Source organism: Notechis scutatus, chromosome 1 (assembly GCF_049901735.1).
Source record: "Notechis scutatus isolate UNSWTSFEM ecotype Mainland chromosome 1, rNotScu1.2, whole genome shotgun sequence".
Lineage (NCBI taxonomy): Eukaryota > Metazoa > Chordata > Lepidosauria > Squamata > Elapidae > Notechis > Notechis scutatus.
The window spans coordinates 228,746,693-228,818,316 of record NC_142009.1 but is presented as its reverse complement, the minus strand read 5'-3'; the positions used below and the strand labels follow the sequence as shown (position 1 = coordinate 228,818,316).

Sequence of the window (71,624 nt, the reverse complement as noted above, 5' to 3'; positions counted from 1 at the left end):
GGCTCCTGCGCAGGGTCTACCTTCTCTTTGATGGGGCAATGTTGGCCCTTGGTGCCACCTTTATTGTCCCCTCTGATCCTACTGAAGAGGGGGCAGCATCCTCTACTTGCCTCAAGCTCTCCAATTTGCCACTGGAACAGACTGGATCTAGAGCAGAGGTCTCCAAACTTGGCAACTTTAAGACTTGTGGACTTCAACTCCCAGAATTCCTCAGCCAGCAAAGCTTTGCTGGCTGAGGAATTCTGGGAGTTGAAGTCCACAATTTTGCCAAGTTTGGGGACCCCTGATCTAGAGGAAGAGGACAACCAAACTGTTAGTAGCAGAGTGGAGGTGGTTTTCTCCAGAGGTGGTTCACCGAGGTCATTCCACAGAAATGTTGTATCATGGGCGTATCTATCATTTTCAGAGGAGGAAAGTGAACCAGATGAGATACCATCTCAATTTCACACTGGAAAACCAGAGGTGGGTGTTAGGAATCTGTACACCAATTAGTTGGGTTGGCAATATATAAACCAACAATGTATGTTTGTAGCTTTAAGACAAAATCACTGTATTGATTTATACTATATTCTGATTGGTTGATTATATTGCAAATTACCATAAGAGGGAGCTAGAGATCATAGCTTGCTCTCTCTGACATTCTGTTGCTATCTAAGGTTCTCTGTTGTATTTATCCTGTGCTTATACTTTGATATCTTTGTTTACTGTAAATGACAAAGGCAACCGGTAAGAAGACTTTGTAATTGGATATTCTTTGGACTGTAAAACGTATATGACCTGGACCGTTTATTGGACTGTGCTATTCCTTAAAGTAAACTAACTCAATTTAGTGTATCTGTGTGTGGCTGAATAATTATTCGTAACTACTCTCATAATGTTTCCATGTGCATATCGTTGTTACTCAAGGGTTATTCTGTACATATCATAACATTGGGCATCAGTAGTGGCATCAGTAGTACAATTACGCCTACTGTTCCTGTCTTAATTTTGGAGACTGAAAACAGAGTCATGGCTATTTGAACAACAGGAATAACCACCGCTGCCACATGGAAACCCAGAAAACACAGTGCTCCATTGCCCGGGGAAGACCCTTAGGCAGGCAGGATTTGGGGTAAACTATTGTTCCTATGTAGCCTGGCTTTCATTATGAGAGCTGAATTTGATATGCTTAGATGCAAGCTGGGAGCTCTAAGTCCTACTGAGTACACCATGCATGGCGCAGAAACATTGCCTGCCGCAGATTATCTTGTTTATTTTGTGCATTTGGTGCCTTGTCTCGGAGCTGTAGGATCCTTTCCGGAAACCTTGATTCCTCATCTGGACCTGACAAATTCTTTTGACCTTACCTGCTGAAACGGAGCTGTTGGCACAATTTGGACATGGCCTTTCCTTTGCATTTTCACTTCAAGGGTGAGCGCTTCTGTGATGTACAGTCTTTGTTTAATGTGTGACAAGCCTGTAGACCAGGGTCAAAGGTCTCCAAAACGTACTCATAATATTCTTCATATGGTGAGGATGTGCAACTTTCTTTCCTCTTTTTTTAGCTGTAATGATAGCATTACTTTGTTATGATGAGATCTATTTTATTTTACCTGTGCTCTTTTTTATGTGGATTGTCTTCCCAAAGAAGACGTGGACAATATAGTTTACTCTAAGGAGCAAGCATTCATTCACTTGGTGATTCCTGCATTTCTGATTTTGAGTTGTTAACTGCACAATCAGAACCAGTGTAGAAAGGCTGTAGTAATGCCTCTCCATGCAAGGTCCCATACCGCAGCTTTTTTAGTAGAAAAGAGACTTTGTTTGTTCTGGCTCTACCAAAGTGGCATTGGTTTAAGCTGGAACTGAACCAGACGCATTTTCAACTGCAGCTGAAACAAATCTCAATTACAATAAACCTCAGTGATTTGACTAAAGAGAAGGTCATTACTGAGAGGTAGGGATATCCATTTTATAAATGGTTTTGCTATCTCCAAACAAGAGGAATTCACAATACCCCTTCGTTCTCTTCCTCTCTCCCACTTTCTACCAGAGAGAAAAGATTAAGAGAAATACGTAAAGTAAAAATAGTCTTGATAAATGGATAAAAGTTCAATTTATCCCCGGCCAATATGATCGTAGAAATGGTAATTCAATACTTTTAGAGAGCATTAAGTTCACCATTTGCTGCAAAGTGGAGCTTTGCAATCCAGTCAATGAGGCAACATGACTGCTAAACCTTCATACAAATTTTATTTTTGGTTTATTTGATGGAGAGGCACTTGTTCCCTACTTCAAGAATCAGATTTTGAAATGTGTTCTTGACTTTTCACCTGTTGGATGATTCACTTTTCAGTTGAGAGAAGAAAGAAAATGCTGTGCTAAGTGAATGTTTGTTCCATTCTGAAAACACAACTCGTTTGTACAAATTGGTGCAGCATGCTTGTTCCATGAAGATAATGCATTACTTAAAATGGTCCATAAAGCTGCTCTCTTTCATTTGAACCTGTCATTTGCTGTAGCTTAACCTTCCCAACCCAGATTCCTCCAGTTGTGCTGGGAATAGAACATTTAGAATTCCTGGGCATCACAGCCAAGATTCACGAGTGCTGGAAATAGAAGGAATTGTATCTCAAATACATCTGGAGAGTATCTAGTAATCAAAGTTCACTGACACAATCAACAACCTCTAAACCATGGTTGTCCAGCCTTTTGGCTTGCCTGGGCTGCATTGAGTGAAGAGGAATTGTCTTGGGATACATACAACATATACAATGTAGTCAATGTATATACACTGCTCAAAAAAATAAAGGGAACACTTAAACAACACAATGTAATCCAAGTTAATCGCACTTCTGTGAAATCAAACTGTCAACTTAGGTAGCAACACTGATTGACAATCAATTTCACATGCTGTTGTGCAAATGGAATAGACAACAGGCGGAAAGCATAGGCAGTTAGCAAGACATCCCCAATAAAGGAGTGGTTCTGCAGGTGGTGACCACAGACCACTTCTCAGTTCCTATGCTTTCTGGCTGATGGTTTGGTCACTTTTGAATGCTGGCGGTGCTTTCACTCTAGTGGTAGCATGAGATGGAGTCTACAACCCACACAAGTGGCTCAGGTAGTGCAGTTCATCCAGGATGGCACATCAATCTGAGCTGGAGCAAGAAGGTTTGCTGTGTCTGTCAGCGTAGTGTCCAGAGCATGGAGGCGCTACCAGGAGACAGGCCAGTACATCAGGAGAATGTGGAGGAGGCTGTAGGAGGGCAACAACCCAGCATCAGGACCGCTACCTCCGCCTTTGTGCAAGGAGGGACAGGAGGAGCACTGCCAGAGCCCTGCAAAATGACCTCCAGCGGGCCACAAATGTGCATGTGGCTGCTCAAACGGTCAGAAACAGACTCCATGAGGGTGGTATGAGGGCCCGACGTCCACAGGTGGGGGTTGTGCTTACAGCCCAACACCGTGCAGGACGTTTGGCATTTGCCAGAGAACACCAAGATTGGCAAATTTGCCACTGGCACCCTGTGCTCTTCACAGATGAAAGCAGGTTCACACTGAGCACATGTGACAGACATGACAGGGTCTGGAGACGCCGTGGAGAACCTTCTGCTGCCTGCAACATCCTCCAGCATGACCGGTTTGGCAGTGGGTCAGTAATGGTGTGGGGTGGCATTTCTTTAGGGGGCCGCACAGCCCTCCATGTGCTCACCAGAGGTAGCCTGACTGCCATTAGGTACCGAGATGAGATCCTCAGACCCCTTGTGAGACCATATGCTGGTGCAGTTGGCCCTGGGTTCCTCCTAATGCACGACAATGCTAGCCCTCATGTGGATGGAGTGTGTCAGCAGTTCCTGCAAGACAAAGGCATTGATGCTATGGACTGGCCCGCCCATTCCCCAGACCTGAATCCAATTGAGCACATCTGGGACATCATGTCTCGCTCCATCCACCAACACCACATTGCACCACAGACTGTCCAGGAGTTGGGGGATGCTTTAGTCCAGGTGTGGGAGGAGATCCCTCAGGAGACCATCCGCCACCTCATCAGGAGCATGGCCAGGCGTTGTAGGGAGGTCATACAGGCACGTCGAGGCCACACACACAACTGAGCCTCATTTTGACTTGTTTTAAGTACATTACATCAAAGTTGGATCAGCCTGTAGTGTTTTTTTCCACTTTAATTTTGAGTGTAACTCCAAATCCAGACTGCCATGGGTTGCAAAATTTGATTTCCATTGATAATTTTTGTGTGATTTTGTTGTCAGCACATTCAGCTATGTAATGAACAAAATATTTAATAAGAATATTTCATCCATTCAGATCTAGGATGTCTTATTTGTGTGTTCCCTTTATTTTTTTGAGCAGTGTATATATCAAACCTTTATTTTGTGGGGGCTCTTACAGGGCTGCATTCCTAGTTGTCCAGGACTGCATGCAGCCCTTGGGCCACAGGTTAAACATACCTGCTCTAAAACATTCTCCTTATCTACAGAATGTGCATTTTCCACAGCACTAAACTTAGATTCAGATGTCTACACAGATACACATTAATAGTGTTTTTCGTGCATTGCTAGAGTGAACTCAGTTTCCAGTTAATTCCTGGCATTAGCAAGTCTTATGCCTAAACCCCGTTTAATTTTCTAAATTGAAAGCACCCTACTTTGATTCAACCTTTTTTTTTTTTTGCTTCTAGCTTATCGGTTCAAATCCAGTTATGGTGATAAAATTGCTTGATCAATACATGTTTGCAAATGAAATGGCACTATTGGCACTGTAGCATTTTTGCAATTTGGGAGGTTTCCTTGTAAGTTGATCATCTGCCTCCTTATTCTGAAGTGCGTTCTGCCAAATTCAGGTGAGCTTTCACAAGGGCACAGAACTGTAGCCTGAAAGTACAGGACAACCGGCCCTCTTCTGGGTGATCCTGAATCATTCCTGAGTAATGATGCTTGTGGCTTTTAATGCCGCCCTTGCCTACCTTAATGCAAGTCCTTGGCAGGGCCAATGCAAGCTACTTACATTGATCCTGGTAGGGCAAGGAAAAGGAAAATATAGCTTTATGGCTAGAACACCAGGCTCTGTTTAATTTCTTGCCATGCCAGGCGTTGCTTAAGAAAGCTTTCCACAATGGCCCTTTGCCATCTGAAACCCAAAGATCTTTGGTATGCAGCTCTTGATTGATCCAGGAAATTTAGTGAGCCTTTAATACCCTCCTCCACAAAATGCTCAGAAATAACTCACTCCAGCGATGGTGACCTTGCAAATTCATTACCACATCCCTCCAAAGGGCCGAGTTAAGGTTATGAATGCATAAGCTGGCATACAACTCCTGGCTGATTCCAGTTGTCCTTGTGGGTAAAGGACACCTGCCCGTAGCCTCCTGTTACTCTGGAGCCAAAAAGTTGGCTTTGGAGTTGGGATCTGCATTTCAGGGTATTCATGCATATTTATTTAGAAACATTAGGAATTATCAGTACTTTCAACTTTTTTGTTTATCAACGTATTGCTTAGGGACATTGCCCCAGTCTTCAGAGAAGGAGAGGTAAGTTAATTCATGAATGGTTAATGCTTTTTCAGTGGGCCACAGAGCAAATACCACCTTATACCCTGTGCCTTTTTCCTTCCCTCTTTCTTCTAGCATCCAAACACAAACACAATGGTAAGAACTGATCACTGTCCTCTATTCACTGTTTTCCTTTGAAGCTGGTCTCTTTTATAGAAGGAGCACAAGCACTAGGCAGTCAGTAAGATCATGTGTACACTGCATATCCCCAAGATTACACAGAATACCAAGATAATACAGCTTGTTTTTTGAGTAAGTTATTTGATGTTAGTAAATCTGACTGATTGCTTCTTTGGCACCATTTGAACTGCTCCACCTTGCTGGATCAGAACACTTTGACTCTGTGCCTCTGGCTTTCTCCAATATGGTTTTAAAGGTTGCACTCACTACCAAAGGTTCCCATTAAAAGAAATCTGAGGTGTTTTTTTAAAGAAGCTGACGTCCATATCAGATGCATTCTGTCTTTATGCATTAGAATTAAGGGTGCCTTGAATTCATGGACTGGAGGCTTCGGTGTAGTTCAGTTGAGAAGAAAGAAATGCTGTATGGATGGCTCTGATGTTCAGAAGTCTATACAAATTCATGAATAAGCAGATCTACAAGATGTGGGCTTATAGAAGTCCTGGTTGGGAGGGAATACAGATTATTTCAGGAGAAAATGTAGGTTGACTGTACAGACACAGCACCGGGCAATCAATCCCTTCATATCTCATATCTCATCATATCCCATCTATCAAAGGGAGACATCACACCTTCACCAGAAACTAAATACAACCCAGGGTTAGTTGCAAGGAGGTTGTAAAGCTGATGTGGGATGGTGCAAATGGAGCACTTAGAAAAATGCACCCTCCTTTGTACACCAAAGATTCAACTTCTCCTGGCCCAAGCATATATACAATATACAGAGGGTATAAGCTATATTTTCCTATGCATCTCACACATGCATATCGATATGAAATGAATGAGGAAACATGACCTTCAAGAAGTGTAGGAGTGGGAAACTACCCAGAAAGAGAAAGATCAGAAATTCACACACAGAGGAACTATTGAAGTTTATCAATATCTCTCTTACCTCTACATCCCTGGAACAACGGTATGAGGATGAGATGCATAGGAAGATGGAAAGTAAACAGTCAGGGTCTGGAATGAACTCGCATAGATATTCCATGTGGGGAAAGAATGGGATAGAGAAGTCCTGAGCTCCCTTGAGCCTTGTGCTGTTCTAAGACTACCTGGGCCACAATGAATGTCTAAGGAGACATTTCCTGACAGCAAGAACAATAAACCAGTGGGATGGCTTGCTTTCAAAGTTGTGGGTGTTCCATGACTGAAGGCTTTTAAAAATAGATTGGACAGTCATTTGCCTGGAATGGTATAGATTTCCTGCTTGACCAGAAGACATCCAAGGTGCCTTCCAATTCTGTTATTCAGTTATTCTGAATTACTATCTCAGCAGTTCTAATCCATGTGTGATTTGCCTTACTGCTGATTTGCTACTCGCTTAACAAAGAATTAAAAGCTTACAGCCAAAACAAATGTAGGAAAAGAAAATTGATGGCTGCGGTTACGGGAGAGAGCAAATTCCCCAAAACTTTTGCATAGACCATTGTTGACTTAGATTGGCATTGCCCCAAACAAACATTGCGCGCCCGACAGTCTCAGCCCATGCTACTCTCAGCCCAGCTGTGCCAGGCTGGGAAAAATGGACAGATTCCTAGGAAAACACTTTTGTTGTTGTTGTTGTTGTTTTGGAAATGCTGAGCTTGACTATTCCAGTATATGTAGCAGCTGATCACACAAGCAGATGCTATAGAAGAAGGAGAAAGGGCGAAGATTAATTAGGATATACCCAGGGTTCAAATCCACAACCTTAAACGTCTCTGGGAATAGGAAACCATGTGTGCACAAGTTGCGGGTGTTTGTGTGCCTTGAAGAGAAAGGGTGGGCTGGAAGCCCTGGGATGTGTGTAATTTGTAAAGATTCATGCTGTGAGATAGGTGTGTGCCTGTATATCTTCTGGAGCTTTCATTCTCACATCCCAATCTCTCTCCCCCTGCTGCTCTGAAATAGCATCTGGGATAAGGGGTCATGAATATTTCACAAGGATAATTACCTGACCTGGAAAGACTCAGCCTGCTGGAGTCTTGCTGGCAGATTTAATGGCACTTTCCTCCCGATTCACGGCTCAGCATGGCCCTTACTGCAGCCTTGGCCTCAGTGTGCAACCCCCTGCCAATTAACCCTAATTTCAGTGGACCCACTCACTCCCTTCCCCAACATTGTGGAGTAATTCTGCAGATCATCCTGCCTACACCCCCCACCCCACCCCGCCAACCCCAGTTCTCCTCCCTCTCCCCATTTCTGAAATCCTGGCAATAGCCTGCTCTCTGCTTAACTCTTGCCCCCAGCGCGAAGCATACATGTAGATATGTCCACGAGCGTGCACAGAGACACCCTACACCTGTATGCTCACATTTAACTCTGACTACTAGCAGACAAAGGCTAAAAATAGCTCTCTCTTCCAGCTCTCCTCTCTCTCCCTTATGTGAAATTAAATTAAGAAAGCTGCCCTTAGACTAGGAGGATACACGCTCTTCCTGCCATTTCAGCCCCAGTGCCAACAGCTCTGCCCCTTGCTACATACTGAGAAAGACCCTCTCTAGCCCTACTGCTCTGCCACAATTTGCAGTTTCCAGAAGATTATTAAAGCAACCAGAAACCCCGGTGCCAGACATCAAACCCACAGATCCCTCTAGAAACGTAGGTCAGGGCTCGATTTATTTTAGAAAGCACTGGATCTCCCATGTTGCTGCAAAACAGACTAAGCTGAGGCGTATTTTGAAAACAAATCTAATAGAGCAGATAGGAGTATTGGATTTAGACCGTCTTCCTGTTGGCAAACGCAGGGAAGGAAAGAAGTAGAAAAAAAATATTTTTAATATATTGTGTTGCCAAAAAAAGTAAAGGTTTTGGCAAATAAACAAAAGAAATCAAGCAAATCTTAAAACAAAAGAAAAACTGTATGAGAAGTGCCAACACAGAACATTTTCAAAGTAACAAGTCACTTGAAGGACAATTTCTGTTTCATTTGAATTATTGGTGACAGACTTCCTTCTTTAAAATGAGAACAATATAACTGTATATTTTTTAAATATGTGGGACCCAGAACGAATTCCGCATAACCAGAAAACAAGAGGTTAGGGGGAAAAAAATTACAGTGGTACTTTGGTCCTCATTGTTCATTGGTTCTGGGAGGTGCTATGGGAACCAAAAATGATGAGTACCAAGCAAATTTCTCCCATAAGGACTAATGTAGTGAGTCAGAAGGCAGCCGACACTGACAGGTTCTAGATTGTGCGTTAATTACCAAACAAACGATGAATACCGGGACAAAATTTTTGCGTCAAAATGCTTTGACTACCAAATTCAAAGCAGTTGAGTACCAAGGTACCACTGTATTCTGAACATCATTTTAGGATCAGTCCTACACTAGCAAGGCTCTGCATCAGTCCTGGAGAATGTGCTCTTCTATGATAGAAAGAATAACTGAATGGACCTGAAAAATGAACATTAGCGCCACCTATAACTGATTCTTTCCTAACGCTCCTGTTAGGAAAAGAATCAGAGTTCTATGTGGCACTAGGGTTCATTCACAGGAGCCCTTGCAAATGGCTTTCCATCTTACTCAGATGGAATATTTCCACCCGACACCATCATGAGTGGGCTGGTTTTGAAAGTGTTATGTTTGAGACTCTGAGTGGAGGTCTTCCACACTGCTTTTTCTGACTTGATCTCACTAGACTCTTCTTTTCCAACTAGATCTAACATTTTGCAACACACTTCCAAGAGAATGCTATTTTCCCCGTGGCTGCTGTGGGCCTGGCAAAGCAGTGTCTGTGTTCCCAGCACTCCCAACAACTTCCTCCCCAAAGGGCAGATTAAGGGTGACCAAATATTTAAAATTAAGGCATTTTAATGGTTGCATTCTGTACTGTGTAAACCACTAAAATATTTGTGTTTAAAGGCAGCATAATCCGGCTATTCAAGTCAGTAGTTTTATCTGATCAGGGGGGGGGGGGGGGGATAATTTCAATCTAATTCTGTAACAACAGCTATGTTAACCTATTTGCTGGCCAATTTCTAGTACCCTCGGATTTAGTCTGGTCAGAAATCTCCCGAAACTCTTCAGTTGACTACATTATTTTTAGGCATTCCATTTGACAAAGTAAACACATAACTGCAGGAACCATTTGCATTATAGAAGTGTACATCAGGGAGTCAGGCTCATGCAGGTTCCTTCTAGAGTGTGTGTCCTTTGGCAAAGCTCGGTTACAGTCTTGATCTTAGGAAGAGCAGTTGCACTGATGTGTGTTTTGAACAAGTGAAAAAGCCCAGATAACTTCGGTGTGATCTTTTTCAGCAGACCAAGGGCGTTGGACTGGACAGGAAGGTATTTCAACTGGTCCCAATACAAGAAGTGGGCTGTGGGGATAGGAAAGAAGCTTCCCTTTCAAGCTACTTTCTGGGTTATGAAATGGAATGTTTAAGCAGCTTAGTTCACAATACACTGAATCATTGTGTATTACATTGTTCATTTGGTTGAGTGACTAAATTGTTCCAGCCATATCAAAATAGTTTAATATTTCTCTAACTGTCCATTGTGGTAAAAGGGGAGACATGGAGGCACCAGAGGAAAGTTACACCCATCAAAATTAAGACCATTTTTTTTTATGAATAAAGATCAATTCACATGAATTTGTCGTATGATTGCAACCTTTCTCTAAAGATTTAATTACAGAAGTGAAGGGACTGCAAAAATCATGAAATCCAGCCTTCCACAGCCTGGTGCCCTCTTGTGTTAGATCAGACTTCCAGTCAAACCAAGTAGATATAACCAATGATAATGATGGCTGGAGGTGTTGGGATTTTTAGTTCAAGTTGTCGGATGTCACTGAATTGGGGAAGGCAGAATTGAACTAACCACTTGTCAGTGCAGAAAACCCATGATTAAGAATATTTGCTATGGATTATTGAGAAGCTGAATGGTTCCCTATCTACTCAAGAGTCATCCAACAATTTCTGGTTTCAATAGCCAGTGGAGCAAACTTCCATCATCACACCCTTATCAAGATAATCAACATTAGAATTAAGTATGTGAATTGCTCCTCTGGGGTCCCCTCGAATAATTTTTTAAAAAACACCAGATAATAAGAAGTCAAGAGTGATCAGAGCCCCACATTTTGATATTTTTTTTCTCTTTAGTTCTGGAAGAGGACATTGTATCCTTTAGTTGAGGGGTCCTATCCTATGAGACAGAGCAGGCACTTATATGCGTGAAAGGATATTGTTAGAAGAATGGAGGCTCTGAAAAAAAGAGGTCCTCATCCATAGTTCCTTCTCATGCACAGAAGAGATCCTGGCCCTGTAGAGGATATGGAGACTACAGCAGGCTCCTTACACACTCAAGAAGCAGTAGGATTTAAGGAACATTTCTAACAGGAGAGTTTTGCAACACTCTAGAAGTAAAAAAAAAATAGATTGCCCTTGCCATAAGTTCATGGAATATAACCGGTGCCACATAGAAAGTGGCTTTAAGTCTCACAATTGGCCAGAAAGCAGCAGCAGCAGCAGTAACAGACCTAGTCAGTCTTCCTTTACCCCTGGGTTAGGGTGAAGGTGAATCACTTTGGCCTCAGCTAAGTGCTGGGTAGGGATCCAGCCTCCCCACAGTCTCCAAGTTCCCAGACTCTTATTAGCAATCACCCTCCATTGTTAAAACTATGAAAGTTCCAACAGAATGAATAGACAGGAAAGGAGAAATAACCGGAAGCCAATCCTGATTGCTCCAGATTCCAGAGAAGAGCAAGAAGTCCCTAGGCATCCCTTTTTCAGCTGGCTTCCTTCTCCGTTGCCATTAGTCCCCCAGTAGTTATCTTCTGTAGGTGGGTCATATTTGGGGCTCTGGATGTCATTGGCCGGGACATCCCTGTTGAAGGAGGAAGGATCAGCAGGAGGGGATCCTCCAAGGCCATAGAGATGATTAGATGAGCCATTGGGGTGAGGGTGAGGGTGAGGGTGGGGGTGAGGGTGAGGGTGGTGGCGAGGGTGGGGGTGAGCCGCTCCATTTTCCCATTCAGGCCTACAGCTCCAGTCAAACTCAATAGGGTGATGGCTGGTCGGAGGGCAGCCTTGAAAGACTGCTTCGTTCAGATAGCGCATGTCGTGTCCCTTGCGTTCTGCAGGAGAGGCGCATGTGACGTCTGAGATGGAGACCTGCGTGCGCTGGAACCAGGACCAGAGGGAGTAGGCACGGCAGTCGCAGGCCCAGGGGTTGTTGTTGAGGCGCAGAAACTCCAGGGAGGGCAAATCTGAGAGTGTTTCTCCAGACAGAGTGATCAGGCTGTTGTTGAACAAATAGAGAATGGTAAGCTTTCCCAAATCGCGAAAGGCCCACTCAGGAATTGTGTGCAGGTGATTCCGGTGCAGCAGCAGGCGGTCTAATCCAGACAGGCCACGGAAGACGTTCTCGGAGAGCTTCCAGATTTTATTCCCATGCAGAAAAAGATGGCTCAGGTTAGCTAAGTCCACAAAAAGGTCATCCTGGGAAAGAGAGGAAGAATGAAAGCGGTGAAATTCGGCTTTTGTGAAATGGCTTGCCCGACTGGCCTCTCCTACCCGTGAAACGCCGCAAACTCAGTTCATTGCCCTACATCTCAGACTTTCTAGCCCAGGGCTCTCCAACCTTTGACAACTTTAAGACTTGTGGATTTCAACTCCCACAATTCCACAGAAGTCCACAAGTCTTAAAATTGCCAAGGTTGGAGAGCCCTGTTCTAGCCAACCTTCCTCTGCTTCTCCCTGCTTCGGTCTGCTGTTGCATGGGAGCCTAACGTGTTTTTATTACATTGATCCTTGTTCTTTAATGTCCCGCAGCACAAGAGAGAAATGTTCTCCCTCCGCATGTAACCAACATCGTCTCCTCCAACTAAGGATGTGGCTGGAGGCAATGAGGCATAATCTTTAAATGCATTTTTACTGCTGCAGGCCCAGACTGCAGTTTCTCCACTCTTAAGCCACAGCCCTGCAGCCGGATAGGTGTGTGGTTTTAGAGTGAGTTGCTGGCAGGGCATTGTTCCTTTCAGGATGATCCTGCATGAGGATGAAGGTTGAGAGACACACCAATTCTTTGCCAGTTTTCAGGAAAAAAAATTGGGAGGGGGTATTGCTCTCTTGGGAGATATTTCAAACATTAAACCATCTATTTTCATATTATTCTTAAGAAGTAAATCCCTCATGTCAGACCCCTGTCTTGCCAAGGTAGCTCTCTCCTACCTATTTTACTCAAAACTCAGATTTTCTTCTGATTCTGTTTCCCCCCCCCCCCTACTTCCCAGCTATATATAGTTTCAGAAACTTTTTTGGGCAAAGCCAAGCTGGTTTTTTTGCAAGAACCCAACATCTTCCGGGTGGGGAAGGACAACCATAAGGAAAGGAGGATCGAGTCTGTCTGTCTGTCTCTCTCTCTCTCTCTCTCTCTCCCTCCCTCCCTCTCTCTCTCTCCCCCCCACACCGTCTTCTAGAGTGGAAGAGGATCATCTATGGCTCACAGGCTGCACAGTGTTCCTTTCCTCGTGCTCACTTCATGACTTTCTGCCCTGATCCTGCCCATGTCTTTTAATCAGTCATGCATATATTTCGGAGTTTGGCCTTCTGCCTGAGAAAAGATTTCCCAACTTTGCTCATGCTAGGCCAGATTCAGCAGATTGCTCACCTGTAGGCAAAGCAGGTTGTTTTCCTGAAGATAGAGGTATTGGAGGCTGTAAAGATTGCGGAAGATTGTGTTTGGGAGGCTGCTCAGCTGACAGCGATAAAGGTGCAAGGACTGCAGCCGTTCAAGACCACGGAAAGTATCTGGTTCAAGTGTGCGCAGATTGCGGTTGTCCCCCAGATCCAGCTCCTCCAGAACCTGGAGATGGCGGAAAGTGCCAGGCTGGATGGAGGAGATGTTGTTGGAGTAGAGCCAGAGGGTGATGAGGCTGGGCCCAAACATTCCAGGTCTCAGGGTCCCAATCAGGTTGTTTTGTAGAAAGAGGCGCTGGGCATTGGGCGGTAGTATCCGTGGCACAGAGGAGAAGTTATTGGCCTGGCAGCTCACTGTGGGTGGGGAAAAGTAGCAGGTGCAAAGCATAGGACACATTGAAGATCCAAAGGGCAAGGTCAACAGCAGGAGGAAGGTAGGAGCCAAGCCTGCAAGAGAAGGACATGGGTTAAGGCCCTTTGATTCCCAGGAATTTGTGAAGGTGGAATAGTTTGCTAGTGCTCTCTTCCCTTTGTCCCAGGGGTGGGATTCTACCAGTTTGCACCTATTCGCTAGAACTGGTTGTTAACATTCTAAGCAGTTTGGAGAACCAGTTGTTAGAAGAAATTACTGGTCTAATCCTGTAAGGAAGGCGGGAAGGAAACATTCTGGTGTTGCTTATATTCTTGGCAGGACTAGACTTCCTGTCTCAGGAATGTCTCTGCAGTTTTTTCCCCTTCCTTTGCTGGTACTTTGCTTGTGTGGAGTGACCATTCAAAGTTACAATGGCACTGAAAAAAGTGCCATGACCATATTTCACACTTACAACTGTTGCAGCACCCCCACAATCATGAGAGGCCAGGCGAGGAGATGCGTGCCTTGATGTGAGTGATATTGAGTTGGCCACACCCAGCCAATAACATGACCACCAAGCCACGTCCACCCAGTCACATGATCACCAAGCCACGCCTACCACCTAAGCCATGCCCACAAACTGGTTGTTAAAAAATTTGAATCCCACCCCTGCTTTGTCCATTGATCATATGAGCTGTTCTAAGAAAGCTAAACACCTTACGCTGGTACATTGCATTATCTCATTATAGTAGCTTCATTAAGTACAAAGCAGTAGGCTCAGTTATGAAGTTTTCAATGAAATTTTAAACGATCAGAATGGATTGGCAACGTTCTACTCTAGACAACTTCCTTTCTGTAGATATTAAAAAGCACACACCCTTTTGCCAGTTACGTATTTCAACTCTTACCTTTGGTCTCTGAGTATTGACTGCTGTTTTAATTGAATTGCAAGGGAGCCGTAGCTCCCCCCTCCTCCCACACACCATTTTTTAAGAGCTTGGCTACAGAGAGAAACATCCTCAGTCCTGAGATTTACAAAGGCAGAAAGTTGGCAACCATGCAGGGCACAGTCCCACGTGAGACGTAAGCATGCCTGTGTATGCACTTCGCTCGGCGAGCCAAGCAAAGGTTTGGCCATGCGTGTCTCTTCACAGATGGTCTCGAATGAGCGCTCCCCGTGCACGTGTGTACGGTTCCCTACCTCTGTATGCATGTGTGTGGGCGGTGTGACGTGATGAACGAGTAACACAAGCTGCCAATGCTGTTTCTGTAGTTCACACCACCTCCACTCAAGTCCTCTTCTCTTCCCACTCTTCCCTCCAGCCTCCCCATCTCTTTCTGACAAGCCCCACAACAAAAGCAGGAGCTTTTCAAGCTACCTCCCCACTAACTGGAGATCTGAACTCAGCCCTATTCTGATCAGCCCACTAAGCTTCAAACTGCCACGGAAGGTCCTACGGCAAGACAGGTATTCCATTCCCTTTTATTTTTTTATCCCTTCTGCACAAACACCTTCATTTTAGGCTATTTCCTTTGAAATGGATACTGCGACTCTCCCCTCTTCCTGCTGGCAGAATTCAACTGCAAGGAGAGGCCTGAAAAAAGGGGGAATTATTACCTGGGTAAGGTATAAGCTGGCAGCCCTCTGGTCCTGACCCTGAAAAGGCCTCCATCTATTCTTTATCTATCCTTCTGCTCCTTTATTGTGCTGCAAAACTGTAAGCTCGGGTTTTATAATGACCCAGTTAGAAGCAACCTGCCAGAGGAGCCAGGCAGTATGAACACTAGGCCAAAGGGAGTTCTCCTGCCAGCTGCCGATTGCCACCCAGGTAAGATGCCTCTCTTGCCCCAGCACTACTAATAAGGGAAGGAGAATCTCTCCCTCCACCTCCCTCCCCATTGCAAAGCCACCTTCCGTCTCCTGTATTAACCGAGTGGGAAAGAAACCCTCACAGACATCCTGTGGGTGATAGCCATTTCCTCTCCTAACGCAGGCCGGTTTTCCCCTCCAGGGAAAAGAGAGAGCCTGGGAGAGAAACAAAGCCCGGGGAAGGGAGCTGCACAGGTCTCTGGGCTCTTCTCCGGTGCGATGCGATGCGATGCGAGCAATGGCTGTAACCCAAGGAGTCTCATCCATAATTCAGGCCTGTGGCTTTCGCTTGGAGCTTGGGCAGAAAAAGAGGAGGGGAAGAAATTGGAAGCTTCTCCTTTCTCCCCATAAAAGCTCTCTGGCCTATCTTCGGCATCTGGGCGCGAGGAATTGATAGATATATTGGGGCAGGTGCTGATGACCCCCTTCCTGCTTCCTCGTGACCCAAACAGAGCCACGTTATTTCATTTCGTTTCATTACGACGTTCCTTTTTATACACATCCGAGAGGACCCGTCCATATGCATTTTTCAGCCTCCTCCACCCCGTTGCTGTTTCAATGGTCCCTCCAAAATGTCTTCCTGGAGTCTCCCGACCCAAAACAAACATCAAGATCATCAGACCAGTTCAAGCAGTTGTGTTGGATTCGGAAGTGATGACATTAGTCCATTCCTAACACACAATATAAGGGATGGCCCTGCTCTCAACTGCAGTTCTCATTGGGAGATGGGGGGGGAAGGTCCTGTAATCCTTATAACAAGCCAAGATGGGCCTTAATGTGGGCATTAGGCATTTGCTCAGAAACGGCTTTTGCAGAGATTAAAATCCTTGATTCTCCGAAGGAAAACTTCACTGAACATTCATTAACCTCGTAAGATGATTAGAGTTTGCAAGTCGTGTTAAAACAAGCCCTTCAGCATCTTCCAGCTTTTAGCCACATTGCTATGATGAATTGCCATTCCGTGCAAAAGGCTCAGGAACAAATTCACTCTGTCACGGAGAGGAAGCAGCAGCTTCAGACAGGAGAGGAATCCTCCCCTCCCCCAACTCCAGGTGTCCAAAATGCCAGGATTCCACACACAATTGTTTATTCTTCAGGAAGTCCAGCGATGGTACATCCTGGCAAACAAACCAGGCCTTCGGGGCAATGGAGTGGAAGTCAGAAGACTCTGGAGCAAAACTGCTTGAGTTGCTAACTGGAATCAGGTGTGTAGTTTTGTAATCTCATTTAGACATCTTTGAAACAACGCAACACTCCATTGGTGGGAATTGGGGCTATGCACTTATCAAACTAGAAAGAGTTAAGAAATTAGTACCACAGAGGCCCATTGACATGAGTAGGTGATAAATGTACACCCCTCCACCAGCTCCATTTATATCCTGAGATGTAGGAGTAAAATAACCGCTAGCAGATGCATTTGCTAAGCCAAGGAGGAAGGAGAAGATTGGCAAATGTTCAAATTCTACAAAAGGACTCTAACTACTTAAAAGTAATCATCATCCGGCTGGACACACTTATTGTGGAAAATGGCACTGCTAAATGGACAGGAAAAGAATCATTGTGTCCATGTTTGCCCTACATTCTAATAGTGTTTCCCTAATTAATCAGATTAATATATAGCAATAGGAGAAAAACGGTATTCACCTACTCTTCCTCTTTCTCTCTCCCCTATATAATAATCAGTGGTGAAATGAGACCATTTTTTTTAATCTGCCACAGTAGGTTTTGTCTTCATCTTTCTGATAGAATCCTTTCTGGTATCTTCAGGTTTCATTATGAAAATCCTGACTATACTTAAAGAGTCTTTAAATATTTTTATTGCTTTCCTTGCACTCCTAAACCCTGGCTTTGAACTTATCCCTGTCACTCACTCTTCCCAGCAACATTTCCTTCATCCTGTAAGTTTTTTTTTTCTTCCTCAATTGATGCCAGATCAGAATTCAATATGTGCCAGTGGCTGCATATGATAATGAGCCAGGGATGAGACGTTCTCTCATCTTAACACTAGAACCTTCTTTAACAATGAAGAATTTTCATTCTCACCACCGCACTTCTATTCTTTGCCATAATTCATCGTCTACAACCTTTTTACAGTGACAACATCAGCAGTTGGAGACTGTTGGGCCAGATCAAGTCTCTTCAGGAAGCATCATCTAATCCTCCAGTTGCTACTCTCTGTGGAAAACAGTGATGCACCAAGATGGACAATGGGCCACTTGCAAAAATGCAAAGAAAGATGTTGGCTCTCTCTCATGATTCCATTTTCAAGGAAACCCTCCTGTCTCTTGGGTCTCTGAAGAAAACTTAACAGTCTTCAGGACTTCCACATCCATCCATGTTGCTTTTCATGTTCCCTGACGTTGTGAATGATTTCTCAATATCCAAATGGATCCTCGAATGGACATCCCAAACAGTTATGCTCAACTTTAGCAAAATCCCTTTAGAAACCACACCAGGCCCAATGAGCCAATAAAGTCCAACCTGAAAAGATCAACATAAGCAGCTCTGGGGTCTACTGGTTTCAATTCAGCCTGTGGCAGAGGACTCTGGCACCAAATGGGTCAAGATGGGCAACAGCTGACCTCTGCTCCTCATCTGACTGGTGTGGAAGCAAAAACAACAACAACAACCAATAACTGGGGGTCGGGATAAAGGTGGTGGTTTCGAGAGAGGCTGGCAGAAGCAGGAGTGACAAGTCTGACATGGCTGCTGACGTGAATGAAGCCAAACTCTTTTTGTGTCCATAATCACTCCTCAGATAAGCAGCTGCCTGTTGTTGTGTAACCCATTGAAGACCAGGCGATAAAAGGCAAGAAACAGAACTGAGCACAAAACCGCATCCTTCCTCCTTCTGTCACCACACATATTGTATCTTAAACTCTGGTCCTTCTTGTGGCACCTAATGGGCTACACACTGCCCAGGCAGTGGTTGGTCAATGCATTTGGAGCACTTGCCTTGGCTTCTGCCTTTCTCTATACTCTTTGGCCTTTTTTTATGAATTAAGGGACGCTGGAGCATCTTTCTAAACCAGGAAACCCACTACAGGGAAGGTTTCCTACATAAATACGCCCTGTGACCCCCATCGGCTCTCTCAATGATGCTAAGAAGTGACACCAACCCCCAATTCCCCATTCTCCAACATTACTTTAGGAATGCACACTTCACTTTCTCATTCTCTCTCGGGGGCTCCGAGAGGCTTTCGAGGCGATCCAAGGCGGCGGGCGAGTTCTCCCTTCGCCTCTGGGTCTACGCAGCTGAGGCTGAAAAAGGAGAGCCCGCGGCCCTGCCCCCCCTCCTTTGGCTCCCGCTGCGGTCGAGCGCCTGCCGTGACGGCAGACCTCGGATCCCGGGCTCCGCCGTGCTTGCAGAACGGCCCTTCCGCCCGAGGCCCGCAGTTCTCCAGCGTGAAAACAGCGCCCGGAGATTTCCAACCGAGCGCAGCTGGGCAGGCTCTGATGGGGCAGGGAGGACCTTCCCTCGAGTGGCGCCCGCCTCCTCCCAGGGGGCTCTGAAAGGAGCTGGAACGGCTCCCGGTTCCTGCCCCAAGTCAATCCCTTCACCAGGCTCTCCCCGGCAGCAATTTCGCGGCGCTAAGGAGCCCCTTTCCACGCGAGGTCCCGCCGCTTTCCCCCCCCCCCCGCTCCACGCTTTCTCTCCCTCGCCAGCTAATCGAGCCGATCCAACTCCTCGCCCAGAAAAAAAAGAAAAGAAAAAAGCGCCATCTGGACCGGACGTGGTAGCCGGAGCGGAGCGGGCTCTCCCTTACCGTACAGAGTGGATCCTAGACGGAGTAGCATGGTGCCAAGCAGATCTAGCGGACGGAGTGGCAGCAGAAGAGTCAAAAAGAGGGGCAGCAGAAGCTCCGGAGAAGAATGAAGAGGAAGGAGGAAGAGGAGGAGGAGGAGGAGAGGAGGAGGAGGAGGCGGGGACAGGGAGGGGCGCGGCGGGGGAACTCGTGGTCGGTCGAATTCCTGGCGGAATCGTTCCGAGTATCCCTAGGGAGGCTCCTGCCGGACGGAGCGCAGACCGATCGCTCGTCTTGTGGGATCAGGTCTTCACAATCTCAGCGCCACCCGCGGGAACTCATGGCCGGCCGGGACGACCATGAGTCCCGTTAGCCTCCGTTTCTCCGGCGAGAACTGCCGGACGGAGGTTCCATCTCGGGAGAGCCGACGGGGAACATTGGCTCGGCTTGGCTTGGCGCACCTCCGCGGCTCAGCCGATCACACCGCGAAAGGGAGGGAAGGGAGGTAGGCGGCAGCGCCTTATTCTCGGGGCCGGCCCGGGCTCCGCCCTCTCCGCTGCTGCTTTAACCCTTTCCAGAACGGGAGGGCCCTCCTCGCCCACTCCCGAATAGGCCACCAGCGCGCTCGTTCGCCAGCCGGTCCGCCCGCCCGCCCTGCAGTGAGCCTCCAGCCCACGAGCCTCGCCCCCCTCAGGCGTCATCGCCTCTGGTACCCGGGTGGATTGAATTCCGTGCCCTTTTTGCCCAAAGCAGAAACGGAACGGCGTGAGATGCAGCGCCGCATATACATAACCCGTTAGTGTTCGGTATTTATTAATCCGGATTAATTCACATTTCCATTCCCCCATTGGCATATGTCTTTTCAGTATTGGCCAGAAATTAGCCCGATCGATTTCAGAAATTGCAACCCTGCTAGCCGGAGTCCTTGCCTCGCGACTCGGTGGGACTTCATGTTGCTGCTGAACAGCCCGGTTAACTAAAGTTAAGGGATCCCGGAGATGCAGTAGAAACTCTGAGCATGCGCCTCAAGCACACCTGTTTCACTGCTCCAAAAGCGGGACTCCCGTCGATTGGGAGAAGCGGAGACTTGAAGTGGGTGTGCTCTGAATCCAAGTTCTAGCCAGGCTCTTAGGAAAGGGGTGGGACCGGAAACTTTACCTGGCCAAGTGAAAATGAGGAGGAAGGGCCTTGTGGGGGGCGGGGGGGGGGGGGGGGGCAACGTGATGAGAAATCTCTGCTGGGAAAATCAGGAGGGGTGCTTGAATGTGAATACACCTCCATCCCACAGACTCCCGCTTGTCTAAAGTTAAAGATTATGTCTTTGGGAACACTGGCTTCGGATTTTAGTTAGGGCTGGAACAATCGGAGCTAGTGAGGTAATTAGATAAATGGGAAGAAATGAAAGGCTCCGCTTTCCCGAGGAGGGCTATTTGCATTGCGCCTCCTAGTCCTCCCCACTTCATTACCCGAAGACCGAAGGGATGAAGGATCGTGGCTGAAATTCTAGAGTAATTAGAGCAGGATTAACAAATGTGTGTGGTCGGTTTACAGCGAGGAGCAGAAGAAAGCTTTCATGCGGTGGTGTGGAACCTGGGCCCTCCGGATGGTGCTGAAGGACAGCTCCCGAGGAAGGCCGCCGTCACATTGGCCATTTTGACTGGAGACTGCTGGGAGTTGTCAATCTATAGCTTCGGGAGAGATGCGTGTTCCTCTCTAATTTGAAACCCGGGGCCTCCTGAAAATTCGCTTGCTGTAAAGCAGTTGGTTACTTGCAACTTTTCGCACTGAAGTTTCACATCCGGTAATAGTCATTTGCAGCTCGTAATCCTCGCTTTCTAATGAGGGGGTGAGGGGGTGGGGAACCCAGTGGGCTTCATGTCCAGAATAGGTGTAGGACGTGTTTCTCTGCTTCTCTTTTAGAAATTCCTACAGCGGCTTATGAAGGAAGAAGGAGCGAGGGAGGGAGGGGCTTATCCTGGCATCAGCTGTCAAAGACCTGCCTCTTCAGAAAGCAAAGGCTCGTCTTTCCGATGGACATCCTCGACGCTCAGGCGTAACTTTTTCATGGAGCGAGCGTTGGGTTGCAGTGCAGCGCTTCCTCCTGCGGGATTCTAGCCGAATGGCAGGTTCTCTGCTTCAGGCGATTACAATACAAACAGACCGTGAGAGTTTAGCTGGTTCTTACCACCGAAACCACATCCTGGAGTCTGTTATCACACAAGGATAGAGGGACCGATCCATGAACCATTAAGTAAACCAATGAAACATGTATGGCCCAAAGTCAGTGCGGTGTGGGGTTTACAATGACAAACTAGGACCTGAATTCTAATCGTTACTCAGCAGCGATATCCCATGGAGACATTATTTCTCAGTTTAATCTATTTTCCTAGGGTCCTGCGTGTCCACTTTGGAACAGGATGGGAAGCAAAGGGTGTGTGCTTATCTGCCACACTTAGCTTTAACATAAGGGGCATCTTCTAGCCAAATAGAAAGAAGCACATGGTGAGAGGGGGATGAGTCCCAGTTGGAGAAAAAAAATTCATTTGGCTTGCTCCTTCCCTAATCCAGGATGAAGCGAATTATTCGTAGGGAAGTCCTGCATTATTCGCTTTTGACACCTGAGACAAGAGTTGAGGAAGCCTGAGTTTATGAAACACTTTTAGCCCTGGTTAGATAAGCATGGGTTACTGAATTATCTCTGGGTTAAACTGGGAAGATATTGGCATAATATGCTGGACTAAAATATAATTTCTCACTTTGTGATTCAGTGCCTTCAGGGTATCTCTAGAAGTCCCTGACATACCACTATGTAGACATGATATATGATTTAATTAACCATAGTTAAACTATCCACAATAGATGGGTTCACACAATATGCTAAACTTACAAATTAGCCAGGTTTCACGACTCCCTGAGAAATGACAGCCATAGCAAAGAGGAGCTGAAAGCTACTGTCTAGAGAAATCCAGTTACTCAAAATAAATAAATAAATAATAAATAAAACACCCAAGCTTTAGAAGAAGCCTCAGAAAGAAGGAGGTGGAGAAGGAGAAGCAGCATCCTGGGTAAACGATAACCTGGAATAGGCGCCAGCTGGTGGAAAATTCTGCCAACGACTCCCCTGCCAATAATCTCTGCTCTCCCAGGAAAGGAAATAGCACACACACTCCTCCTCCTCCTCCTCCTCCTCCTCCTCCTCCTCCTCCTCCTCCTCCTCCTCCTCCTCCTCCTCCTCCTCCATCATTTAGTGCGATCGCTCCAGGCCAATTCACTTGCCAAGTGCCACGGGGAGAGGGGTGAGTGGAGGTGAAGATGGAACCTTGCCCGTCCCAAAGGAAAGCTGGCTGGGCGCAAAGGCTGCGAACTTCGGGACTCTAGCCGACAGCCAATCTCCTTGGAGTCCGTGAGGTCGGTGGAAGTGCACGAAGGGCCGAGAAAAGAGTGGGTCCTTGGGATATTTAAACTGGAGCTGAACTTGAGTGAGGGGTAGGCAATCTGGTGCTCTCCATTTTGAGGGTTTGAGTACAGTTACCCCAAATCTCACTCCCAATCCCCTTTTGAGGTGAGGAGAGGGCAATCCAACAACATCAGTAGGAATCCCCCTCTTTTGGCTGCCTTGAGCCTTCGGCCATCTCACGTCAGCCTCCTCTGTAGAGGAAAAGGGAGCATCTGAATTGACCTCGCGGGAATGGCGCTGGGAGAAGAGGCGTCCTGCAGACGCCAAAATGGCTTCTCACAGCCCCAGGCTTTTGGGCTGAGAGTGGTAGGAGTCAGCCAGTCCATCACCTCCGGAGGAAGACGATCCAACAATTCCCATTCTCTTCCTTCCCATCCCCACTTTCTGACCATAGTTGCCAAGATCAACAACTCGAACCGACGTCCCTCTCTGTGTGTTCCCTATTATTAATGTGACAAGTAGGAAACCTGGAATTAGGGTCCGTTGAACTCCGATTTATTCCTGTGTGGCCCTGGATTTCGGATTACTGGTTGATAATGCATGTTTACTCACTGGTAAGTCTCTCTAACTTCAATGGGACATGCAGGTCTAGCCCAAGGCGAGAACTATAAGCATAGCCTAAAAGAAAAAAGAAAAAAGCAGGACATGACTAGAGGTTGACGCTTCCCATGTATTTTGTGTTGCTTCTGAGGACGAAGGATTTGCGGATCTGGTGAGTTTGGGGGGGCAACACCCGCACAACCAGCCCACCGCACTTGAAATCCGGGCAAAACCCACATTTAGGCTTTACCAAAGCGTTCGCTTCTGACCAAAAACCAGCCCACGACGAACAGCTTTAGTTATTCTAACTTGGAAGGCGCCAGCTTTCTTTTTTGTTTTCTTTTTTATCTTTCTTTCTTCCAATTCGGGTGGCAGAATGTACACGCAGGATCCTCATAATCTGCATGAAGTAACGGGGGGGTGGGAAAGGGGGAGAACGAAGAACTCGGGGTGTAAAATGACCTCATCTTCCCAATACAGCGGAGTGGGCCGCGACTGTCATTTATAGGGACGCGCGTCTCTGATTGACAGGGCTACGGAGGACGGGGGTGGGGGTGGGGGCAAGTCTGGGGCCCCGGGAACGCGCGCGCACACCCGCGCGCGCCTCTCTCGACTGGGGAGGACGCGAATTCGCGACCCCGCCAACCAGCGCCGGTGAGGGACTCTCGAGAGCCTCGGGAGGGCTGGGAAGGGCTCTTCTGCACAATCTGGCGCCGCGTTTATTTGCCTCGCTGCCTCCGGAATGAAATATCACAAGATGGAGAGACAGACGGCGAGGGGTGCGGGTGGGCGGTGGCGGGCGGTAGCTCAGGCTGACTCAGGGGGGCCGTCATCCGCTTGGCTGGCCATGTGCGGCTCGCTGGAGGAGGGAGGATGCTCCCAGCCTGCAGTGGGCCCGCAAACCAAGCTGGGCCCTCCGAAGTGGGGCAGCCCTCGGCTCCTGCTCCCCCCCCTCTCGCCATTCCCTATTTCTCAGCCCCCTCTTGCTTCTATCCCCAAAGGCGGTTGTGGGCCAGGCGCTCTCGGATGCTTAGTCGGGGGAGGGGGGAGGTGGGGGGGGAGGTAGTACCACTCCAGGTGCGCCGGAATCCCAACACCCAGAACTCACCTTCGTGGCTCAAGCTGGCTGAGATTGCTTAGGAGTTGGGAATCTCACCGCATCTGGAGGACTACGATTCCCACTCCGAAAGACACTTTGCAATGCGTCCCGGGCCCACAGTTTCGCTTTACCTGGTAGAACAGGCCATTCCGCACCAGAAGTCGTTAAACGAAATTAGTGGCCTGGATTTCTAATCCTTGTTGTTTCTCCCAGCTTCCCTGTTTGTCAAACACAAGTCTGTTAGTTTTACTCAGCCGGGTTTTGTGATTTTTGGGGAGGGGGGGGTCGTCACTCATTGATAACCCCTAGGAAGGTGTTACTCTCTTTAAAACAACTTCCAGGATGACAAACCGAGCAGATCTTGCAACAATTAATTCTTTAGATCAGCTCCATGTTAAATGAAGCCATTTGTTTCTCTTTGTTTGCCAAGAACTTCCCTGTCAATCATTTTCAGCGGAGGACCCTGAGCTATATTTTATGAGAACATACGTTGGAGGTGGTGGTGGGCTATTTCAATTTTTAAAGTGCTGTCAGTTTAATAAATCTCAGCATGCACTCCCACCCACCCAAATTACTTTCCAAATGACCCCCTTTGCTTTCTTGAGATATTTTCAATAATATTTATTTTCTTTCATTAACTCCTCCTTTTAAATACTTTCTTCAGCTCTTCATCTTATCCAGAATTGCTTCCAGTGTTTGAAATATGGGAATTGTTAAATTACACTATGATACTTGCTGATTTAATTGCAGACCCTTCTCCAAACAGTCTTAAGAATCATCTTTGAAAAAAAAAATGACTACAGTTCAATGGGATAGTTGCCATGACTTATTTGCTCCTCCCATGGTCCAAATATTTTACTCATTGGTGGTTACTGTCAATTTGGATAGAAAATAGGAAAAAAAACCCCATAAATTATGTATCTAGCTAACACTTTTATGATGGATCTCCTCTTGTTATATGTTGCCAAGTTCCCCAATTTAGAAAGGGTGGTTTTTTTGGGTATCCTTTATAGTCTGTTTAAATTTAATCTGTAGCAATTCGGTTACATTCCACACATTTGATCACCTTTCTGGCTAAACTTTGATACTGGTGTTATTTATGAATATGTTACATATTTAATTCCCAAATAGATCCTTAAAGGACCCAATTAGTTTTATTCATTTTCAAAAGAGTTCTCAAGGCGGTGAAGTTGTTTGAGGGTCTACATCTTCAAAAAATAAAGTGCTTATTCAAAACCTACATAACACCCTATATTTTCTGATTCCTAGACCCATTTTGATGTGTGACTTGCTATAGATTCTTAATATTGTGGTGAGCACCCTGTGCCTGTGTTCTTAGGATGTTTCATCTATTCTAGAATTAAATCCTGGGACTGAAACGACAAAGTTTGGCTCAAGTTCAACTTTCTCTGTCAAACTAGATTAAAATATACATTTTTCCAGCACGTCTCAGAATCCATGAAATTTCTAGTTCCTTTATGCTGATCCTTCTTATAATTCTTGGAAGGGTCTCCTTCTATATTAAATGGAACTTATTTTCACTGAATGCCCATGGTCTTTTCAGGCATTTTAAAAGTTTTTTTAAAAAAATGCCATTGGATGCATTTACACCATTTTGGGTGGGGTGGGGGGAAATCCAATAAGCAAGATATATTTCAATATTTGATTCATGCCATTGATTACAGTGGCAGAATGATGTCATGGAACTTGCTGGTATTGTTTCTCAGATAGAAATAATTTTGAATGATTCAAATTTCAAACAAATGCTTTTGCCCCTTTAGTTGGCAGCTGAATGATGGATAACCAAAAAGACTAGATAAGGAGCTTGTCAAAAGTGTTGTGACATAAATATGTGGGCCTAAGTCTCCCTCTAGTGGCTGATAATAAGATTTTACTAGCCAGTAATCACTTCCAGAATGGTTCCATTCAAATATAATTAAAGCGATTTTATCTCATCTGCTGGTAAAACTCCAAAGTTGTGGCACTTTGAAGGCTAACAGATATTATGAACTTTATTTGGGCCAAAACAACTTTCTAGTAATCCATCTACTATTTTTAAGGTGCACACAACTGCTACTTTTAATATCTGCTGTTAATCTCATCCATCCATTTTACTCAAGTGCTGCTCCCTAAATTATTTCTTCCCCAAATATGTAATATGAAAAGTTGCAAGGTTGATTCACACTTTTCCTAAACATTTGCATATATATTGATGCATATGAAATCCAGCCAAAGCTGCCAAGAAATTAATGCATATGAACACAACGTTTCAACCACAGTTAATCCAAGATTCTTACTGCATGGAGCTAGTTACAAAGGTATGCATAAAATTATGCATGTTCCCTTCCATACAAATTGGTTTATACTGTTTTCCTTTGATGGAGATTATAAGTATGTGGAAAGCCCTTTGCACTTTTGAGCAAAGTCTCGCACTTTTCTTGTCACAATATAGGAGAGAGCTCGCTCTCTCAAATCAGATTTAAGAATTTCTTATATTATCTAAACTGTTGACCATGTGCTCTAACAATATGTTGTTTTTATTATGGTAATTTCATAAATAACTCATGTGTGGAGCAAATTATATTGCCTTCTAAATAACTTCCCCAGTATATCATATCCAGAACCAAATTAATGTAACTGTGAACATGCCTCTCGAACCCCACAAAAGTAGGCTTTCCTTTCTTTTTGCAGGCCTTAACTTGCAGAGAATAATTCTGTGATAGCTGAAACTTTATGGGGGAAGGAGGACAGAGGAATCAGATGGAGTGTATCAGTGATACACCACCCAAAACCCACTATTAAACAGTTCGCCCTGAACCAGAAACTCAGTTCCTAAATACAGCTGATACAGTGAGGTGGGGCAGGTTATGAGCCCCTTCAAAACTGGCAAAAAGTGTCCTGACAGAAATCCTCTTACTTCAGAATTGGCAACTCGACAGCATTCCCCACTGCACTCAGGGGCCATAGGCCACAGCTTGCGCGGAGTAGCACACAAAGCTTGGTTTTTTAAAGCTTCCCTGAAATGCCTTAACCATTCTACCAGGGGGATACTTAGCGCCCACTCAAGCAAATGTTGGCACGGGTACTTGAGCAAAAAAACGCAACCACTAGAGGTTACTTACTTCTATACTTACTTGTGCAGTTAAGGCTTTTCCCTGTGGTACTCTCTACACTGAGAGAAAGTGACTAAACAGCTCATGAGCCTAACTTAGCAACCTGCACTGTAGATCACTTTCAAATAATGGAAATAATCAAGAGGTCTGAATTATGTCTTTATATTCTAAAGCTGTAATGGTCCAAGCCATTAACATCAGGAAGGGAAAAGGTTTGTTTCTACTAGCTTTTAAATGTTGTTTGGAAGACTGAATTAGACATTACAGGGGAATCATTTTTGCTGTTGACACCCTATAGCTGGATTCTGATTTTATTGTTATTATTACATTTGGTTGCTACCCATCTTTCCACAAGGTGAATCTGAATTTTATGTTAAAATGTCTATCAGAGAAAGGAATAAAACTCCGTTGTTACATCTTCCTTTTTTGTCCTATTGCTTCAGTCACAGATCGGATTGTACCTGATCCTGGAACTCAATCTGAGGGTGGGAGATTGATAGATGAATCAGTCTTGATCCCATTCAAACTTCTGAACAAAGTTAAAAAGTCAAATTTTATTAATTTAGACCTTCAGATCAATTTAGAAATCCCATCCAAGTGGGACTTTTTAATTAACTTTGAAAATGGAATTGATTTGATTTGGACACTGAGATTAATTCAGAAAAAATGCGCTTGAGTAAAAAACCTGTCATACTTCCAAACTGGATCTGAATTTTCTGCACTGATGGAGAGTATCTTTTTCATTGCTTCAAACTGCTTTGATGATATAATTCCGAAATCCAAAGCAAATTCCTGGCTGGTACAGATCACTCTTGAACTGACTCTCCTAATCAAACATTTACATTGTCTTATCTTTATTTCAGTGGAAGCTAAAGATTGGGAGAGCTCTTTCCAAATTCCATATCTTAATTAAATCTCCACTTCCTGCTTAGACAGACACTTGCAGCCATCATTAGTCACCCTTGCTTGGCCCACCCAGAAGAAAGACTGACTCCAAGAGGCCCACACTATGTTATTTTCCTAGTGTAGAAAGACACACACTCCACTGTCAGGGTTCCCAGCGATCGCCCTAATTAAATCATGAGCCTCAAGCCAAGCTTCAAAAGAATCCAAGATTTATTAGGTGCAACATGTTGACATTATCCCAGTTGAAGCCAACTCTGGGTCACCTGTTTGCCCCCTTTCGGCTTACTCTCTCTTCTGCAGTGAGAGGTCATCCTTGTAAGACAAGATACCTTCTTGTCTGCCTTGAGCATACATAGATTTTAAGTTATGTAGGCTGTTGAAATCTAGTTTCTTGTGCATGTCAAGGAAGAGAAAGTGAGGATACCAGAAGATTTGTTTCTTGGTGACTGAATAGCAGAAGCAGGAAGAAGCTTCAGATTCCTTTAATGGAAATCCCCAAGGTGCTTTTTTCGAGCTGAAAAAGTTTCCTGGATGGGAAGCGAAACGTCTTCAAAGAAAAACCAGAAAGTCCAGTTGCCTCTCGAAAAAAAGCACCTTTGGGACAACCATGACCTGAATGACTGAGAATCTCCATAGACTTTTAATGGAAACTGTTTTTTTTCTTCTGAATGCCTGCTATTTCTTCAGAATGTAAAGAATGACATTTGACATTAAGGTGGTGAGAACATACCTTTCTGATATTGGGAGAATGGCTTTCACTGAAAGAGATGTCATAGATATCATAACGTCCATACTTCCCCAAGGATTTTGTCCTAGTATAGAAGCCCTCACCCAAATCCTATTGAAATTATATACATTTTAAAGTAAGCAATTCAATGAACGGTTTTGCAACGTAGCATTTGTAGCAAGTTATGAAGACCCTGGATAACCATTATTCTCATCAGGTCAAAAATAACTATAAATAGGATAGGCACTGAGTGTTGCACATTTTGACAATCCCAAAGAAAGGCAATGAGAATGGGAACATACAGAAAGGTAAAAAATTAGGGCTATTTCTATTTCTGCAGTTTGCTTATCCTGCTTCACTTTGATAAGGATCTCATATTGCACTAAGCTACAGTTTGCTTAGTTGTGATTTGCTCAATAAGCCAAATTTGGCTGGGATCACATAAACAATATGTGCTAAGCACAACTAAGGCATATGTGCTAAGCCACACTGTGGATTAACCTTGGCATGCCATATGAACCAAGCTTATAACTGCATCCAAACTGATAAAGCTTCTGAATTCTCATCATCTCTTGTGAAGACATTTCTTGGATGGTTGTGACCTCAATTCTCATAATCTCTTGTGAAGACATTTCTTGGATGGCTGCCTCATGAAAATGTTTTTCCTGCAAATAGAAAAATAAGTTTTAATGTTGCTAATTTGATGCTGATAATCTGTCAACTCTAAACAACTTTGTAAGCAAAGAATGTGCACCGGTGACCTGTGTCTTTGGCCAGTTTTCAGACAAAATTTTGACAAAAGAGCAAGAGAAATGCTAAGCTCAGTAGGAACAGCAAAATGCTAGAGGGAATCTCTGGGAAAGGGAAAAAACTGCACAAGCATCTCTGGGTCAGAGCAGAAGCTCTTTTCTTACCCATATTTACAACTGTACAGAATGCCTTGAAAACCTCACTACTTCCCAATACCTCATTTTATCTTGTTCCCATATCTCATATTTTAAGTAGTGTCCTTCCCATTCTGAAAAATGTGCATGTGTTCCACTGGTGGGATTCACATTTTTTTACTACCGGTTCTGTGGGCGTGACTTGGTGGGCGGAGAAGGGGAAGGATATACTGTAAAATCTCCAGTCAGAGGTGGTATTGGCCGGTTCTGCGAACTACTCAAAATTTCCACTACCGGTTCTCCAGAACTGGTCAGAACCTGCTGAATACCCACCTCTGATGTATTCCTGTTTAACCCACTAGAGAATCAGGGAAAATTAACACAATTCATTCTATTACATATTCCTCGCCCCATATTTTGGTGATGCGTACTCATGACACAAATCTGTTTGTTGTAACTGCCTACTGGAACAATATCTGTCTGCCCCCTTCCCCTTCCCCAATTTGTACAGCCTCCACCCTACCTGCCTTTACACGGACCTTGAAAATTCAGTTCTTCCCTTAGGACTTCAGATAGTACGCAGTCATACACTTTTAAGCTGGGTCACACACTTTTAAGCTGGGGCAAGTATTTTTCTGGATTGGCTCTCTTTCTGGATGGCTGCTGTTCTTTTTCATATGATGTTGTTCTCACCCATTTTTCTTTGTGAAACCATTCAAAATAATTCTAGATTTGGATAGCCCAGAAATTTGATGACTGACAGACTACATAATAGATATCCAACTTTACTCATTCGTTGCTAGATTCCTGAGGAGCGTATCTGTATGTAAGGAAGGCAGGTGGGAAACATTGACTATTCATCAGCTACTCAGCACTGTCAAAATATTCATACATACAGAAGCCCCTCCATGGGAACCAATAAAAATGTCCTGACCCACAAGGACAAAAGTTAGAAAAGCAAGTCAGTATGCTTAAAAAAATTATCCAGAGGGAACCTGTTCAGCAAGTGCTTAGCATGCTAAAAAAAAAAGTCTATATAAGGGATTGCTTGATGCACCAGGCAGCACTAAAGTGTTGTAATCCAGAAGACGGCACAAAACAGGACAGCTCAAAGCAGGGGGACAGCAATTTGGACTGCTATTCTGACTTCAGAACAAGGGTGCTGCCTCTACTACTAAAATAGAAGAGAGGTGCCCCCCTTGGCTGCCAAGGATCTTCTGCTGCTCATTGGCAGTAAAGGAGCCACCCTCTGCTGCTTCAAACCCACCCTTCTCTGCTTGGCTTGCCATGGGTGGCAGTCAAAGCAGGAGAAAAGAGGAAGGGGAGGCCCTCTTATTTTCAAGAGGCCGCTGGACTGGTTTTTTTTTTTTTTTTTTCCCTTTGAAGACGTTTCTCTTCTCATCCAAGAAGCTTCTCCAGCTCTGACTGGGCGTTGGGGAATGGCAGGGTTTATACTCCTTGCAGACAGCTGGTCATTTGTATCCTTTTAGAGAGTCGTTGAGGAAGGTTGTTACCCTGAAGAGCAAGGGTTGAACATTGCTGCCCCTGTAAATTGTAGTCGACTGAACGGGGTTGGAAGAATAGGTAAGTTTGGACTTGTCTGCGTTCCCTGAGGAAACTTGGGGATTTAATTCTGCTTCATACACTTTGGGCTAAACGTAGTTTTTAGATGCGTCCTCTCTTAAAAAAAAAAAAAAAACCGACTACAAAGGAGTCTTAAATGGCTGAGGCAAAACCACGGAAGTCCCGCTCCACGGAGGTCGACGGAAGGAGCCCGGGGCGCGGGCGTGTCAGCCGTAACGCCGCGAGGAGACCGTTTGTGCCGCTTCGCCCTTAAGAGGCAGCAAAGGACCCTCGGAGAAGGGCTGCAAATCCCTCCGCCTCTGGGGCGAGCCCGGACTGAAGTAGGAAGAACGACTCTCCCCGAAACGAGGGCGACGCCGGCCAGGACTTGGTTGCCGAAGTGGCCGGCTTCCTCGTCAGCGGCGTCTGGAAGGGCGGAGATGGGCGCCCAATCGGAAAGAGTCCCCCGAGGGAGCCGAGGGGCGGGGCTGCTTTCTCCGCTGCCTGTCAAAAGGGGAAACAACCTGCAGGGGAAATACGCGTCTCCGACCGCCCCGGCCCCTTTGCCTCCCGTGAGCCAGTGGCTTGGTTTGTTTTTTTGGCCAGCGACCTGCGCTCCACTTTTGAGGAGGACGGAATGGCAGTGGACCCTTGACCTTTAGTAAGGAGGTACGTCTAGGAGGTGATGGCGCCCCTAAAAAAAAAGTGGGTGAAGTATAGGGGAGCCTAAGTTTCACAAGCCAGCCCTGTTCAATCTTTTGCCGCAACACCCGCGAAGAGTTTAGTGGTTTTACTTTAAAGGCTTACGGTGCTTCTTACTCCACAAGCTACGAGCCGCAAAAGGATAGGCCGTTAAACAGTTACTCTTTTTGAGGTGCGGAAGAGTCTTGGGGATGCAAGGAGGTGGAAACGGAATCCCTCTGAGCTCAACCTTTGGGCTATGCCAGTTGCTTTGGAGCAATGTTCGAGTGGGACATACCGTGAGACATAAGTCCAGGGTCCCTAGAATAGGTTGCGCTGGCTTGCAACTCTTGTTCCTAATTTCACAGGAGAACTTTGGTGTGTGTATTTGAGAGAGAGAAATTGTTTCCCCCAAAATTATGGGAGAGGTTTTAAGACTTGAAGAGGTAATGTCAAAATAGATAGGGAGAAAGGAGAGAGAAATAGTGTAGAGTAGAAGAAGTCTAACCAAGTAGATAATCCAGCCCAAATTGATCACTGACTGGACATTTGTTTCCTTATTTCATTAGGTTTTCCATACTTGGCTGTTTTGGAAGGTATTAATATTGACATATATTCAAATGTCAAGATATAGACTCTGTACAAAGTTAAAATGGTTTGTACCACCTCCCATTTTTTTTATCATCTGAAAGAAAAGTCGAGAAATGGTGCTTTCCAACAAAACTGGGAAATACTTACAGCTAAACTTTAGAGATGTTGATACTTAAACTCTAGTAACAGTTTATGTAAGCGAAAATGTGGAAATTGAATTTTTGGAATGTTGTCAGAACAAATGTTTATGCTTTAATGAGAAATTACTAGTGGGTTTCTTCTACTGCTGTTTTTTTCCTGTTTTTGTTGCTAAAAGTCATGGTGTACTGTGGAAAAAACATTCTTTGTTTGATAATCTATGTAAACCTAGCAAAGCTCACCAGCTGGAGACAAATGGGAGTTCATTTGTTTTTGAAGAGGTGAAATGTTCTCAGAGAGAAGCAAGAAAGGAAGGAAGAAAGTTACAGTTTATATCACAGGAAGTAAAACATCTCTATAGCTCTTTTAACTGAACAGTCTTTGTGGTGTTGACTTTGGTGTGACTTGCAAGCACGTGAAGTGTCCTGTGTTTTGCACTGGGACTGGGTGGGATGGGGCAACTGCTTGATGAGAATTTGGGAGGGAGCAATACTGCGAAGGGAACAGCTAAGAAAGCCTTTAGAAACCATGGAATCAGGTGTAGAAAACAATTTAAATGTTATGAAAGTTATGAATATATTTAGGAAAAGATTTTTTTTTTAAATGGTGAAGACCCATTTCAATCAAGCTCAGATGGATAACTCTTTGAACATATCCACATAATTTTCTTGGCAACAGCATGGAAATTATTTCACATTGCTCCTTTACAGTCTAGGACAGAATGCAGTTTCTCTATAAAAGGAGATTTGAACACACTGAGCTTGCTAATGGTCTACAACGTCTGAAAAATAAAAGCTGTTAAATGGTTCAGCTTAGCTGGTTTCCTTGGGCTATGCTTCAAGGATTGCGGATGCCCATCTAAGTTTGTGGATAATGAGATTTGTGTTCAGCATTACATTGTCTTTGTAAAGCACTGTTTGTCTCTAGCCTTATCTCTCTGAAGTCCTGTCCACTGTTTGTGGTTCTGAAATGGCAAGCAGAGATACTGAAGCAAAGCAGTTGAAACCTATCTTACTTTACTGTGTTTTGAGGGCTGGTTCAAGGGTACCTCTCACACAGTCATGTACTTCTCTTTGACTACTTCAATCATTACTGAAGGTTTCATAAAAACTCTGGTTTTCTCTCTCTCTCTCTCTCTCTCTCTCTCTCTCTCTGTCTCTCTGTCTCTCTCTCTCTCTCTGTCTCTGTCTCTGTCTCTGTCTCTGTCTCTGTCTCTCTCTCTCTCTCTCTCTCTCTCTCCAGTACTCCTTTCACTAAGATGGAATTGGTTCTAGTCTCTAAATATTAGAATGTTTGTTGCACCTATTCCTCTAGATTTCTTTTGCTTCAGGTGCTTGACAACTGTGAAAGAGACATGTGTTTCAAGTGCCAAACCAACTTTCCTTTTGCAAAGGAAAAGCTCCCCTCCAACACACACTTAAGGAGTCACTAAGATATTGGTGGAACCACAAGTATCCTTCAAATAGTCTGTGCTTGTACCCTTAAGCCATTCTATCCACAATGACTTTATATGGCTTTAAAAATACCTTCAGGTTATTTATTTATATCCCTCCTTTTTATTACTTTTTAAAATAAACCGATCTAATTAATATTTCCTCCTCTTATTTTCAAAACAACAACCCTGTGAGGTGAGTTGGGTGAGAGAGTAGCTATAAATGATAATTGCTTCTTCCCTAAGCTTTTTTTGGTAGAAACAAATTAGGCATCATTACAAAGAGTGATAGAAGAGAATGGACTATATTATTTAATCAATATAACACTGATTAAATGTATCCATTTGGCTTTTATTGATTTTGTTCTTGCCTCAGCCGGCTAGCATCCCATATTCTCTTGGGCATCCTCGGTCTTTCCTGAGCTTTACTGCATCTTCTCCCTTCAGGACCTTTTCTTTTCTGTTGTTCCACCCTTGGAATTCACTAAACAGATTGTGCCACTTTGATTATACAGACACCTTAGGAACAGTTTTGTACACAATGTGAACAACAAATACATGTACCTACAGAGTGCTCACACTGTTCCTACTGGAAGACCTCATTCCATTGTTTCTTCTGGCCATTATTTGATCACCTTTCCATTGTTTCACCTGGCCATTTTCTATGTATTCATAACAGAACTCTTATTCACTTTGTAGAAGAGTGCATGCAAAAAAAAAGAAAAAGAAAACAGATAGGATTTCTGAAGAAGGGGAACTTCCAGTAAGTACTGCTTACTGTGGAGGGAGAACAAAATGTATGCCTTTGATTCCCTCTTTCTGTTTGGAATAAAAAAGTTGACTTTGCTGTATGTTGTAAAAGTTCAGCTTTTATGGAAAATTATGGTATTGTTTGGAAAATGCAGGGACCTCTTGTTTAGAAAATGTATTTTTCCCACTTTTTCAAGGTCTTTACTGCAGATAGAAACAAAAATAAACTTCAACCTGGTTCAAGAAGCAGGTCTTTTTCTAAGGAGGATTAATGCTTATTTATCATATGGATTTGAGCCCTGACCTTATTGCATAGTAATAAATTTGAATTCAGGTCCTTGTTATAGTATTTGAATAGGATGGTGCAAAATTATGAAGAGATTTGCAAAAATATTCAGTGACAGCTAAATATGACTGAAGCTCATAGTTCAATTCTGTACACTTCTACTCAGGATCCATTCCCACTGCAAATATATTTCACTCCAAATCACATCATTTGGCTTAGGGGCACTTTGAGAAGACTCATTCCAGAATACCCAGACTCTCAGAGAATGGAAACTCTCCATTGTACAACCTGCTACCAGTATAATACTTCAAACAGAAACCTAGGTGGATAATCTATGCAGTAAGAACACTGTGCTCATAATTTCTGTTCGGTCTGTGATGTATTGCTTCAAAAGATAAAGGTAAAGTTTTCCACCTGTCCAGTCATTTCCAACTCTATGGGGCAGTACTCATCTCCATTTCTTCACCGATGGAGCCAGTGTTGTCCAAAGACATTTCTGTGGGCATGTGACCCGCATAACTATATGCCAGGGTGCATGGAATGCTGTTACCTTCCCACCAAAATGGTACCTATTTATCTACTTGCATTTGCATGCTTTCAAGCTGACATTTTGTAGAGAAATAGCCAGGATCTATTTGGACAAAGGAGAACAGAATTAATAGCAGTAAGCTTAGAATAGGTAGCCCTGTCAATTGTCTCATGGCTTAGAAAAAAGATCATGCCAGGAAAATAATTCTTCCCTGGGCAGTGCGAATGTGAGCTCAATGAGCTAATGCCCACTTCCTACAGGTGCTTATAGCAGGAATGCTTTTGGATGGAAAAGGACAAAGTGGGGAGAATTAGAAGTCTATCTATTCCATGGAGCAATAATCTAGCAAAGTGGCTTCAAGAGAATGTCTTTGGCACTTCCCAGGTATCTTAGGCCATGACAAATGGTTGTCCAAACTCTTCTTAAAAACCTCCAGTGTTGGAGCAACCATAAAACTTCATTTCCTCCCAGGTGTCATATCCAAGACTTCCGCCTGTATCCCTTGGAATCTGATGAAGGAATTCTAGGATAACATATTCATGATGTCTTTGTTCAGTTGCCATTAGAGGATTGGCAAGGATTGACCACTTATTCTTCTGCTGATATTTGGCCTCAACTATGTCTACTCAGCTGTTTAATAAGGCCAAGGGACTCTCTTTTTTAGATTTTTATCATCCCCACTTTCATACACAACTCAAGGTGGTGAACATACAAATACTCCTTCCTCCCCCTGTTTTTCCTACAACAACAATAACAACAATCCTGTGAGGCGGGTTGGGCCAACAGAAAGTGACTGGCTCAAAATCACCCAGCTAGCTTTCATGCCTAAAGTGGGACTAGAACTCACCATTTTCTGGTTTCTAGGCCTGCACCTTAATCTGGCTTGTGTGTTTCAGTTTCTGTCATGGTCGTGGGCTGTGTTTTCAGCTGTGCTAAACTGTAGCAGTATGGCTTACACTTTTAGTTTAGCAAGTTATATAAACCCAATCCCTGTGATTTGTAAGCCAACATTGATACTTAGTAGTGGTTAGTGGTGGTGAGTCCAACCAATTGTGTCTTATCCAATACATCTAGAGCACGTAGAACATGTCAAATTTTTCAACTTTTAATTTCAAAATATTAGGGGTGCTCAAAAGTTGTGACATGCTTTGGGAATTGTGAAGTTATTTTGATTACTTCAATATAATGTAGATGTGCTCGGTAAGTAACTACATAAATATCATAACTTTTTAACATTTTCTTTGTTTCATTTGTTAACCCAATCATATCTGTAGTTCTAATTATGTAATGGGGCAAGGGATTTCCCACCCACCCTCACTTAGGACTGTTTTCAAGATGCAAATCCTACTTTTCTTGTAGGTGGGCTACATTAGACAAGCCAGTGAATAATAGAAACCCCATCTAAGCTCATAATGAAGATTTAAATCCTAGATAAACCTTGATCTGTCTAAGGTGGCTTGATCTGTCTAAGGTGATCTGTCTAAGGTGGCAAAGCCCATTAGGGCATCTTAACCATTGTATAAAAATTATATAATTGCATAGATCCCAAGGGGGCTGGTTAGACAGAAAAATGAGTGTATGTTATATGCAAGAGGATAGTTGTGTCTTTCTAGATATGAAAGACCACTTATTTCTAGCTTTAATAAATTATAAGGAAAAGAAATTCAGGTGTAAATCTCAGTAGTTATAATTTAGACTGACTCTTTGAGCAGGGAAAGAAACCTCTCCCTGAACTGAAGAATACAGTATAAGGGTAGAATTTCTTGAGGAAATTGACAAAGGATTGTCCTAAATATGTTACCAAAGTGGATTTAGTGTTGCAGTCAAGGAACAGTTTTCTTACAATGAAGAAAATCAGTTATCCTGAAAGAACGTCAATGCTAGATCATAGTTAATCTTTAGAAATGCAACTATTTGGGATAATTAAGAGGACTTTTTACAAGCCTTTGTAGTAATATGCCTCTATTAAGAGTCCATTCAGGGTGTTGAATAAACAGATGAAAGGGGCAAAGTCTTGTCAGGGATTAAAAGGGCTTTTAAACTGTAAGTACTGTAGCCAAGTTCAGAATCATGTAGGCAGTGGTTTTCCCTGTGACGCTCCATGGAAGCAAAAGTTGGGCTTTGAAGAAGCAGGATAGAAAGAATATTAACACTTTTGAACTCTGATGAAGGAGAAGACACCTGAGAATACCATGAATAACCAAGAGAATGAACAAATAGATCATCAACCCAGAGTTCTCATTTGAGGCAAAAATTACAAAGTTCAAATTATCATATTTTGGGCACCTAGCTCCCTAGAGAAGATTATAATACAAACAAAAGTGCAAGGAAAGAAAGAAAAAACCGGATAACCAGCAGAAAATTCATGCTGTACTTCCATCAAGATGAGGTTGCAGGACTATCATTTAGGCATCTTTAGGTAAGTATCTTAAACCAAGAATCTCCATGTCCAGAACTCTGTTAGCACTGTTTGATTTCCAGACTGGAGGCTTCTGTTATTTTAAACTATAAGCAATTTCTTCTTTACTTTGTTATTTTGTTTAACTTCGTTGATTGATTGTTTATGTGCCATCGAGTCAGTGTTGAGTCTTAGCAATCACATAAATAGATAGTTTACAAAGATGATTTGTTCCTAACGTGGTCCTTTAGGTCTTCCAACTGTTTACCCACCACTGCTGTAATTGAACACATCTATTTCTATTGAGTTCTGGGAGTCTTAACCCACTCAGATCTGGAATAATCCCTGCAATTTTTTAGAGGAGTTAACTGGGGACCTCTGCCATTCCAAAGATGGTGGAAAGCAGCTGATGATGCAGTTTCTTAGTAGCAGACCACGCTCTTTGGAAAACCGGTGACTTGCAGTAAGAAACGCCTCTAACCTTCTGGCTTTCAAGAAAGTCTTGTCCTACAGACAATAGATTGTACTAGGGTTGTCTGGGGACAGTCAGTTGATAGGGAGCATTGATTATTACTGAGTCCTTGCCAGAGTGATCAACAAATAATTGTATACATACATACATACATACATACCAGTATATACATACATCTCCAGCTCTTAAAAAGTGCTGCTGGTGGTTATATTTTTAAAAAGTAAAATATGTGAATTTCTTCCGGTTTTAGGTCATTTTAGACATGTTACAAGAGGAAACTTGCTTTACTAGAAGAATATTATGGGATCAGGATTTATGGTTTTGATGACCAGATAGAAGGCATTATCAAAAAAAGAGTTGTGATGTAACATTAGGAAGAGAGGTCAATTTAAAATTTTACCTGCTGTAAAGAAGATCGAAAGCCACTTCTTTTTACTTTCTTCTCTATTTTTCTGCTATTCTTTTCCTTAATGCATTTTTAGTTATCTTTCTTTTTTGTCTCTTGTTCTTTTTTGCTCTATTTTAGTCTTATTCTTCTGTTTCAAATTCTGTATAAGTAGTACTATAGGATCTGATTAACTTTTCTCTGTTCTTTTTTCTAGAATGTACATTGTGTGTGTGTGTGTCAATGATTAGTGCACTGTTACCATACTATGTAGAATTATAGGAGTGTGTGTAGTTCCTGTGCAATATTGAGAGAAGAGTAAATTTTTGGCAAGAAGGTGTGGATGACAAAGTTTGATAGCTGGCTGGCTATATGGTTTATGTAATGAAATAAATTCACCTTGAATATGAAATTTGACTTCTCAGAATCTTGAATGTCAGTTCCTCCAGCCTGAGATTTAATTTCTGAACTTTGTTATGTTTATGTTCATTAAAGACAACATTGAGTATTGCAGGTAGCACAATTGCAGACAGTCTTACAAATAAATGTCTATCTTTTAAGGGAGGAGTTGTTCTGTGACAGTTTATAGCAGCATTTGAACATTACAGATTTTGTTGGTTTTGACAACAAGGCATGAAAAATTAACCGGTAGTCATTTCCCTATAGACTAAAAAGTAGGTTCTTCTTCCTCTTTGCACAGGCTAGTTCAATTTCTTCTTAACCACAAAGCTATAGCTTTCAACAAGAGGGGTTGATCATATAAAGCATTTCTGGATATATAGTTTATTATCTATATGGAGTTGAACATTTATTGTCTCAACTATATTTTTCAACATGTCAGCCTCAATAACATGACCAGGTTATCATTTGAATCATAAAGCATTCTGCCTCCAATTTTTTATACTTAATACTGCTTCAGTATAAAACCTCTAAAATTTTCCCAGATAGTGTGGCCATGGAAGGATGATGGAGATGCTGTCAACAAAGCAAAATTGTGAACAAAATTCATTGTACAAAATCTCTGTTAAAATGCAGCTTAGTTTCTGAGGAAGTAAACAACTGAAACTTTGTGAGTTTCTTTAGAAAAGATAAATATTAAAAAAAAAAAAACCTTTTCTCCATAGATAGATTACTCTTACAAGTAGTCCTCAACTTACCACAATTTAGCCCAATATTTCTGTTCATGGCAACGTGATGCGGCGAATTTGACACCCGTGCCTTAAACCATCTCATAGTAAAATAACTATGCTATGTAACACCTCCTATCACAAATGGGAAACATTTGTTAATTTTGCCTCATTTTACAACCTTTCTTGCCACAGTTGTTAAGTGAATCATTGCAGTTGATAAGTTAGTAACATGGATGTTAAGTAAATCTGGCTTCCCCATTGACTTTGCTTGTCAGAAGGTCACAAAAGGGGATCCCATGACCCTGGGATACAGCAACGGTCATAAATATGAATCAGTTGCAAAGCATCTGAATTTTGATCACATGATCATGGAGATGCTATGATGGTCATCAGTATGAAAAATAGTCATGTCACTTTTTTCAGTGCCATTGTAACTTTGAACGGTCATTAAACGAACTGTTGTAAGTTGAAGACTACCTGTAATAAGATTTGTTTGGCATGCTTTATTTTTGACACATTCATGTTGGCTTCTGGTTATAACTTTGCTTGTCTCAGGGACCCGCACTTTTGTTGCTTGGTTAGCTTTTCCAGGAACTTCCCAGGTATTGATGTCAAGCTGATTGGTCTGTAGTTTCCTGGATCCATCACCCCTCCCCCCTTTTTTTTTTTTTTTTTTTAATATGGGACAACTCTTTCCTGGTCCTCTGGTACTTCTCTAGTACTACTCCAGTATCTTTGAAAAATACGGGTCAGTAGTTCCAAGATCACATCTGCTAGCTCCTTCAGAACCCTGGGATGTAATTCATCTGGTCCTGGTGATTTGAACTTCTCTAATTAAAAGCTGCTCTGAATTTTTAGGAAAAAGAGATTTGTGATCTCTGGATATCTGCATTAGGCTGAATTGCTGTTTTGCATGATGCTTTGCATAAACTACAATTAGCTGCCTTTTACTAAACAGTGCCATGATTTATACATTGTGCTATGTCAAACATACAGTGGCTTGGTATGATATATGTAGCCAGGCACAATTTGACAGGTGTGTGGGTATAGGCCTGCCTAATTAGACAATTATTTCTCAAAGGTGTCTTGTTCTTGATTTTTAATAGAAGATGGGCAAACCTAGCATTTGACCTTGCCTTTAGTCATTGTATGCACCTTCTTTGTGGATAATTTCACTACTGCAGACTGGCCACTGTGCTCTTGAGGTTATAGCAAGAAAGCAAAGACGTATGGGTAAGATTATAATGCAGAGACAGTAGACTTTTAGGAAATTATCACAAACAGATTTAACATTATAGTAAGCAGGAATTTGACTTAAGGCATGAGGTTTGGAGTGTAAGATCTAGTTTTGCTAGACACAAATCCAGCTGGGTGACCTTGGGCCAGTCACTTTTTCTCAACACAAGGAAGCAGAAAATGGCAAATCACTTCTGGAAAACCTTGTCAAAAATACCTGCAGGGACTTGTCCAGATAGTTTCTGAGAATTGTACATGGCTGAATGGAAGAGAAAAGGGAGAACTTTGCTCCCTTCCAAATGTATGGTGTTCTATTTTCAAATTCAAGTAGAAATAACATATGCCAAAAGGATGATTGTAGCTGTCTTTGTCCTTATTTGCAGCTGTATGAAGTAGAACGTTTAGTCTTCTAAGCCACTCTAGACATTTTTAACAATACCTGCCTTTAAACTGTAAATAGTCATTCAGCAATAATTAAGCAATAATTCCTTATCTAACCTATAGTCAAATACTACAAAAGGTTGAGTTCTGGGGGAGGTTCTCTTCTGCCTCTAGATAATTTCTAATTACCTCTAAATGGATTGTGGATTGCCTGCCTCTCTTTTAACTTTGCCAAACTTTCCATTCAGCCTGGAGGCTGTGATAAGGGACAGTGAGGTGCCAGCCTTTCCTTCTTCCTTGTTAGGGGCAGGGAGAAGAACTTTGTATGGTGCAAATATTAGAGAAGCTGGCTGGGGAAGAGAAAAAGGAAACATGTAGGTACCTATGCACTTTTTAATCTGTAAAGAAGTGGCCCTTGCATAGCAAAAACATAAAATGCCTTAGGAGTAAAATTTTCATGTAGTATATAGCTTTATGTGTGTGTTTGTGGCAGTGATATTTTGATGTGAGAACAGAAGTATGGAGACTCTGTCCTTAGTCCTATTTGAGAAATCTTAGTGGATACCTCTTTCTAAAGAGCACCTGTAGCACTTTGAGACTAAACTCTGCTACTGACGACAGTTGTGAGACTGACTGCAAGCCCTTTGTTGTTTGAAGCTAAATATCCAAGTTTTCATATTTCTGTCCCAAACAGCAGTGGGTGTCTGGTCCAAGCCATGATAACATTAAATGCACCATGATTTCATTAAATATATGAAGTAAAAAAGTTGTTTCACCTGCATGACAACTCCATGACCCATGTGATCTCCCTTAACCTCTGCTGTGGAAATCAATGCAGAGGGAAGGCATTTTCAAAATAAGACCCTGGTTCACAACATTCTAGGTAGATGATGCATCTGCCAGTTTTCATCCCCTTTTCCACATCTAACACCATATTCTAAATCATAGTTGAGGAAACCAACAGTACTCCAGTGAGTCTTTCCACACATAATGCTTTGAGGAGGAAGAAGTGGAGGAGGAGGAGAAGGTTCAACAGTTTAAAGAAATGCTTGCAATCCTCACATACACCATATACACTCTGTCATATTTACCTGTAGCAAAATGAATGAATGTGAGTCTGCTCCCAAAGATATTAATAAGAATGACCTGTGATATAACTTAGTACAGTGAGCTGGTACAGATGTCTAGGCATTGATGTGTGAAAATATGAAATGTCAGTATATCATTATGTTTCTAGTGCAGTCCACAGAATCGATACAGATTTCCACAATTCAGTTTCTTTGTTGCTTCATCTATTTCCTTCCTGTGGGGAGGGAGGAGACTCAAGGGAGGAGGCATAATTTGTTCACTCTGTTGCACATGATAGCTAGATGTGGTCAAGGATCAGTTTCTGCTTTCGCCTACAGATGATTCTTCTGAGCCATACGGTCTTCATTTGGAAGAGCTTTCTCTCTTGAGAAGTCCATCTGCCCTCCATATTCTTTCCAAGAGCACTTAATGGAGAACAAAACTGATCCCGATGCTGAGAAGACTAGGTAGGTCAGAGATCGGTATGCCCTTCTCTTCATTTTTGGTTGTTGCCCAGCCTAAAATAAGCTTGACATAGGTACATGTTTTGGAGAATTATCTAATTCTGAAAATAAATGTAGTGAAAGTAGGAAAGACCAAGGGCTGTGAGGGATCAGGGGTTCCATGAGGTTGAAAATAACTTAAATGTGAGTTATGATGATTGAAGACTTAATAGGTAGAGCAGATAATATTATGGAGGCATATCTGATGAGAGTGAAGATGAAGGAGCTCTGCTGGGAGGCAGTTGAATAATAAGAGTCGGGGACAGGCTGCCTAATAGGGTGACCTCCAGACACATTGGACTGCAGCTCTGTTGTTTCCAGCTCTTAAACCTCTCTCAAAAAGGGAGCTGTTCAAGTCAGCTGGGAAAAATAACCCAGGAAGCTTCAAGAACTTGTTCACTATTTTGTAACATTTTAACTACTCTGAATAAAGCTATTGTGAGCCAGTAGGGTGCAGTGGTTCAAAGCACCAGGCTAGAAACTGGGAGACTATGAGTTCTAATGCTGCCTTAGGCACAGAGATAGTTGGGTGTCCAGGCAAGAACAAGCTAATTCTTAAAATCTTGCTAAGAAAAGGACTTCTCCACGTAGTCTCCAAGAGCCAACAATAACATAAAGGCATGCACATGCATACACACACACATTATTTTGCATTTTGGATAACCGAGAAGGAGAGGAGACAAGATGTTTGCAATAGATCATAGTTTATAATGGACAATGCAGTTGCAAGGAAAAATATCCTGTACTTTTGAGTCTCTTTTTAGCCTATTTTTTTTTTTATAGGGGATTGCCTTTCTGCATTTTAACTTACTTTGCTTTCTTAGTGCTTTCTTTGTTTCTTTTTTAAGCCGACCTTCAACAAACTTCAAAAAGGCCAGTTTGCTAGAGTAGAGGTGACTGGTTTCCTTGTTGTTATGTTTCTGCAATACCACCTGGTTTGCTCACAGATTTTCATAGCAAAGGAAGTTTGACTCTGAATTTGTGGAATGGAGCAGATCTTGAGGGATGAAACTAGACTTCAGTCCCCTTCCAAATGAGTGAGGGTGATGGGATGTTTGTTTACTAGCAACAACAACTCAGTATGAGTGGTTAACATTTTAACAGGGCTGCAAATTGAGCAGAACCCAGAAATGGCAGAACATTATTTTTAACATTTACCACCACCCACAGTTTAAAGGGAACAGGTTTTTATTAAAAAGAATGTGTGATTAATGATTCACGGGCAAAGATGCAGCTATTAGTTACGCAATACAGCATATTTGTATATTTTGGGGGATACACACAAAGAATTAGATGCAGATGGCCATGTATGAAGCTATTCATATACAACCTATCACAATAACAAGACAAAACGGCTTCCATCTTACTGCATACAGGGTTGAAGAAATGTGTAGTGATGAGCTTGCCATAAAAGATAGGAAAATTCTAGAAGCATAGAAAGTGAGGGGGTTACCTGGAGGCTCTGGCACATGACAAGCGGGAGGATAGGTGATTGACAGAACATTGGTTGCCTTAACTTGAGCAGATGGCAGGATATGGCTCTGAATCTTGCAAGATGCTGAAGACAATGCTTTCCTGTTTAGCAATGATCATCTGTATAATATAAGTGATGAAACTACACTGGCATGGCTTCTTACTTTCATCCTTCTTCCCCTTTCTGAGTTAGTATATACATGTAAGTGATATGGACAATAGTGGGGTGGAAAGAGCAAGTGATAAATAAACAAGGTTACAATGACATCTTTCCTTGCTTGAACCAATAGGGAAGGATGTTAAAAACTATGGGGAATTAACTCTTCCATTCCTAAGTAAAGCTTCTTCAACCTTCATCTCCTGCAGCATTTAAGTTTAGATAAGGGCTTTCATTGGCTGCAAGGATGTGTTTTTTTGCTGAATTTAAAGGGTTTATAGTGGCAAACTACTTTGATCCATCTTGTGAAATTTCATTTGAAATGGTGAGAAGTTTCCTGCATGTCCCAGCCTTGTCCTGGGAGTGATTGCTAGCCAGTCAGATATTGTTTAGGGGAGTGCCTGTCCAAAGAATAGCTACTGCTGTCATTTTGTCATTGCCTGGACTTCACTTCAAACAAAGATATGAGAAACATGGTCAGCATTCTTGGGAAGCTGTCAAGAAATGCCTAGCAACTCTACCAATGTTACTGTCAAAAAGCAATTATACATTCTAGTGCAGAGGCAACTGAGTCATCTCAGTGTTGGATGAAAGCGTTCAATGGTTACCATAGTTAACTTGGGAATGTATGAATTGTTGAGCAAGTTTGTTTTAGTTCCAGGGATTTATGTTTGATCAGTTCATCCATTGCAGTAAACCATAATGTTACTTACTAACGTTTGTTTAGGGTGAGGTATATATTCAGTGTCTGCTGTTATTTCTGGCTCAGAGTTAAGTGACCTAGGCATTTGCAGCTTATTTTAAAAAAAATCTGATTAATGAATGAAGTAGGGGACCAATCATTCCATTAATCATTCTTTTTTTCAGATTAGAAAAGGCAGAGAAACGGAAGGAAAGTGCTCCTGATGCCATGGAGTCTCAGAAGTTGGAAACAGCCAAACGTCTGGCTACATTAATCACAGGCCTGGTGGAGTGCATGTGCTTTGCAGGCATCATTTTCGGGTGGACATCGCTGGTCTATGTCCTCAAACATCAGAAGTACTTTGAGAACTTTTGCAAGCCAGCTGCCAATACAACCATCAATCAAACTCAAGGTATGATCTGAGAAGACAGGAGGGGGAAGGTATTTTATCCTTTGTTGAAGTTGCAAAGGTTAAACTAGCAACTAGTTTCATACAACCATATGGCAGGAACATGCTACTTGTAACTCTCTCAAACCAATTTCATCACTCTGAACTAGGCCCTATCAATTGCTCAAACCTTTGAAAAACATTCCACCAGTGCAAAAACTGAAGATGGTTATCAACCCTATGGCCCATTCCAATATGTGGCCTGCGGACTTAAATTCTGCTTGATGCTTACTAAAGTCTTCTCACTGAATTTAATAACAGCAACAGTTGGCTTTGTGGTGCCATCATGAAAAGTAAACGGGTTTTGAATATGACACTTTCAAGTCTCCTTGCATCTCTTATTCCAGAAGAGACCTGCTATCTATTAAAAATGCAGAGTTGATGGGGTTGAACAGGGAAACCTGGACAACGAAAAACCAAATGTATCAATATGGAAGATAAGACATAGTAAACATCTGCCTGTGATTTTATGTGGCATTGGGGATTACACTTAAATTTCCTCACTAATTTACAGACTGTACTGCTCAGGATGAACAGTTATCTCTCATCTTCACCATTGGCTCCTTCATGAACAACTTCATGACCTTCCCTACTGGCTACATCTTTGACCGCTTTGGCACCACAGCAGCCCGTCTGGTTGCCATGTAAGTGTTGGATACACAACTCACTCACTCCCTGTCTTTCTTTCTCAAGAGATAGCTGATGCCGGAGAACCAAAGTGGAATTTCAGGAGCACCTTTGTCTTTAATAATTGCATAATAAGAACTTGGCAGATTCTTTGATCAGATGAGAACCTGCTGAATTCCTTCCTGTTATGGAACACTTAATCTCCAGGTCTGAAAGCTTTTTTTTTTTTTTATAAGGAGAGCTTAGGCCAGAGAAAGACAGCTCTGAGACTGTCAACAATAGACATACGCTTGCATGTGTGTGGTTTGTGGAGCAGCAACATTTTCCTTCTCTCAATTTGCTAATAATAATAATAATAATAATAATAATAATAATAATAATAATAATAATAATAATAATAATAATAATAATAATAATAACAGGTTTCCACCATTTTCAGGCTTATGCATTTTCAAGTAGGAAATGCTGGAAGTGCATGAGTCGTGGTGGTGCAGTGGTTAGAATGCAGTATTGCAGGCTACTTCTGCTGACTGCTAGCTGCCAGCAGTTCATCATTTCAAATCCCACCAGGCTCAAGGTTGACTCAGCCTTCCTTCCTTCCGAGGTGGGTAAAATGAGGATCTAGATTGTTGGGGGCAATTGGCTTACTCTGTAAACCACTTAGAGAGGGCTGTAAAGCACTGTGAAGCAGTATATACCGTTATTTAAAGTGCTATTGCTAATTACAACATCAATTATACAACATTATACAAGTTAACAGTGATTTCTAAATCTACAAAACTCCTAGCTTTCTCTACATGTGTAATGTGGCTTCTTGTATTATTTACCCCATGATTATGGTCTCCTCTCCTATTCCATGTAAAATTTTGGGAGCATTCCTTTGCTTCCAAAATGTTGCCCATCAAAAGTGCCTCAAAAAAAAATCTTCAGTCTCTGCAGCCTGATTCAGCAACGCAAATGGGCTGGAAAGTGTTGAATGCTGGCACATTTTCCCATGAAAACCAGGGCCTCCTCTCCATGGACATTTGAGCTGGATCTGCAGTTGTAGCAAATGACCTGGGGGGAATGCTGAGGTATCCATGTGGATTGCACCCTTCAGTCTGTGCATGGAGGGCATCATTTTTTTTGCATGGCTTCTTTGCACAAGACCACTGTGCAAATAGGGAAGTGAAACATTATGGAGAGACGCTCTAGCCCATTTCTTTCATATTATAATGGGAAGTATTTGTTAATGCAAGACACATTAAAATTGCCCCACAGTCTGAAACAGTTAATCTATGCTTGCTGCATGCATGGAGCAGGCTTCGGTGATGGAAGAGATAAAGTTCCTTCCGCTCAGCATATGGTAACAGAAGGGAACTATGATGATCAGAAATTCTCTGCTGTACATATATAAAAATGTGCACACACACACACACACACTCTCTCTCCTTCCCTCTGCCCCCCCCTCTCTCTTGCCTTTCCAGTCTATCAGAACTGCCAGACAGCTGAAATGATAAATGCCTATTATCTCTGACAACCCAGGCGGCCTCCAGGAGCCCAGAGAACTGTTTTTTCTTGACATAATACTCACCTCCACATATTTTAATGCATAGTTTTCCACCCTTTCGGTGGAGGGAGTGGGGAGCCGCACCCTAAGGAAGTAGAATAGGAATTGCACTATCCTCCCTCCCGGCAGTGATGTGTCTAAAGTGTAAGTTCTGTATTCATCATAGCCATCTACCAAATGGAATTGGACATTCAAAGATAAATGTTTTTGCTTTTGTTAGTATGTCTGGCAAATTTTAATTGTTTGATAAATTGATTGTATAGGAAAAGGAAACCATAGAAATGTGAAACAATTGTGTAGCAATTATTCAGGAAAATATTTAAGAATGGAGAACTCCAGGACTGATTGATCCTCATGGAACTCTGAAATATCCTTATGATGCTTATACTCTATTTTAGTCTTCGGTCCTAGCCCTTCACTCTTGACGAATGTATCTTTTCTTTTATGTATACTGAGAGTAATTGCACGAAGACAAATTCCTTGTGTGTCCAATTACACTTGGCCAATAAAGAATTCTATTCTATTCTATTCTATTCTATTCTATTCTATTCTATTCTATTCTATTCTATTCTATTCTATTCTATTCTATTCTATTTACCTTTTTTCATTTTCTGTGACGACTTCAACTTTTGAGGAGAGAAGATTGAACCAAAATAGGAATTTTCTTTTGCTTTTGCCTTTTCTTTTGCTAGCTAGTAGTGTTTTGATGTTTACTGAGCAGCTGGTATATGGACTGATTAACTTTTCCTTTTACTGTGAATATACCGTGAATTTTTAATATGTTTAGCTTCTTTTATTAATCATTATATTATCATTATCATTATATTATTATTATTATTATTATTATTATTATTATTATTATTATTATTATTATTATTATTATTATTATTATTATTATTATTATTATTTCTTTCATGATATCAGCTCTGCTGTTCCTGCCTACTGCCTGTGTGACCTATCCTTTTTCCATTTTCTATGTCAATCTTTTTTATGTTTAGATTTTCACTAAACTGTGCTGGGTAGCTACACTGATTTCTTCTTTCATTTCCCCCCTTTATTACAATTACCTATTTATTTTTAGTTATCTTTTAGGAATTTCTATTTATCCTGAACAACTTTTTAAGTAGTTTTCATGCTGTGGTATCCTATTTCTTATGGCTTTGAGTTTATTCAAATCAATCTTTTTTTGAAATTCAAGATAGAGGTTTGATTCGACAGTTAAATTTCCTTCAAAAGTCAAGAACTCCAAGAGTACAAAATTTCCCCCATGCACCTACTAATTCCATTTCTTCAGCTAATTCCTCTCTATCTATTAGTGTCAAACCAAATGGAAATTCACTGCCACAAAAATATGACTCCCCATTTTCTCAGCTAGTTTTAGTATGCATTAAATAAAGACTGTTGATGACAGGACTGACTGGGAGAGGTAGTCAGTAGGTGGGAACCTGATCCTGTTGTCTGTTAACAACCTGTGTTTATGATCAATTAGGAGTTGTAGTGTAGATTAGAAGACTGCTCCCTTTGTGAGGTGGTAAGAGTCCAGATCTTTGAGCGATGTTGATTTGTATCTACAAAGCGTCTTGTCTCTGAGAGGCTTTCAGTGGTGCCAAACCTCATCTCAGCTTTATGCAGCTTGAAGTCCAAGAGTTCCTGTGTGACTACAATCCAGGAAGCTGAAATGTGCTGTGGCTGCACTTTAAGTTCCTTAATTGACTGCAAATATTAATGGAGAGGGCGAAGTTATGCACCTCATGTGAATGGACTGATTAACCACATGCAGTAGGGCAATGCTGAAGAGGCTATTTCTCCCCCCCACTTCCTTCACGGCTGTAGCAGGGCACATAGCCAATTTCCCAGAGCTGGGCAAGTCTTTTGGAAATACTCAGATGCACATACAAAGCATGGTGAGATAGACTTCCAAGGTCCACACCATTTCATGACCCATTTCATGGGTCTGCATGCCAGTGGAGGGTGGGACCTGAGCAAAACAATACAAAACCTTGCCTCACATTTAAAGTATCACTAAAAGCCTTTTAGAATAAGAATCATTTCAAAGGTAAAACATGCTAGTCCAGTTTTGCCAAGGGAGGGCATTTCATGCCTATGACCGAGAAACAAAGCAAATGAGGAAACGTTGTGAATTTTGGACCAACAATTATTTCCTGCAAAAAATAGCTGTTTGTAAGCTACTATTTGATCCTATAAGTAGCTCTATCAGCCAAATGTTACCCCTTTGATTTCAATGGGAGCATCTAATATATGCATCTAATATAAGTGCATTTTCTGTTAAAAATAAGCATGGTTGAGAAGTGGCTTGCTTTGACTGGCTCACTTGTATAGAACAGTAGGCCAGGCTATACGAATTAACTATACAAAGGCAGTTTGAAAACACAATTAATTCTAGTCAGGAAGCAATCACCCATGACAATGTAAAGAGTATGTTTTACTTTACTTTCTGGGAGCTGGTGCCAAAAGCTTGAAAGAGGTATGGTAGCAGAGTTAGATGGGAGAAGTTTAGTTTCTCTCTGAAAGAGGCAGCCTTTGTAGCCACCCAGCATTATTAGCAAAGCATCTGTGAGTCAAGTCAAACTGCTTCATTGCCAGTGAATGAAAGATGCAGAAAGCAGCTGGGGGCGGGAGCAGCATATGAAATGGAAAAGGTTACAGTGGATCCTTGTATGGTGCCAAAATTAGCAAAACTCATGTTAGAGACATGAGACCGATACTTTTAAAGTGGAAACTCTCCAGTATTACCCTTTTAAAAATTACCCTTTAATGCCCTTAGAAGCCCTCCCAAGCAGAACGGAATGGTGCCAAACACCAAGTTTGGCCAGGCTGAGGAAGGTGCTCAGTCACTGGTAGGCAAAGCTCTCTTCAGGTTTCTTACGGGGTAGAATTAAAGACAACGTTGCCTCTAAGCCAGCAAAATCAAGGCTGGGAGAGAAGCCCGAAGGGGGGAGGCAGGAACCACCGAGTTCCATCAAATGCATGCAGTCTGAATACATCCACTTTGTTACGGTAGACAACTGGGGATGTAAAGATTGTGCTAAAAGCTTTTGAGAAAAGGAAGATGGGTGAAGAAATCTTTGGGTACATTTGACTCCATTGCTGATGTTCAAACGATCCATCTCGGTCTGTAGGAAGCTGGGAGGACAATCTTTCCTTTGGAATTACTTATGGGGCAAAGATGTGCTGTGGAAGAGTCAAACAAGGGGTTGCATAGCAGAGTCCAAAGAAGGAAGTATGGAATTCAGGGCAGCTGCTTTTCACATAAGTTCATCGAAGCCCAATGAGATCTGTGGTCAGTGGTGCACCCTCCCCAGGCCTAACGCAGCCCACTGATGTTTATAGCCACCTTTTATAGCGAGAAAGACTAAATCATTAGTTTAAGAAGGGACATTATACTAGCCTGTTGAAATGAATTGGGATTAGAATGGCAAATTCTGTAGGCTTTCTGTAGAGCAGATGTTTGGAAACAGCTTCAGTGTGGAAGAGGTCTCAAAATTGTGAGAAAAGTGAGAGGTTTCCTCATCCCCAGCTATTGCATCCGATGCTGCTAATTGTAATAATCAGGCTCATTGGATTCCATATATCCCCTGAGTCCAACTTCCCTGGATGAATGCAGAGGTGCTTGCTTCTGTGTGCTGCTGCTTTTTCTGAGTTATATTCTGAAATATAAAGTGTCTTTGACTCATCTTCATAGCGATCTGGCGAGCCGTGCCTTTCATTATTATTAGCAACCTAAAAATAGGGGCTCCAGAAAAGGTCAGAGAGCCAAGCAAGTGGCTTTTTCAAGTTCTCAATGAGAATATTGTCTTCAGAGGCATGTTTTCAAGTCACTGTTTAACTCTTTCCCTCCATACTATAGCTCCAATGGAGAGAGAGTAGGAGAGAGAAAGAGAGGTAAAATCACTTCTTCATTTCCCCAGCCATTTACTGGATTGCTCAATTTTCCTTGAATCTGCTGTTTGTACAAGAAATGATTGTGTTCAATCCAGGCATTTCCTCTCATGTCTAAAACTATTTGCATACTTATTGTGGTTTCAGTAAATATTGCAGAAATAAATGAATAATTTCACCTCTCATAACCACTTAACTTCATTGGGTAACTGCAGGAAACATTCTCAATGTGGCAACACTGTAGAATGATGCAATACCAAGAATATCTGAAATTAGCTAAGATGGTTATTTTTGTTTCTTGCTGCAAAAGCATTCGAGAATTGAAATTCATCTCTGTCTTTCTTAGTGGTCAGATGTGACTCACCGTTTGAAGATGTGATATTATTAAGTGAAAAATAACTATTTCACTTATGTATTTTTTCTCAAAATTTAATTACTAAGTTGTATTATAATAGGAATGACACTAAACTGTTGACATGAACATGAACTAGTCAGTTGAAAGGTTCTCAACAATTTTTTAAAAAGGTTATGGGTAAAATGTATATGATTGACTACAGTTTTTACTTTCCCCTGCAGTTTTTATAGCTAGAGCTGGGATGGCAGATTAGTTATTTGGATGACAGCAAGGGCTGGTGGAGAGGATTTAACTCTTTCCTTTCCTGGTATGACCCAAGAAATTCATTACTTTGTGAAGAAATCCATCTAGTGGTAACAATAAGCAAGCTCCACTCAATGCAAATAGCAGTTTCAGAAACAGGATTTTCTTCTTAATTAGGGGAGCAAAAGGTAAAACACTCTAGAGCAGGGGTATCAAACTCAAGACCCGAGGGCCTTGGATCCAGCCCACAGGGTGCTTAGACCTGGCCCACGGGGCTGCCCTGGAAACAGTGAAGGACCGTGGGCGGCCCTCCTGAGCTCCGTTTTCACTGGCAGAGGGTTGCAGGAGGCTGTTGCAGCCAAAAATGGAACTCAGGAACCATTTTTGATGGCAGAGCACTCGGGCCACCATGGGCACCCCAACACGAGCGATGTCGAGTTGGCCATACCTACCCGAGCCACGCCCACCCCAGCCCCCCGACGTCAAACACAACCCTGATGCGGCCTTCAATGAAATCGAGTTTGATACCCCTCCTCTAGAGACTTCCTATGAATCAATCTCGATAGCTGACACTTTTGGTCTTTTATCATGTCTTCATACAAAGTGATATTTAACTTGCACGATGAAGTTTGTGTGAAAGAGCTCCTATGTACTTCTTGTGTTGGTCTGAAGATGACTCACCAACCATCTGTTGAGAACATGAATGCATAATGCTGTCCTCAGCCCTAGCCTTTGCCCATCGTAAATGCAGCCTCTGTTTGGCTTCCCTTTTTTTTTTTTTTTTTGCTTATTGGAAAAAGTGTTTTCCAAATTCTCCTGGCACAAATACATTTCCAGCACATAAGTTGACTAGTGTGTGCTGTTGCAAGCCAGCCACGCTGTCTCTCCTCCAATCCCTGGTACCTGCCTTTCATGGGTGATTAATCTTGGACTGCCTGCTCCCACCGAGAAGGAACTTTCCTACATAAATTCCTGCAAAGTGCATCTTAAGCTTTTATGGACTCCTTATATACCTGAAAACATTTTTTGGTTTAGAACTCCGGTCTGCCAGTTCCTACATGGGTGAGGCACTGGTGTAGTTCTGGATACGTGAAGAAGTTCAAGTGGCATGAGTGGGTTATACAAGAGCTAATGTCACTTCCTTGTCTCTGCCTGTGACATCCTATTGTGGCAAATCCCATGTAATTGCTGTGAGATAGTGTTATTTTGCACACTTTATGGGATATTCATAGGCGCTGCAATCACTTGTGACAGGAGTCACCTTGCAACACTTATTGATTGGGATATTTGGCACCTGGAGTGAATTTAATACAAGTTTGACCAGTTTCCTTTTCCCACCAGTTTTCAGTCTTACAAGGCAGATATATCTCTGTCCAGGGGAAAAAAAGTGGGGGGGGACCAATGGACAAGCAGCTGAAGTTCAATCAGGAGCTCCACTCTATATTTATCCTCCAGCCCACCAATGTATTGGCTGGGATGTTTTGGAACAAATGTCTGTCAGTCTTAGAGAAGATTAGTAAGCTGGTTGGCTCTTCTTCCTGTTGCTTGGAGTTTCAGAAGATCTGATTTCATGCTGATCAGGCTTTAGCTGACATGTTACTGGCGCAGAGCATCTCCAGCGGGGCTTTGTGCTTTGCATTACCTCAAATCCCCCATCCTAAAGTTCTGCTAGGCAGACGAGGCTTCTTGCGGTGGGCAGGCAGAGAGGCTCCTGCTGGCATATCCAGGAGCTGACTGGAAGCATCAGAAGAGGCTCTGTTGAAACTGCCAGAGGCAGCCTCAGCAGCGAAGGAGCAACTGCTTTGCTTCGCTTTCAGAAGTATAGAGTGGATGTTGTTTTGTAAAGAGTTTCAAAACCTACTTCATGTGAAACTTCACGATAGCTTGTACTGGTCACATGATACATTACTAATTTAGAATTTAGCTCCCAAAATGTACCTTCTTGCTCACTTCTCCCATCTTATAATTTCAGTCTTATATTCTCTTTCTCAGTTAGCATCCTTTCTTTCATTCTCCCTGAGTATTTCCAAATATCCTCGATTCAAAATTTTATTTTACCGATACATCTGAGTGACCAGTTGACCTTCTGTCTTCTAACAATGCCCATACTTGCCACAATTGCCTACCTATCTACTGACCTACTTCTCTAGGTTAAAGCTGGAAAGCTGGAGAAGCCACAGTGTCTGGTGGAGATGAAATGAAAATATGCCACAACCTCTTATACACTCACAGCTCTGGCTCTCCTTTTGTTTTCCAGATCCTCCTACACCATGGGTACTCTCCTTGTTGCATTTTCTTCAGCAGGTGAGTGCTTCTGAATGAAGAGCCCACTTGAGCTCACTAAACATATGTCGGTATGTAGAAAATACTAAAGAAAGCAAGATGAATACTGGCGATGAATCATTGGGAGATGTTGGAGAGATGGGGACAGTTCTCTGCAGTTTGTTTCCTTTTGGCAGCATAAGGAAATGTGGTTTTCAAGAATATATGGATGTGCCTTGATATGAGTAAAGAACTTGCTATTGGCCTGGTAGACTTGAACACACACACACACACACACACACACACACAGACTCCCCCCCATCATGTGTAGCAAGCTCTGACTTAGGAATGTAACAACAGTGCAATCAGTCCTTGAATTACTATCACAATTGTGACCAAAACTTTCACTGCTAAATGAGAGAGTTAAGTTGCACCCAATTTTATGACCTTTTTTTGACATGGTTATTAAGCAAATTACTGATTTGTTAAGTGAAGGATGCAATCATAAAGCAAATCCGGCTTCTCCCACTAACTTTGCCTATCGGAAGCCAGCTGGGTATGGCCCAAATGGCATTCACACGATCCTGGAACATTGTAACCATCATAAATCCATGCCAGTTGCCAAGGGTCCGAATTCTGATCATGTGACTGCAGGGACTGGTGTAAAGTGCGAGAACTGGTAATAAGTTTTTTTTTCCATTGGTGTCGCAACTTTGAAAGATTGCTAAATGAATGGTTCTAAGTCTGGGAAACAATTTGGGAAACTCAGATAAATTTTACCGATTTCAAATTAAGACTGCCAGATCAAATTAAGTTCAAATTAAGACTGTCAGATATAAACAACCTTATATCTAAAAAGTTATATAGAAAAGGAAATACTGTACTGCCAGGTTTTCTTTCATATAAAGGTAGCAACTGTTGTTGTTTTTTAAATTTTTCTTTAATGCTACTACTAAAAAAAACCAAGATCCTTGTTCTCCTTATTCTATTAATTGATCTTATTGAAGGCAATTTAGGGGGTCCAACTATTGATAGTGGACCATAGGGTTAAGGGTACATAGAACGCCTTGGTAACTGGTTCTCAATGCAATGTTTAAACTAACCTCTGTTAGCTAAATGTGGTATAATGGCTATCCTTTGACTGTTCAAAGCTTGACAACTAGTTAGATGTGAAGGATCCTAGCTATTCATTGTGCTATTCTCTGAGGTTTATCTTAATGTACATTTATACATTTATCTTGAAAGGCTACAAGGTGTCTGACTGGATGTGTGCCTCTCTTGAGAAATAATTCTACTGTATGTATTTTGGTTGAGATGCTTGAACTGGCGCCAGCTCTCCCCAAAAATCATGTCCATTGTCTAGCTCCCCTCTGCTCATGCACATCTGCACATGATATTTTTTGCTAATATTTATCAAAAGACAAAGGCAGGGCAAAGGCCGTGGGCTCATGCTTTTCATGACTAATTTCTCAATCTCCAGAACTTTTATAAAATAACTGTTGCTACAGTTTGCTATGCTCCATACTATGCACATTGGGAACTAGTAGGTCAGGATGGTTGAATGGGCAATATATGAATGGCTTTTCATGCACTAGTGCAGTGGTCCCCGAGAAAATTTTGGTGGCCCACAGAGAAATGTCACCCCCAAAGCAATTAATCCAGGCTACATGGGAACACAAGGCTGCGTCGCCCACATGGCCCGCGAGAACACAAGGCTTGCATTGCTTGCATTGTGAACAACATGAGGTAGTAAAGGGAGAGGGGAAAGAGCGGAGGGGGGAACTTGCTCCACTCACCCCACGCACCTCACCTGGCCACCAGGATGCTTCTTTCCACTTCTTTCTTCTTCTGCTTTTGGCTGCACATAAGGAAAGCAGCAAAAGTCTTTCTCTCTCTCTCCCAAACTCTGCCAGAAATGAGTCTTTGGGACCCTGCAAGGCATCCTGCTCCAAGAGGCTGCGCTGGTGCGACAAGTCTCACAAACACTCATTTCTGGTGGAATTTGGGGGAGAGAAAGAAAAACTTCTGCTGCTTCTGCTGCTTTCCTTGCATGAAGCCAAAAGTCTTTCTCTCTCTCTCCCCACCCCCGAGAATGGAGCTGGAGACAGGATCCTACGATCCCAAATAAAGAATGATCGATCGGTAGGAAAACAGGGTGGGGGATTTTCCTGCAGACTTTTTGGGGGATTTTCCCAGGGTCTCTGGTCTGCGGGATTTAAAATTATGAGTTTGGTGGTCCCTGAGGTCCAAAAGGTTGGCGACCCCTGCGTGACTAGTGAGACTGATTATCTAGTTCTAGTCTGTGAATGAATATGGAAGATGGAAAAAAAGTAGTTTGAATGATAGTTTGTCTATGTCTTGGTTATGAGCATGATAATACAATGATTTTTCTTCTTTCCAGCCACTGCAGTAATGTTGTATCCAGCAATGACATTTATTTCTGTTGGTGGGATCCTTTTCATTCTCACAAATATGCAGGTTTGAATTTCTTCCCTTGTGCATCCTACTGGGGTGGGATGCTGGGAAAGGAAACTGTCCAAAAAAAACTTTGTGGCAGGGCGGGGGCAGATATAAGTCTAACCATGACAACTTTTGGGTATGGGGAGATCCCAGAGATATCTTTATTTCCTCTTTTGAGGATATTCAAATCCAGCTGGGAAAAGAGAACCATGATGTCATTTTCCTACAATTTTCAGAATGTATCAGGCTAGTCTGGAGTTGAAATTTCAAGAAAAGTGGCCACAGGCATGGAAGAAATCTATTTCACAAATTGCTTATTCTTCCATAGAATCTAACTTTTTATATTCTAGCCAGAGTAGTTCATGTACTATGTCCTGCTGCCACAAAAGGGGATTAGTCCTTTTAATTTATTTCTCCAGGTTGGGAACCTGTTTGGAAAACATCGGTCCATCATCATTACCCTCTACAATGGAGCCTTTGATTCTTCCTCAGCTGTATTTCTTATCATCAAGGTTGGTGAGAAAGTCTTTTTTTTTTTTTGCCTCCCATATCAATTTAATTTTAAAAAGGCTGCCACTTCTATGTTTGGACTTTACTGTCTCGTTGCTGCTTTTGGTAGGTGCCGGATGCCACAGAATTACCTCATTGTCCTTATCTGTAGCACTAAAACATGACCTTAGAGCCATCTAAATTATCAACACTGAATGAATTAATGACTAACGATAACTTGTTTAGATATTCAAAGAAACAGCCTGCCCCATGCAAGCCAGGCTGCAACTTTAGGAGGGCTAAGATATAAAGAGAGCACAGGCATGTTATGGAGGACCATAAGAGAGTAGATCAGCAAGATCAGGGTGGGGGAAATAAACTAGCATAAATAGATAATTGGTTTAACCCTCAGAGATATTTTATCTGGATTTATATGCTTAAAACTAAGACTAGAGGTAATACTTTTCCTTCTTGCCTCCAGCGGATCTATTTTCTCATTAAAGGACATGTGCGAGCTGATTTGGAAATAGCGTGCATTTCTACATAGATTAGCCCATGCATACTCAAGAGCCTTCGTTGCATGTATACAGCTCCTTTGCTAGTGGGCATTAGAGAAAGGCCACCATTTGCATTTGACCATGAATCTGGGACGTTTTCACCTGTTAATGCTGTTAACAGCCAATTGATATACCAAAAATGATATACCAAAGTCACTCCTGTGGATTAAGTTAGTCCACTTGGGGCAGAGCAGAGGTTACAGCCAAAATGAGACCGTTGCCTGTTTCATCCTTCTTTCAAGGATTGGTACTGGTTCTTCTTCAGTGAAAATCAATCTTATGGAACTCTAACTTTGAGCAAAAGCTTATCAGGGAAAGAAGCTCTGCATCCCTTTCCCTTTTGCATTTGTTTGGGGATAGGGATTGATAGATCAGCTACAGAAGCTCTGCACGATTGACTCTCAGATCAACCTAGTTCATGGGGTTGTTGCAGAGGAAAATAGGAGGAGGGGATGCTATGTATACCACCTTGAGCTCCTGAAGGAAACGTGGGTTACAAATAAAATAACAAATATATACCTATATGTTTATTTTCCTTTTGGGTTGAGTAGGTGGACATCAGGAAGAAAAGCCTCCTCTCCTTCCTTCCATTTGTGGGAGAGTGCCTTGCATTTCAGACATGGAGGGTGGGAAAGAGGGAGGTAGTTGCCTGCCATAAAGTGTTTGTAAAGTCTGGTCCTTGGTCTCCATGTAGATCTCAGGAGGAGCAGGAGAGGCTTGCTGTTGAAAGCAGAGTGAGCCTGATTTCAGCAGGAAGTAGCGCTAGAAGTGAGAGAGAGGACTCTTTGTCCTGTTGCTTCTTGTAATTCATGACTCAGCTTTCTAAAGCTCTTTTGTGCCTGAACTTTGCTTGTAGAGGAGAACTGCAGTTTCTGGGCAATTCCCAACAGAATGAATAACTAAGGCTGAAAAACCTAAAGTAACTGTACTATGTGACATGTTGCATTGACTATAGCCCCCATCATCCCCGCCCTGATGGCCAGGTTCATCCAGCATCTAGAGGAGGTTTAGGATGCAATTTATTGTAGTCACCCAGATACTGTCTTAGCCTGCTGTAGAAAGCAGACCATTGGTGTATTTGTTTGGGTATAACATGTCGTGTGAATTTTAGTGTTATAAACCTAGGCCTAGGATTTAGTGTACTGCACTTTATATCTGAAACCAAAATTGTATACCACTCTGGAAGTGGGGATACACTGCACCTATCTCCTTAAAGAAACTGTACTTTTTTCCTTGGGCTCAGCAGCCATTTTCTCCCCTTTTGAATTAGGAAGCGTGTAAAAAAACAACTCTCAAACCAACCAGGGAAACACAAAATCTCATCATCATCATTCACATCAGTGACCTAGCTTTGCTCTGCTTGCACCCTTGCCCCTCTCACTGTGGCGATGGGCCCTTTAAAAATGTTCTATGGTGGTACCAAAAAAATTGCCCAACCCTTTCAGAAGCTACTTGCCTCTGCTGAGAAGGACCTGCTAATGATCAGGATAGAGCAAGTGGAAAGGAGGAACTCTGAAGTCTTTCCATCTTCCTTGCTACGTTTCTACAGGAATTCAGGGATTGGTGCACACACGGTAGGAGCGTTAAAATACAGCCAGCTTATCTTGGAATGCCTTGTTTGTCCTCAGCTCCTGTATGAGCAAGGCTTCTCCCTGCAAGCCATGTTCTTCTTCATGTCTGCCTGCAGCGCCTGGCACTTAGTTCGCACCTTTTTCCTGATGCCCCGATACCATATTCCTTATCCACTGCCCCCAGGCTATACATATGGGTAAGCAGCAATTCTGTCCAATGGGCAGCTGACTCCTTTGTGTGACTTTCCCAAAATCCTAATCTCCTCTTATATTCCTATGATGTTTCGTCCAGTTGCTTCTTCCTTTTTCTAGCTGTTATGGTGATGCCTGAAATCTTAGTGACCAGAGAACGTACTTTAGGGATCTTTAGATCCCCTCTGTTAATCCTATAAAGACAATCCTTCTTTCTGAGTGCTATTTTAGGCACACGTTGTAAAAGCTTGTCCTTGGATTTGTCTAGGGATGTGCTTCTCATCTGACTGTCACTGTACCTTTAACAGCAGTTTGATGTGCAAAAGTAATTTGATGTCTAGAAAAGCTGCACCAGTAGATCTATTCTTAACACCCAGCTGTTATTTAAGGTAAAAGATGCATCCATGCATTGTTCTGTTAACAATTTTAGATTCATAACATTCCTTGTGTCTGCCTATTCATCCTAAGCTTTTTTGTCCCTGAGTTGTTATGTCATGTTTCAAGTGCTATATACATTGCAGAAAAATCTGAACTTAACAATAGAGCAGGCAGCCAGTACTGGGATGACTCATGTCATTTAAATGAATTAAGTATGCCTGCAGATTAGGTGAGTGTTATTAGCAGGCCAGACCTCTAAATGTTTACTTGCAGATATGAACACTTAGTTTCATATTTCATGAAATACATCTCATAATTCTCTAAGTTCACTTTGGATTGATGAAGCCATTTCTTGTGAGTGAAAATCAGGAGGAAAACAAGAGATGAAAAGCTGAATTCTCCACTTATTTGTCTCTTCTGTGCTTCCAAGTGCGCCTTTCTTCCTCTATTTTCAAATAATATTTGCAAAGGTATCCTTGGTCTTAATCACCTTGTTTCTATTCCTGATTGCTTCAGTAGCTTTGCTTCTTCAAAAAGGAGTTGCAGTTAGATCCAGCTGCGTGCCAGATATAGACTGGCTCTGCTGGTGTAGTTCATGCATTATGCTGAGCCTCAATAAGTGAGTTAACTCATCATTCTGTGCCAAAACCAAATAAATCACATTATGCCGTTGCATTATGTCTGAATCGGGGCAGTGAGTTTAATGGATTTACTTCCAAATAAAGGTAGATGTCAGTATCAGCAAGCAGACTGGTAATTCTTTTTTGCATTTTAGAGATACTAATGCAAAGAAAGAGTAAAGGAAAGTGGTAAGATGTAAGGTCTAGAAAGAACAATTGTTAAGTCAAATGTGACACTGAAATTGGTTTGTACCAGAAAAATACAAATTTCAGTGCCCCTGAGGCTTTCCCCTCCCTTTTTCTTTGTATGTTTGATTACCCATTTAATGTGTATAAATGTTGTGGAATGTTCACTGACTCTGACTAATTTCATTTCAGTTTTGCATTTTCATGCTAGGGTTCAATGGCTTCAAGAATTAATAAAAGCTTTCTCGTAAATCCTTTTCCTTCTTTCTGTGCATATGTAACATTGGTTAAGTTCTGTACACAAGATGTATGTAGAAATAAGTTCACAAGGCCAAGGGGAGAACAAGATGTGTGTCATATTTCCTGTGTCTGCAGATTGAAGTGTCCTGGGATTTCCCATTCATACCGCACTTATGAGGAACAAGGCTCCCCCAAGATCACAGTTGCAGGTGAAGCCCAAGATTCAAATAATCTACATGATGAGTCAGCACTCAAAGGAGAACAAGCTACCATCAAGGACAAAGGTAGAGGATGAGGCTGGTTTAGACTAATAGAATAACAGAATTGAAAGAGACCTTGGATTCCCCTGTGGATCTCATATTAGCTAGGATTACATTATTTGGAATGCTTGGGCCATTCTTCTATGTAATTTTTAGGTTCTCTGCAAAGTAATGGTAAAATATGAGTCTGCCTCCATGTATATTTCAGGGGCAGCTTTCACTGGATTTACACAATTCACCCAGGATTGAGAGATGCTTCTCTATAGCCAGTTTCTTTTGTTCTCCTTCTTTTGCCTCATTCTCTCTCTTTAGAGTTCCATACGCAAAGTCAGGTTTGAATTACCCATTTTTTTAGCTGTTAGGCATTGTGGAACATGATCAGCTCCCAAGTCACCATGTGCTTCTAGGCTATTGCAGTCAACTATTTTTTATGGGAGAGCAGATAGGAAGAATGAGCTCAGATGTCATAATTTTTCACTTTTTATGGTTTCCCCAGGATATGGGATCTACTACTGGAAGTTCCAGCAAGATATTAATCACATTTAATGTCATGTTACTACGAAATACTGTTTCCTTTTTCCTCCCAGTGACCCTGCTGCAAATTGCTAGTAAGAAACAGCAGCTTTGTACCCTGTCAGTCAATTGATCAGAGGCTGATAGAAAAGTGACTTCATACATTCCAGGAACCATTATCAAAGGCATAATTAGTTCAACCTGGAATTAAGGAGAAACTTCCTAACAGTGAAAACAATTAACCAGTGGAACAACGTGCCTTCAAACTTTGTAGGTGCTTCATCTCTGGAGACTTTTAAGAAGAGACTGGACAGCCACCTGTCTGAAATGGTATAAGGTCTTCTGTTTGAGCAGGGGTTTGGACTAGAACAGGGGTCTCCAACCTTGGCAACTTTAAGCCTGGAGGGCTTTGCTGGCTGGGGAATTCTGGGAGTTGAAGTCCTCCAGGCTTAAAGTTGCCAAGGTTGGAGAACCCTGGACTAGAAGACCTCCAAGGTGCCCTCCAGCTCTTTTCTGATTGATTGATTGATTGACTTTTGATGTCCTCTGTACCCTAGAAACTATTTCACATACTTTTTAGGTGGGTCTGGTTTGAAGTCAACAAAAATAATTATCTCATCTCTGTTTAACCAAACCTTTTTCTCCCTGGCATTAATAAAACTTAAAATCCACATATGTGTGTGAGTTATCATTTAATCCTGGAAGTGCAGTCAGGGAAACAGTAGCAAGTAGTCTTTTGTCTGAAGACATTCTGAGTTTGTGATATAAAAATCAGACTGGACAAAACTCCACAGTCTACCCATTTTTCTTTTTTTAAGGTGATGCTGAGATTGGATCAGATGCCAAGGAACCGCCTGTTAAATCCTTCTGGAAATGTGTTTTCTCCATGTTATTTTTCTGGCACTTGATATGGCTGTCAGTGATGCAGTTGCGCCATTACCTCTTCATTGGCACCCTCAATCCCATGCTGAGAAAACTCGCAAATGAGGACGACAGCCTTGGTACGGAGGGAACCCAAAAATTGTAGGGAGGGAAGGTGGTTCTTGGGTAAGAGAAGGGAATAGGGAAAGATACTAATGAATTTAAGGTAAGCGAGAAGCAAGCAATAAGAAAGAAGCTATGGAAGTGAATAGGGAGAGTTGAAAGAAGTATTGACTGGGGCAGCAAAGTGGAAAATACGAGGAGAAAAACTGATAAAAGACATTGCTTTACAAAGGAAGGATGAGCCAGAATCCCATCAGCTTACAGCATTTTTTTTTTTTTGTCAAATTGTGTTTTTGTTTTGTTTTTACTTTTTAAAATAATTTAAAGAGCATGAGAGACTCATCTCAGTTCTTTCTGGAGTCTGAAAGAAAATTTTCTCCTAGAATATATGATATGTTCCATTGTTCTATTTTATTTATGTTGCCCCCTTTCCTCCCTTCCTGGCACAAAAGGCAGGTGATTTCTCCTCCACGATGTTCTTCTCTCCTGAAATGATGGGGTCAGGATGTAATCAAACATAGCCTGAGGCCTGCCCTGAAAGCTTTTCCTTGTCTTCAGCACCGATAAGCTGCTGAAATAAGATTTAAATTGTGTCATTTTAAAACTCAGATATGAATAATGGCAGAACTCGGCTGTTGATTGCTAGATAGGCCTGGCCAGCAAGCTGAGGGAACTACCAGCCTCCTTTCATATTAGTCTTGTTAGAAGCTTTGTTCTATACCCAAAGGGAGAGTTTTTTCAGTTCTGAGAACTGAATGACCGAAGAGTCAAAACCTGAACACATTCTAACCTCATCTAGACACAACTACCATGAATTATAGAAAGGAAAAACCCATTGCATTGGGGAAATTGCCTTTGGAATAACACTGCAGTTATCTTTGGTCTTCCTTTTTTCTATCCACAGTGAGTAGCTTCACCAATGCATTTGCCATCACACAGCTCTGTGGAGTCCTCTGTGCCCCTTGGAATGGACTTATTCTTGACTGGCACAAACACAGGCAAAAGAAGGGAGAAAGTTATTCAGGTAGGCCCTTTGAATTGTGGGAATTTACCTTCCAGATTAGTTTGCCCTGCCAAAACTTTGGTGCTTTGAGTTCTCCCTAACTGAATTCACTCTCTTCGTTTCAGGGGCACCAGATCCTCTTGCTGACCTCCGTTCTTGTATCCTGTCCCTGGTCATTACAGTATTACAGTGCCTGGCCTTCTCCATCTGTGCTTCCATTCCCGTGCTGCCTGTGCAGTATGCCACATTTATCCTGCAAGTTCTGAGCCGCTCCTTCCTCTATGGAGGCAATGCTGCCTTCTTGGCTATTGCGTAAGAGAAATTGGGAAGGAAGACTTGGAAGGAGTGGGGAAAGGAAGGGAAGCGTACGGTTAAGCACGGCACAGAATGATCACAGAGGTTTATGATTCTGATGAGGAAAAATGTCAGTCAGTTCTCTTCTATTGGAAGTGCCATATATGCTTTTTCCAGTTTTGCAGGTTTTCAGCTACTAGCATAAACTGCTAAAGGGGAGTTATGATTTCTACCAGTGTGCATTGTAATTGGTGTACCCAATTCTCCTCCCCAATTCCTGCTTTAGAAAAAAGTTCTGGAGTTCATAACACAACAATAACATTCTTTTTTTTTTTTTTTTTTTAGATTTTCAGAATTGTGCTAAAATACCCCTCCGATCTTTATTGGACACTTTCTTGGGCATTCTGTTTTTTCAAATGCCTAATAACATAGACAATAATATAATAATAAGTGGAGACATGATAGAAGTACTAACCTATGTGAAAACAGGCATGAAGCTAGATTATTTCTTGTTATTTGTATTTTACAATGAGAGTTGAATCAGAAAGGAAGAAAGTACATTTCTTGATCCTGTCATCTCAAAGCCTGGGCTTTTCCCCAGAGATATCCATTAATTAAATCCGTTGATATATATTTTAATAGTGTATGATGAATTCCAAAACGTCCTTCCTTTTTATCATTCTTTTGTGTGAGAGCGCCATGAAACACTGATGTAGGTGCAAACAAGGGCTCCACACCAGGGGTGGGATTCAAATTTTTTAACAACCGGTTCTGTAGATGTGGCTTAGTTGGTGGGTGTGGTTTGGTGGTCATGTGACTGGGTGGACGTGGCTTGGTGGTCATGTTATTGGCTGGGCGTGGCCAACTTGATATCACTCACATCGAGGCACACATCTCCTTGCCTGGCCTCTCATGACTGTGGGGACGCTGCAATAGTCGTAAGCGCGAAAAACGGTCATAAGTCACTTTTTTCAGTGCCATTGTAACTTTGAATGGTCACTCCACACAAGCAAAGTACCAGCAAAGGAGGGGAAAAAAACTCCAGAGAAGTTCCTGAGACAGGAAGTCTAGTCCTACCAAGAATGTAATAAGGGTTAATGGAGAGCCAGTTTCTGTAAGCAACACCAGAATGTTTCCTTCCTGCCTTCCTTACAGGATTAGGCCAGTAATTTCTTCTAATAACCGGTTCTCCGAACTGCTTAGAATGTTAACAACTGGTTCTAGCAAATAGGTGCGAACTGGTAGAATCCCACTCCTGCTCCACCCCCCCACCCCCACTTCATCCTACTAGGGATGCAGAAAGATCAAGAAGGGGGGGGCAAAGTGGCAAGTTGCTATAAAGGCAACAATGAGGAAAAGTCACTTTAAAATGCCGAGATGATTCCCCTCCTGCTCCCATTTTATTTTACAGTTTTCCCCTTGAACATTTTGGGAAACTCTATGGTCTGGTGATGGGACTGTCAGCTGTGGTGTCCCTCCTACAGTATCCCTGTTTTACACTCATCAAGGGTCCACTAAAAGGGGATTCCTTTTATGTAAGTATTCTGTATCCCACTCAGCCCATTTTCCTGTCATGATGTCAGCCATACCCCCGGCAGTGGGGTGTTAGGATCCAGGATATGTTGCCTGAAAGGCAGCGTTTACTAGTTTGGGGGAAGTGACCCAAATCCCCTTCGAGTAATTTCGTTTGAGGATTGGGTGTTTTTATTCTTTTTCTATCTTTCCTTCCAGGTTGACATTGCCTTCGTAGTGTTAATGCTTCTGGCTTTGGTCAATCCTTTCATGGTGTGGCGGGAATGTAAGCGACGACAGAAGAAGCAGGCTGCAAGAAAGCCAGTCCTGGAGCCTTCCATCTGAGTCCATCCCAGTTTAGGCTTTGGGAACACCACCTAACAAAAGGGACCCTTACAAAGGCCTGTGTGGGATTAAACACCGTCTCTAAATTTCACAGCAACAAAATAGGCCACAGTCCCACATGATCAGGTGCTCTTAAATCCCTCAGATTAAAAGGGTTTAACTGTGTCTAAATGTGGGCTAGGTTACTAATTCCATGTTTCAAAATGAGGTTTAAATACACAATCTCTTTCTCTCACACTGTGTAGCATTTTATAGAAATTAAAACCAGATTCATAATTTGGAGTGGAGGGAATATAGAATATTTTTCATTGTTATGTATTTTTTTTCAGATATCTATTTTTGTGTATTGTATAAAATTTTAGTATAGAAGCCAATCTTTTTTTCAAACTTAAAATGTTTAATAACCAGAAACTGTATTTTTTAATATGATATTTTAAACTTTTAAAACTTCCTTTAAACTTTTAAATATATTGAGAAAACTTCTCTCTCATTTTTAATTATTTAAACATTATAATGCTTGTTTCTACAAACTGAACTGTATGTTAACTCTGAAGAACAACAACAAAAAAGTAAAGCCCAGGAGCAGCAGGAGGAAAAATTCAGCTATTAAAAAAAGAAGAAGAATCTATCATAAAATCAAGTGCCAGTCAACGAAAGCTATAAGGGCAGGAAACAGGTTCTGGATGTTTTTTTTAAAAAAATAATTGGACCTCAAAGTTCCAATATTAAAATAATATCAAAAATTAGAGAAAAGACAGCGAGTGCTATATATTCTATGACAGAACAGCAAAAGTTTAAAATCTCATTGCTCGGGCTTAGGTTCCCACAACCTTCACTTTGTTTTCCATCTCTCCAGACATTGAATTCTCAATGGGGCATTATACTTCACAGTCAAGCTCCTTGCAAAAAACATGGGGTAGTCAGCTACTGGATCACAAAACTGCCCTTCCCCCAAAATGAGTTAGCCCTAGACTATGAGTCCTATCACATGCTGGAAAACTCATGCAGAGTGGGAGTTGTCCCCTAGCACAATTTACAGTCTGTCGACTACTGAAAACTCCATTATTTTATTTTGTGGCTTCAGCATTGGAAAGAATAGGTATGGAAAGTGTATCTTCCACTTTTCAGATAAAAATCCCTACCTCACATCTCCATATCTTAGAACATCCCTGAAAGCAATTTACAAATTACTTTTGGGGCAGTCAAGAAGCAAAAACAAGTGGGTGTTACTTTCCATTGGGACCCAAGTGCTAATCCAATGGAGTACAGTACACCAAGGCTCTGTTACAATACTTGTCTTCTACATTTTCATTCCTTTGAGAGGGTTAAGACAATTCTGTCTTCTGGTAGACAAAGACAGACTCCAAAGTTCTATCAGTTTGTTTTTTTTAAAAGCTGAAAACCAATACCTAGGACAACAGTGGCCATTGTTTCTTTGGTGCTTTGCTCACATCCTTCATTTTGGAAGGAGATGAGAGATAACCATTCCAAGATGTAAAGGCTTATAAATGTTTCCACAATTATTTATGGCCGAGAAAGAGAGTTGAGCTAGTCCAGACAAGAAGATGGATGCAATGGAGTGTGGTGAAAACATTGCATTGGGATATCTTGTAGTTCTTTCACAGGAATGGCAGCTGAGAAAAATTGTTTTGACTCTTTCTCCATGTCTTAACTCTCAGAAGTAGAAAATGAGTTAGGACCTTCTCTGAGACATATCTGACTCAGAAAAATCCCCTGCTGACCTAGTAGACTGTTTCCAGATGGACTGATTCTTATACAAGCAAACAAAGGCAGAATGCAGTGAGTCCAGTTTTTCCACTTCTAGTAAACTGGAAGAAGGGGAAAACACAGAGCAGTAGAAGAAGTTGTATTCTTAGTGCTGAGTAAAAATTATGTGAATGAGGCAGAGTAATTGCATCATGAAAACCTCATCTAGAACAGTGGTTGACAACTGATGGGCCGGAGACCACTGGTGGTCCATGAGAAAATTTTGGTGTTCCGCAGAGAAATATCCCCTCTAAAGCACCCCCCCCCCCAAGCAATTAATCCAGGTTGCTTGGGAACACAAGGCTGGGCCGCCCACATGGCCCACCCACCTGCTAGCTCCCCTCTTCGGCTGAGCACAAACGTTACCTTGAGTAGAGCCATGTGAGCTGGAACTGGAAGGTAAGACCAATGGCGGGGGAGGGAAATCCGCCCCAGGGTAACTTGCTGACATTGGTGGGAAAGTCAGTCCCATATTCCAGAGCTGCAATAGTCACAGGTGCACCCGCCTGCCAGCTGCTCCAGGATGACCAAAGGGCCAGTCTTGTGACTATTGCAGCTCTGGAATATGGGACTGACTTTCCCACCAATGTCAGCAAGCCACCATCAGTCAAAATTCATATTAGTGGTCCGTGGGATTTAAAATTATGAGATTGGTGGTCCCTGAGGTCCAAAAGGTTGACGACCCCTGATTTAGAAGACCCTTGCATCTTTTCCAGAAGCATCTCTTCATCTACCCCTTATATCTCTAAATAACTAAGTTCTTCTCTTCAGCAGAGTTTATCCATCACACAGTGCCAAGGTTTATTTAATCAAGAGTTGCTGAAAAAGCTGTAATTGGCACTAAGTTGTAAATCACAACAGCTGGGTATATGTAATATGCTAAGCCAAAACCAATGAAACTACATGTTGCCTTAATCTGATAGATCAAACTAATTGTACACTATATCAACCAGCTGGTTACATCTTCTAAATGTTTAGATGAGGCTTATTCATAGATACAATGGATCTGTATCTTTCCAAATGTTTAATTGTGATGTGCAACTTCATTCTGAGTAAACGTAAGATTGAGATGTCTGGGAGTTTTTCCTGTATGCCCATTGTGTGTACAGTACTTTCTTAAGCATTGGACATTAATTTGAATTGGCTTCATTGTAGAGCTGCTTTCAATCTCTTCCAAAATAAAGTGTATGCATTGTAATTCTTAACCTACTTTGAATCTAAGCTGGGCATCTGTTTGGACAGATCATACATCAGGAGGTGAAGTTCAAAACAGGTTTGGCATGGAGGGGAAGAGAGGAAAAAAAGAAAGTGAAAGATTCTAGATCAGAGTGTATACTGCTTTTGATGTTAATATTTTATATCTTCCCCTTATTTAAGTGACCTCTACGTGACCCCAAGCCTGTGGGTTTCTTTTTTTAGTTAATCATGTTTATAAGGCTTTCAAATGCTGGATGCTTCAGGGGAAAAACCATTCCCTATTGCACATTCACAATTTATTTAAACTGAAGCTGTCATTATGTTGTCTTAACTATTATCTTCTGTGGAATTGATAATATATACAGTACTATAAACTGTTATTACAAGATTTCTATTTTTCAGACTAGAAACTAATGAAGTAACAGCTTCAGCCATACAGGCTGTTCAAAGTATACCTAATTGTTTCTATAGAATTAATTTGGAACTATGATGAAATATGATTTTGTTAGTTTGGGCATTTTGGTTTTAATTTAAAGACAGTTTAGCTAACACAGTGGGTGTGCCTGTTTATGTCTATGCTACACAATATGGTATTAATTAGTTCTCTGAATTAATATGTTTTCTGCCTAATATAATTTTAATATGGAAACTGAGAGCAGATTCATGTATTCTAATACAGCCTAGATGTGTGTACCACCATGTATGGTATACAGAAAAGTACGTGCTTTTAACAACAGAGTTAACAACAGAATTTGCAAAACCTCTGAATAATATCCCAGCTAAGCACTCCTTTTCCAGATTTTCAAACAAATTTACTATGTTTGTTTGACCATAGCAATAATTTAGTGGCTTCTCCAGACCATGCTTACTATGCCCCACAACTAGTTGATTCTTTACCCTTCCCAACTAAACTGAGAAATTTCTATGATGGGCTTTTGCACATATGTGATTAGAACATGTGGATAGAACTTTCATCTGAACTCTGTTAAAAATCAGTTTATACACACACACAGAGTTCAGCAGACCAGAACCCTCCTAAAGGCAGGACCAAAATGGCTTGTAGGACAGCAACTGATGACCTGGATGGGGATGGAAAGGATTCTTGCCACAGTCCACAGAAACTAATTAGAATGCAAGCAAGTCTTTCATACCATGAAATAAAAGACAGCAAGTGAACCAGAGAGCTCTCCTTGAACTACCCCCAAATTTTTTAAAAATGTTAAATTTGATGCATAGCAGAAAAAGATGGCTGGAGGTTGTCTTCTTGATTGGTTGGGGCACTCAGAGTTGCCTGAACTGTAAGATGGGCAGCAAATAAACTTGATAAAAAAGAAGACAACAGCCTGCCTTTCCTGACCCCAGGAGAATATTGGGATTATTATTAGATGCTGGGGCAAACTGATCGTGTGGATCAGCCCTATACATCACCCATTAACTCATAATGAAATTAACAAATGATGCTTCAAAGCAATAGAAATTTTAAAAAATGCAATAAAAGCCAAGTAAATGATACATGTGATACAAACAGGAGCATAAACAGGCAATAAATTCCAGTATTTTCTGGCCAATTTCCACAAAATCCAAACTAAAAAGCTTTAGTTTACCTTTTTTTCTGTTTTTGAAAGAGGCTAGTGAAGAGCACAGAGTCTGGAACAGCCTTGAGATACATTATTTTGACACTTCTCCTACAAAACATCATGACTACAAAACCCTAATAAACTATTTGCTTTGATTAGAAGCACTTTCCATCAGCCGTAAAAATCGCATCCTTTTTT

At 42.2% G+C, this 71,624-nt stretch overlaps 2 protein-coding genes across 4 annotated transcripts; one reads left to right on the top strand and one right to left on the bottom strand.

The window, feature by feature from the left end:
* Window positions 1–10,773: 10,773 nt before the first annotated feature.
* Window positions 10,774–19,810, bottom strand: RTN4RL2 (reticulon 4 receptor like 2). Its single transcript, XM_026683788.2, has 3 exons — window positions 19,338–19,810; window positions 13,320–13,795; window positions 10,774–12,148 (listed from the first exon to the last, which is right to left on the bottom strand). The coding sequence occupies exons 1-3, from the start codon at window positions 19,366–19,368 to the stop codon at window positions 11,327–11,329; spliced, it is 1,329 nt and encodes a 442-aa protein (XP_026539573.1). The 5' UTR covers window positions 19,369–19,810; the 3' UTR covers window positions 10,774–11,326.
* An 11,730-nt stretch (window positions 19,811–31,540) lies between these two features.
* SLC43A3 (solute carrier family 43 member 3) lies at window positions 31,541–69,857 on the top strand. Of its 3 annotated transcripts, none has more exons than XM_087950494.1 (14): window positions 31,541–31,626; window positions 43,421–43,549; window positions 46,083–46,309; window positions 46,860–46,989; window positions 55,277–55,323; window positions 57,683–57,759; window positions 58,161–58,253; window positions 60,416–60,555; window positions 62,110–62,258; window positions 63,566–63,748; window positions 64,636–64,755; window positions 64,860–65,046; window positions 66,440–66,563; window positions 66,760–69,857. In XM_087950494.1, exons 2-14 carry the CDS (start codon window positions 43,512–43,514, stop codon window positions 66,883–66,885), a joined length of 1,641 nt encoding a protein of 546 aa, XP_087806620.1. In that variant the 5' UTR covers window positions 31,541–31,626; window positions 43,421–43,511; the 3' UTR covers window positions 66,886–69,857. The 3 variants fall into 3 exon arrangements, with proteins under 3 accessions (XP_087806620.1, XP_026539546.1, XP_026539548.1); XM_026683761.2 differs by lacking the exon at window positions 31,541–31,626 and adding an exon at window positions 32,108–32,274; XM_026683763.2 differs by lacking the exons at window positions 31,541–31,626; window positions 43,421–43,549 and adding an exon at window positions 32,144–32,274 and having other exon boundaries at window positions 66,760–67,382.
* Window positions 69,858–71,624: the final 1,767 nt, after the last annotated feature.

Coding starts and splice junctions, on each gene's coding strand:
- RTN4RL2 (XM_026683788.2), bottom strand. CDS start 19,368: ATGCTACTCCGTCTAGGATCCACTCTGTACG. Junction 13,796..19,337: donor TCTAGGATCCACTCTGTACG/GTAAGGGAGAGC, acceptor CTTCTCTTGCAG/GCTTGGCTCCTACCTTCCTC. Junction 12,149..13,319: donor ACAACCTGCTTTGCCTACAG/GTGAGCAATCTG, acceptor TCTCTTTCCCAG/GATGACCTTTTTGTGGACTT.
- SLC43A3 (XM_087950494.1), top strand. CDS start 43,512: ATGGAGAACAAAACTGATCCCGATGCTGAGAAGACTAG. Junction 43,550..46,082: donor CCCGATGCTGAGAAGACTAG/GTAGGTCAGAGA, acceptor TCTTTTTTTCAG/ATTAGAAAAGGCAGAGAAAC. Junction 55,324..57,682: donor TGTTGCATTTTCTTCAGCAG/GTGAGTGCTTCT, acceptor TCTTCTTTCCAG/CCACTGCAGTAATGTTGTAT.